Below are 72,089 nucleotides of genomic sequence, written 5' to 3' on the forward strand. Positions count from 1 at the left end.
GTATCATTTGAAGAATAAATATTTGAAGAGAATAGGCTTTCTTCCTTATGTAAAGTCTACATTTTCTTCTGCATGTCTCATAATCGTTTCTGAAAGTGAATTTTTTTGGGAAAGTGAGTGTTTTAGATAATATACTGTAGCAGCTCTGGATGCTGACTCCCTTCCTCCTCTGGGGTTGGCGTTATGGTTGTTGTTTGCTTTGATATTTCATTTATTTGTTTACTGGTTCGGCTGGGCTAATTCTGTGGAGTCTGTTCACCTCGCAGTGTGCAGCCTCTGATGTCCCTGCACAGATTTGTTTTCATGGCTACCTAGGGGTCATCCTTGAATCCACATAAGCTACTTACCAGTCAAAGCTTGTGCTCAGACTACTTTAGCCAGTTAGATTTTTATCTCTCTCTCTTTTTCCTTGTATATGTGTGTAGGTTGGAGGTCACGATCAGTTTATATTTTGGCCCCACATGCCTCCAGGGGCCAGCTTGGAAGTTCATTCTTCATCACTCCCAAAAGAACCCAGCCTTAGCTTGCATGCATTTGTCAAGACTTCTAGGGATGTGTGTGGTTTTATTTTTAATCCTGGCTTCTTAGAATTTCCTCTGGGTCAAGGAGGCTTATTGTGTAGCCATTGTTTTATAAGAAGTGGTGCTTGCACGCGTTGTGCCCACGGGGCTTCTTCTCTTTGTTGGTTAATCTGTGTGCAGTTTGGGTAACACTTACAAGCCTGATCCGTGTCCAGCTTTGATTGCTCCCAAATGCGTGTAGACTACCACATGTGCACAGCCTTGCTGACTTCCAGGGTCAGTGGTGACCCCAGGAGACTTCTTCCCGGCTGCCCTTTACCCTGTCTCTTTCTGTCAAATGTCTAGTCTCTCTGCCACGTCACTTGTTGCTGCCAGGACTGTGGAGCCACCAGCACCCTCTCAAAAGTCTCCTTGTTTTCAACAACACTCTTAAGCATAGAATTTTTCCTGTTCTCCTCCAAATAGTCCCCTTGGGCCATACTAAGGAGCTTTTCATCCTTATGGCCCACCTCTTCCCCTGGGAAGAAATTGTACACTACTGCACAGAGCCTGGAGTGGGGAGAGTGGCCCATTTCTTTTGGAATGACACTATTTCTCTGCATGTAGTGTCAGGAGAGGTGGTAGCCCCTTGTCTTCTTAGGTTTCCCCTTTTAGCCTGGAACTTCTACATGAAGGATGAGCTGAGGCAGGATGATTGAGGCCTCCGTATTCTCAGCTTGCCACATCTAGAGTACAGCTCCCATCATACAAACAGGCTCCCTGTAGGGGAATAGTGCCTTAGTCCTTTCATCCACACTCACCCAGAGGAGATATTCTGCAACCTGGGGCTGGAGGAACATGAGAAACACCAAAGACTTGCCTTACCCAGAGTGAAACTTTGGCTCTAGACTGGGAACTGAAGGAAAAGGAAGCCACCATATTCTCAGCCACATTCACCTGGAGTAGAGTTTGCATACACAGAGCTGGGGGAGGAGGAGGGAGCAGGTCATGGCTCTTGGCTGTTCTTACTGAGATTTTGTAGATTTTCTTCTGTGAATGTTTTCCCAATTACTGTATGCCCTAAGGGCAATTCTAGAGACTGTAAATGATTTTAAAAAAATAATTCTTGTCACCTTAATTGCTGTTTTCTGTGAAGAGGGTCTGGTAAGCTCTTTACTCTGCCATTCCTAAAGTCCCCAAGATCAAATATCTTAATATTGTCATTTAATCTCAATGCAAGGATGATCATGGAATCCCTGACTCTTTTCTTTCTCATACCCAACCTGCCAAGAAATCCTGTCCATTTCTATCTTGAAAATTTATTCGGAATTCAACCTCTTCGCACCTTCTCCACTACTGTCATCCTTCCAAGCCACCATCTTCTCTCACCTGCAAGAGCCTCCTTTGAGCTGTTTCTATCTTTTTTTCCCCTGCTTTATGTTCTTGACACAGTAACCAGGGTGATCCTTTAAAAGCATAAATTAGCAGAGGGGCTGAATAGGCATTTTTCCAAAGAAGAGAAACAGATGGCCAACAGGCATATGAAAAGATGTTCAACATCACTAATTATTAGAAAAATGCAAATAAAACCCACAATGAAATATCACCTCATGCATATTAGAATGGCTATTATTAAAAGGGCAAGAAATCACAAGGATTGGAGAGGATGTGGAGAAAAGGGAACCCGGGAACCCTCCTACACTGTTGATGGAAATGTAAATTGGTGAAGCCACTATGGAAAACAGTATGGAGATTCCTAACTAACGTATGATCCAGCTAGTCAATTCCTGGATATTTATCTGAAGAATATGAAAATACCAATTTGCAATGATATATGCACTCCTATGTTCATTGCAGCATTATTTACAATAGCCAAGATATGGAAACAATCTAAGTGTTCATCAATGAATAAATGAATAAAGAAGAACTGGTGTGTATATATATATATATATATATATATAGAATATGCATATAAAATGGAATACTACTTAGCCATAAAAAGATGAAATGTTCCCATTTGTGACATGGATGGACCTTGAGGTTATTATGCTCAGTAAACTAAGTCAGACAGAGAAAGACAAATACCATATGGTTTCACTCACATGTGGAATATATAAAACAAAACCAACCAAACAAACAAAAAGCTCAAATAAATGAACAAACTGAACCAAATAAAAGCAAACATATAGATACAGAGGAATGGTTACCAGAGTAGATGGTGGGGTGGGGAATGGGTAAAGGGCATCAGCTGTATGGTGACAGATGGAATCTAAACTTCCGGTGGTGAGCACACTGTAATGTATACATAAGTCTAAATATAATTTTGTACACATGAAACATACGTAATGTTCCAAACCAATGTTTTTAAAACGTTATGTAAAAAGAAAGTCCTCTACAAGGACCGCCTCCGCCCGCTGCTCCGTCTGACCCTGCATTGCATCACTGATTTCCCTTTATTTTTGTTCACTACACTCAGGCAATTAGCTCCTCACTGAACAGGTCAAGCCCACCGTACCCAAGGCCTTTGCAATGATTGCGCCCTCCGTACAGGCAACAGTTCTCCAATTACCTGCATTGCTAACCCCTCACCTCAATGCAACCTTCCTGAAGAGATCTATTCTGACAACCTTTTGCACTGCAACATTCCCCCTCCCCGCCAGCACTCTTGATCCCTTCTCCAGGCTCCACTTTTTTCCTTTTATTCCCCCAGGAGGCTTATCATCCACAAACACATAATATAACTTATTTATTATGATGATTGTTTTTTGTCCATCCTCCTCATTGGAATATGAGCTACATTAGGGCAAGAATGTTTACCTTTGTTCACTGTTGCATCTTCAGCCCTTGGAACACTGCCTGGAACAAAGCAGATGCTCATAAAATATTTGTTGAATGAATACATTCACAAATCCTGATTAGTTATGTGAACAACACGGCTGGATATAATTTGAGCAATAAATTGCATAGAGGGTAAATTTCTGGCTCTGTGTCCAGAATAAACTTGGGGTTTAATTAATGGATTCTTCTGACACATTTCAGACCCTTGTGAGGTAAAAATGGAAATTGCTCACTGGTGTTCCCAGGAAAATACCAAAGGCAAACAAAGTGGTTGTTACAGTCTCATGAAGGTGGGGTGAGGCTTCCCTTCCAGACCGCACACTCTCTCTTACTGAAGGTTTAAGTTAAGCCCTGTATGTTAAGAGAACAAGCAGATAGAGATCACTGGAGAGGGAGTGATGTGCCTGCCCTGCTTGGTAGGGTTTCTTTCCTTGTGATGCGTTTCCAGCTCCTCTCGGCCCCTATATTTACCCTATCCCAGGGGAGGTGGAGTGATGTGGCTGGCTGCTAAATTTGGGAAGAATAAACTGGGCTTGCTCAGCCCAGTAACTCTAATTCTCTTCTAGGGAGACAGCCTGCCTGCTGCTGCCAGTTCTCCTCTGCTCCTTTGAGCTTTAAGTCTCAGCCCCATCTCTCCACTCAGAGAGGGAGACCTGTTCTAGTCAACCCAGAACGCGTTAGTCAGCCTTTTCCTGCAACTCAGTTAACAGGCCCCTTTCACGATAAACCGTGCTCTCCAGTAACTTAGCCTTTGTAAGTAAAGGGGTGATATTTCAGGCGTTCCAATGCCACTCCTCTGCCTTAATTCTCAAATTGTTGAGAACTCAGGAGGGAGAGACAGGTGCAATTCATGAGCCTCTTGAAAGTCCTCCAGCATTTCGCTTTCATCATATGTGCCAGAAGTGGCCCATATAGCCACCCCGGCTACAGGGCTAGATGAGAATGCGTATTTGGCTTTTCCAGCCTGTATACTGGGAGGTGGCAAGAGAGAGGAGACTTGGAATGATGGCTGAGTCAGCTGTGTGTGTCCCAGAAGTCAAGAGCCTCACTCCTGAGACCAGTCGCCTCAGTAGCACCTGAGACCTAATTAAAATGCAGACCACTGGGTCTCCTGCAGACCTGCTGAATCAGAGAGTGCGCGTTAACAAGAGTCCCAGGTGACCCACGTGCACATTAGCACTTAAGAAGCATTGCCTCAGTCAGGAGTCCACAAACTATAGTCTGTGGTCCAAATCTAGCCTGTTTAGTCTTTGTAAATAAAGTTTTATTGGAACACACACATACCTATATGTTTACATATTATCTCTGGACAACAGTGCCAGAATTGAGTAGTCATGGCAGAGACTACATGGCCCGCAAAGCAATTAAAATATTTACTATCTGACCTTTTACAGAAAAAGTTTGCCATCTCCTGGTCTGGATCCAGTCGAAAGCTGAAAGGACAGTTTGGTTGGCAATGCTTGGGAGAGATTTGACAGAGAAAAGATACAGATGAATTTTTCTCCAGAATGAGAAAAATACGAGAATATTAAAGCATAAAGGGTAAGAGCCAGGACCGAGGGAGACACCGATGGGAGGAGAGGCAGAATGAGATCCCGGGGGAGGAGCACGATGGAGTCAGGATGCAGGTTCGAGCTTGAGGAAAGGATGGAAGGATAGGGGTTGGGTGAGAATCCAGGTAATTGTTTGGGTAAAAAGAGGAGAGCTGACAGGCTCTTGGTTAGGTGTCCTTGGCATTTTGAATTTTCTGCCATACCTAGCCCACCATACCTAGCCTACAATTTTCTACAACACAATACCTACAGTACCTAGGGTGTATAACCTAACATCTGGTGGGCATCAATCAATGCTTTTTGAATTGAAAAAGGAATCCACTCAGTATATAAACTGAAGCTCCATACAGAGCACTTTGCTCTTCACCTTGTGGGACAGGGAGGAGCCCAGATAGCCTTATTCTCACTACACAGCTGAGAAACTGTGGCCAAGGGAGAGCTAGTAACTATCCCAGTGTCATCAAGCCAGGAGTCTGTCTCCAGCTAGGTCTGGCACCCAAATCTTTCAGCCCAAGACCTTTCTTGTTTGGAGGCTGCCTGAGAACCGCAAAGCCTGGGGCTGGGTTTTCCATAAGAGAGCTTGCTGTTAGTTTATGTTGGCTGTGGAAAGACTACAGTTATCTTTGTCAACAAATCAAAACCCAATGTGAGTTTTGTAGGTGAGGCCTCTGGTTTTGCAATACCTGTGTCCAAAAGCAAGGGCTGCATTTCTGCCCCAGACTGAGCTTTGGCTGGTATGCGAGGTGAGGTAGGAGCCAGAAAGAGAGCATAGAGGAATTTCTGCCAAATGCCTGGGCCTCAGGGGTACCAGGGTTGACAGGAGGGGAAGATGCCAGAGGTGGTCCTTGTGGCCCTTCTCCTTTTCTGGGGGTCTGTCCTCCCCTCTGCTTTTCCCAAACATCCTCTGACTTGGACTGTTTCCCCAGCTGCCTGCCTGAGTCCTGTTCCCCAGGGTCTAAGCTCCAGGGCACGCTCTGATCATCTTAATTCTTCTTCCCAGGCCCCATCCAAACTTCTCTGGGCTGTGTCCCACCTCCTTGGGAACGTTTCCTAAGGCACTTATTCGTGCTGACGTTGCCTGCTGGGGCTCCCTGAATGCAGAGCCTAAACTTGCTTGGGTGCAGGTGGCTTATTTTGGAGACAATCCTAGGAAGCAGGACTTGGGGAGGTGGGAGATGTTAAGGTTCCTCTTGTGGGTAAGGAGGCTCTATTCCATCAGAACCCTGATAAACATGTAGAGTCTCCTAGTCCATCCGAAAGACAGGAGATGGGAGCACTTATCCTTCAGTTCCTGACCCCTGCTGATCAGGGATTTATTCCTGGGGGGCTTTGACTCCCCTGAATATCTGGACTGCCCTTGTCCACAGACTTCCAAGGCTTTGATAAATGCCCCAAGGCAGCGGCTGCCTGGAGTGGGCGTGAGCTTGAGGTAGGATGCTGACAATGTAAGTCTGAGCTTGCACAGAGCTGTTCAATCCAGCCGAGGCTGCGATCAAAGGTGGGGGAGGGAATGTGACATGGGCATCCCAAGCCTATCCATTTTGAAGCTGTTATGGAGACACAGGAACTGAACTGCCTGGTGAAATGAACCTTGCATCAGTGCAAACTAAGCCTGTCTGTTTCCAATAAGATTATCTGCCTGGAACTATATTGTGTTTAATATTAGTAAAGCAACACTAATTCTTTTTTTTTGCATTCTTTTTAACTGAAGTACAGTCAGTTTACAATGTTGTGTCAATTTCCAGTTTACAGCATAATGTTTCATCATATATATACATGCATATATTCATTTTCATATTCTTTTTTATTATAGGTTACTACAGTTTCATTTTCTAGGTTGTTATAGACTTATTCAACATTGTATATATTTTTCTGTCATTCCTGCAGTTTGGAGTCTATTTCCCTGAACAAATTTTTGGTACAAATTTTATAAGCTCCATTTTATATATGAAAACAATGATGCTGGATAGGATTAATTACTTGTCTCTAATCATACAAGTAAATGCCAGCCATTTACTTGCTGGGTGAACTTGCTCAAGATCAGTGTCTTTGATCTTTTTTTAAAATTGTATATATTTATTGTGTACAAAGTGACTTTTTCATATACATACAGATCATCATAATCAAACTGATTGTCATATCCATCAACTCACATAGTGACCTTTTTTGTTTGAAGAAAATGTGCTGAGAACACTTAAGATCTACTCTCAAAGCACATTTCAAGTGCATAATACGTTATTATTAACTATAGTCACCGTGTTGAACATTAGGTCTCCAGAATTTATTCATCTTGTAACTGAAAGATACACTCTTTGACAAACATTTCCCATTCCCCCTCCTCCCCAAAGTCCCTGGTAACTACCATTCTACTCTCTGATACTGTGAATTCAACTTTTTTAGATTCCACATATAAGAGGGGTCGTGCAGTATTTGTCTTCCTGTGTCTTTCATTATGCTTACAGTGTCTTGGATCTTAAGTTTCCCTTCTGTACAATGGGGATACAATGGAGATAAACATTCCTATGTGTAGGCATGTTAAAATGAACAAACAATATCATGGATATAAAGAACATGAGAAAGAGTATTCACTCATATGTGCATTCATTTATTCATTCATTTTGAACATGTCTGTGGAGGGTCTGCTATGTGTGAGGCTCTGGGGATCCAAAGATAAATAAGACATGGTTTCTGCTCAAGATGTTCTCCCAGTCTGATGGGGGCGGGGGTGGGGGCAGGGCACATAACCAAGCACGTGCTGTCCCATGTGGAGAAAGGGGGACTTTCCTGAAGATAAATCTGGAAAGCTGAAGCTTGAGAGACAAAGAAGGTGTTTTAAAGAGGTGACAGGAGAGGAGCAGCCACCAAAGCTGAAAGAATTTTCCCTTCACTGTGTAGCCATGTGGTCTCGTGGCAAATGCTGATTAAAGAAATGAAGTTCAGCAGAGTCTCATTTCTGGAAACTTGGAATCCCCAGCCATCCCTGAGGGATACTCTGAGATATAGCCCTTCTCCTTGTTAAAGAATGATGCGGTCTGCAGGATGAGATCAAGCGACATGTTGGCAGGTGGCAGAACCAGTCATCCTCAAGCCCCAGGACTTGTATGGTTGGTCCCATAAAGGCTGTTTCTGGGGAGGGTGGCGGCAGAAGGACTGGGGACACACTGTATCCAAGGGAGATGGAGAGACACAGCATGGGCCTCCCTGGAGAAGCCTGTGGTTAGCCATTTAAAGAGCCAATAAAATGAAATATGCTTATAGAGGGTGGTGTAAATTGTTGAATGCTTTGCAGAAAACTTCCACACAGGTTTCTCTGGCAAGGGAGATTTGCAAAGAATTTCTGGCAGAAGCCATAAAAGTATGGCTTTTATTCTCAGTGGGTTAAAGGGAATATGTTGCCTTCCAGTATTTGTCACCATTCAAAGGGAGAACAAAACTGGAGGATACATTTCTGACCAGAAGTGTTCATCACACAGCATGTACTTACTGAGCACCTGCTATGAGTTAGATGCTGAAGGTAGAGGTTGCCAGGTCAGATGTGGTTCCTGCCTTTATGGAAGCAGTAAGGCAGAGGAAAACCAGGTAATAAAGTTTGGAGGCTGGGACCCAAGAATCATCCCCTCTCCCATCTGGGTTCTGGTAATGTAGGTTAAAGAAACAAACGAAAACCAAAGACTTATCAATGGCGTGGAAATACCCAACAGTCCCACCAAATTCATAACTCTCTGGTATCAGAAAAATTGGAGAAACTGGATGAGATTTGAAGCCAAATAGACCTTTCTCTCTTTCCTGGGACCTACCTGTGCAGAAGAGAGCCCAAGCTCTCTTAACTAGCCAGCCTCAGATCTAGTTGTCAGCAAACTAGAAAAGGAAAAATTGTGAGAGATAGGCCAATGCAGCCCTTTGTTATGACTCTTCTGTCTAGCAAAATATGTCTCCAACAATATCTAAACATCTGAATATCCTAAACTTCTATGATAAGTTGTTGGCAGAAACGGTCCCCATTCTCCATCACACCCTTTGTAATGGGACATGGTAGCTCATCCCATCAAGAGGGCAGTGTCTTTCTTCTCCCCTGGAATCTGTGCTGGACTCATGACTTGCTTTGGCCAACAGAGTGCAGTGGAAGTGATGGCATTCCAGTTCCGGTCTAAGCCTCAAGAAGCCTCATGTGCTCTCACTCTGGGGACCAGGCTCCCAGGAGGTGAAATAACTCAGCCAAAATCAGCAAAGCCATTCCCAGCCCACGGTTGATGGCAGACACATGAGCAACTGAGCCCAGACCAGACAGCAGAACCACTCACAGGGTTGTGAGCAAAAATAAATGGTTGTTGTTTTAAGCTATTTTTTAAAGATTTTTTTTTTGGAAGGAAGGGGGGAATTTATGCAGCAAAAGCTGACCAATGGCTTCTGTATAGAAGTGCACCTCAGTAGAGAGAGTCTAAGAGGTTAGAAGTGTTCCTTTCTACAATTCTCAAATAAGGGTGAGAATGAAACCCCCAAAACTATGAGCAAAGTGAGGAAAAGCTGTTCCCTTCCATTCTAGAATGAGAAGAATTTTCCTTATTGGCCATTTGAAAGGGAGAGCAGAGGAAGGTAGACATCGCAGCTAGCACTTAACCTAATATAGGGCTTTAGAGATTTAGGGAATCCCCCCTGAGATCTGGAAGATGAAGAACATTCATGTCTAGAAGGAAGGTCAGGAGCAACTCGGCAAGTTGTGTGAAGGCCCAGAGGATGTGAGCAAGCCTGGCACCCTCAAAACTCTCCCAAGTTTAGAATGAGTGGAGGGTGAAGGTCAGGAGGCTGAGAAATGAGACAGGTGAGTGAGACTAGAGAAATCGCAGGAACCAGGTCATGTGTGCTAGCCGGGGGGATTTGGAATCTATCGTAAAAACAATAGGGAGATGCTAGAAATTTTTAAATAGGGGAAGGATCTGAATGCAATGAGTTATCTGAGAAGTGACTGCAAGGACTACTGGTAAGGGAGTGGGGAAGTGAGACAGAGAAGGGAGGGCAGCCAGTTATCAGCCGGTTACCACTGTGGGCAACGGGATCCCAGTCCCACTGGGGAGCTCTGGGCACCCTCGTAGGTCATGCACCTGGGCAAGGGAGCTGGTGTGTGTGCGCCACCCCCTTCAGCGTCGGATGAGGGCTGCTCCTGGGGGAGGGGCGTTGACGCCTCCACGCTCAGATGAGCAGAGCATGTCTGGTGGCCAGAAGGACCCTCAGGCAAAGAGGCACAGAAACTGGCAGCTGGGAGTTGGCGGGTGTGCTCGGAAGTGGTAAGGGTGAGGGAATAAGGGCTGGGTGTGACATTGTCTGCTGTGCAGGATTAGAGGCCAAAAATGGACACAGTCCTGTGCTAGGGTCCTGCTCTCCAAGTCAGAATGGTCTAGGTGGGGCAGCAAGTCCTAAGGACGCAGAGTTGTTACACCCCACCCCGCCTAGCAGCCTGGTCCCATTCTCCACTGTACATCTCCGCTGTGGAACTTACCCCATCATTTTATAAGTATTTATTCACTGCTATGTCTCCCCACTGGACCCGGTCTCCCTTAGGGCTTGGGACTCTGTCCTTGACTTAAACTTTTATTGAGCCCCAAGTATGTAAGTGCTGGAAACAGAGATAATTTACATGGTATTATTGCCTCAAAGAGCTCTGTATGATCCAATGGGGAGAGGTATATTTGTCATTAGATGAGTATAAAAATAAAATTTTAGGTCCTCTGACAGAATCATTCAATAGATGTAGAGACACATGGAGATATGCGGCACTGAGGGACACAAAGGGGCGTGTGATCAGCCTTACCTGCTCCACTGGGTCGTAGTTAGGGAGTGCTTGATAGGCAGGTGATGTGATTAAGCACCAGCTGCTGTTTTCGAGGGGCCAAAGGGACAGGGAGTTGAAAGCCGTGCTCAAACCCTGGGAAGGATTTAGTCATTGGTGGTGCCTAGGCTGCCAGGGAGACACAGAGCATCCATACTCTCAAGGCAACTATTGGACCATCACAGGGGCCAAAACATGTGGCCTTCTGTCCCTACCCCAAAGGATTAAGCATATAGGTGGGTGGTGGTGGGTTTAGTCTAGATAGATTAAATAATTTTGTACTGGGTTGAATAATTCCATAGCAAATGTAAGTCATTTTAAAAGGCTTCCACTGATCAATTTCTAATTACAGTCAAAGCCAGCGAGGCTGAACACCATACTGTTTCCTTGGAAGTCTTAAAATGTCTGTATCTTTGACACAAAACAAATATCTGAAGCTGGGATCTGTTAATTAACCAATTCCAAACTCTACAGCTAATTAGTAAAAAAACAACAACAACAAAAAAAAACAACACTGTTGCTCCAAAACAGGTCAATCTCTCTGGTCATAAGAGCTTATGTGTCCTTGTTCTGTCTGTCTCCAGCCCTCCCTTTTGGAATATCCCCCTCCTCCATGCCATCTGCTGCTGGAGAGGCTTGTCAGCCAAGGGGTGAGAACATAAATTCAATCTGGCCAATCAGAACACTGACCGTATAACTCAGCCAATCAGAGATCCTTGCTGGAGTTGATGTGGACCATGAGAGATACAGGGTCTCTTCTCCGGAAGGCCCTCTTCCAGCAGGGAGAAAGAGTGCAGCAGAAGGATTCACCTGACAGGGAAACAGGGAGAGGGATGGGGAGAAATGGACAGATACACAAATCTCCTTCACCCCTGGGTCTAGCCAGACTCACCCCTGGGCTTTTGAGCTCCATAAACTCATAAATTGCACTTTTCCTTGATGTGGCTTTATCTGGGTTTCTATCCCTTCAAAGGGACCATGCACAGAGGCTAGAGAAAAGTCAGGATCATGGAGAAACATCACAACTTCCCAACGATCAAGCCTCTGTAGGAAAATGAGGTTAGTAGGTTTAGCCACGTAAACTACCAAAGGGAAAGACTTGGATGTTTGCCTCAGTTGCTCTCAGAACCTTAATCTCATCTGTTAGAAGAGCTAACCTGCCTTGGGTGAAGCATCATTTTTTGTTGTTATAAAAAGCTCTGGAAGGGATACTGCACTAACGTGGATTCCATGGCAGGACTTCATTGTGATTGTTTTTTCTTGTAAGAGATTCATGTGTGCTATGAACGAGCTGAATGCTTGGAGTGGATGGAGGGTCTACTGAAACAGGGGTGGTGAGCAAAGATAAGGGAGAGATGGCGCTGCAGGTAAGTGTTTTGCCTTTACAATTTTAGCATGAAGTGACTCCTAGCGGCGGTGTGGCCCATTTGGCATCATTCTAAGCCCAGAATCGCAGAGTAGGATGTAGACTATGTCCCTCAAGCTGGGGAGTGAAGTTATATATTATATATATTCTTTTATATACATATAAATATATATGAGAGAGAGATTTATGTGTAATCATCTTAGTAAAATGACTTTTTTAATAGCTTCTAATTTTGAAGTGGCTAGTATTTGCAAGATATTGTGGTAGATGGTTTATTTCACTTTTTCTTTCTTTTCTTTTTTTTTTTTTTAAAGCCTTTCATTAGTACCAAAGTGGTACAGGTAAAGGGTACAAAATTAGAAAATATGGATAAGCAAGCACTCAAAGATTAATACACTTTTGCACCAGGAATTCCATTACAGCCTGGATGTGCTTCCAGCGCTTCCCTGCACTTCTTTGTACGTACATGTAATAAACAAGGTCATGGTGCTTTGTAGTGTGCTTTTTTCAGTTCATAATCTGTATCTTTCCATTACAGCAGATTTTTGTATCATCAGTATCTAGATCATATTCAAACCTTCCCAAATGAGCCAACCATGTCATTTATAGCTGGTTTATCTTGAAAGAAGAAAGAAAGAAAGAGAGAAAGAAAGAGAGAAAGAGAGAAAGAGAGAAAGAAAGAAAGAAAGAAAGAAAGAAAGAAAGAAAGAAAGAAAGAAAGAAAGAAAGAAGAAAGAAAGAAAAAAAGAAAGAAAGAAAGAAAGAAAGAAAGAAAGAAAGAAAGAAAGAAAGAAAGAAAGAAGGAAAGAAGGAAAGAAGGAAAGAAGGAAGGAAGGAAGGAAGGGAGAAAGAAGGAAAGAAAGAAAGAAAAGAAAGAAAGAAAGAAAGAAAGAAAGAAAAAGAAAGAAAGAAAGAAAGAAAGAAAGAAAGAAAGAAAGAAAGAAAGAAAGAAAGAAAGAAAGAAAGAAAGAAAGAAAGAAAGAAAAAAGAAAGGAAGAAAGGAAGGAAGAAACGAAGAAAGAAAGGAAGAAAGAGAAAGGAAGAAAAGAAAGGAAGGAAGAAAAGAAAGAAAAGCTGGAAAACAAACCAGTACAATTTGTCACCATTCCAAACATCTCTTTTGAAAATGGGTAAATTAAAGACAAAGAATCCAGCAGTTACGCTACCTATCCCTACAGAACTGGATTTTAGAGTAACTGGGAAAGCCCCAGTTACTGAAAGAAAGCACTGCTTCACTTGTTTGCTCCTTGAGTCGTATTCACATCTGAATCTCTTGCACACAGTAGGAGCTCAACAAATGTGAACTGATTAGTAATGAATGCTGACCACCTGGTAGCAAATAGCAAGGAACGGCTCTCTTCTAAGGGAGACTCTTGGAAAACCAGAGCTAGGGATCATGGCAAAGTCAACCTCTTGAAGGACCAAACTGTTCCTTATTTTTTTTTTTAACATTTTTTATTGAGTTATAGTCATTTACAGTGTTGTGTCAAATTCCAATGTAGAGCACAATTGTTCAGTTATACGTGAACATACATACATATATTCATTGTCACATTGTTTTTCAAACTGTTCATTTCTTACCTGGCCTACAGGTGACAAACAATTCATGTTTTAAGTATTAGGTTTGCTCCATTCTTAGACTGTAGCATTTGAGGGAATTTGTGAGTCAGAACTGTTGTCTGGAAGCAACAGAAGCAACAGAAACTGCTTCCGGCTAACCTAAACCTGAATGGAATGTGGGCGGGTCTCAGAAGACACAGGAAGCCAAAGAGCCAACAGGGAGGCTGCCGCATGGACAGTCCGCCCAGGAGGCCCCAGTGACTGGACAGTCTGTCCGTGCCTCAATGGGCACCCCACTATAGCCCACATGTCACCATGTCTGGCACCTTCTATTTCACCCGGTCACATTGAAAACCCCTCAATGGACCCTACCCTTTTAAGCCACTCTCCTTAGATTCAAAATCCTGGCCTCGAATATCTGAGTGACCATATTTGGGTCATGAACCCATAGTTAGCCACTGGGAGGTGTGGAAAAAGAAGTATCTTCCCAATTTCCAAAGCAGGAAGTGGGGCTGCCTCCCATCCTTCCTGGGATGGCCCCAGAATAGGAAGGGTATTTAGATAGACTCTGGGTAGCCCCAAAATAGCAGCCCCCCACTCTAGAGACAAGTCCCTCAGAAGTAGTTTATATACGATTAAATGTCCTTATTATTAAAATGAACCCACATTTTCTTCCTCTTTCCCGGGCCTTAGTTCCTCTGTCTTCATTGTATAGATAAGGAGGCTGAATGTCAAAGAATGTGATCCCTCAGCAGTCAATGGCAGAGGCAAGACTTGAACCTAGATCTTCAGAGCTTTTCCATGACACTGCAGAATGGCCATATCTATGGCAAGAAAGTCAAAGAGGGAGGAAGGTTTGCCGGAGATCCCCTCTCAGGACCTGTGCAAAGCCTGGAAGGCAGAAACACCTGCTGAGTTACCGCACCACTGTGGGTTTGATTTCCCATCCAAGGCACAGGGGAAATTATGTACCCTCAGCTTACTATACAGCAGGGAGGCTGGAAGTGAGCCAATAAAGAAGGAAACACTTTGAAAGTACGAATGAGTTTTTATTTAAAAAAATAAGGACACAAACGAAATACTTATTATTTAAAATTTAGATGATTGATTTCTTGAATATGTGAAATCACATTTGACTGTGCTTTATGATTGGATTACCACATTCTGTTGATTCTTATATTTTTTAACTTTTATTTTATTGAGTTATAGTCAGTTTACAATGTTGTGTCAATTTCCAGTGTAGAGCACAATTTTTCATTGTCACATTCTTTTTCACCATGAGCTACCACAAGATCTTGTACATATTTCCCTGTGCTACACAGTATACTCTTGTTTATCTATTCTATATATACCTGTCAGTACCTGCAAATTTTGAACTCCCAGTCTGTCCCTTCCCACCCCCTGCCCCCTTGGCAACCACAAGTTTGTATTCTATGTCTATGAGTCTGTTTCTGTTTTATATTTATATTCATTTGCCTTTTTCTTTTCTTTTTTTTAGATTCTACATATGAGCGATCTCATACAGTATTTTTCTTTCTCTTTCTGGCTTACTTCACTTAGAATGACGATCTCGAGGGACATCCATGTTGCTTCACTGTTGATTCTTATTTTGTAGTTGGCTTTATTCCTTTGATAACTATGTAAGTTTAAAAAGCTAAAGCTCTAATCTGTTCTTAGAAACAATGATCAGTACACACATGTAAACTAAAAAAATGTGCGGTATATTGTGTATATATATATTGACACACAATATAATGTATATGTGCAGTCAAACTGTAATAATTCTACTTAATAAAACTGAAAAAATATAAAAGAAAGAAGAATGAGTTTTTATACACTTTTCAATGGTTGCCACCAGCATTAGCCTCTTTGAAACTGTGGGGATGTTATAATCCTGTAATTAGATGTTATAATTGAGCCCAGCTTTTTCTGGGGTATGCTCTTGTATATTCTTAGAAAAAGCAGATCATGGGAAGCAAATGTTGTAGGGAAAGCATATGATATCTTCTTATCAGCTATAACTGATTAGGGCATCTGGTAGTGCAGATGTAGCACTGGACCAGGAGGTTTCCGTACACAAAGACTACAAAGCAATTCTTCAGAAACATTAAAAAATACATATATTTTTTGGCAGGAGAGGTAAACAGGTTTACTTATTTATTTTAGGGGACGTACCGGGGCTTGAACCCAGGACTTTGTGCATGCTAAGCATGCGCTCTATCACTTGAGGTCTACCCTCCCTGCAAGACACAACTATTTTTCAATGGGAAGTGTTATGTCCTCTCAAAAAAGTAGAGAATAACATTATTTTGTGGTAAAATCTGCCAGTCCTAGATAGCAATAGAGGAAACTAAAATCCTATGCCCATTAGCGAGCCCTGCGCAGGGACTCTGGGGGCCTGATTCTGACTGTGATGCCTACCGGATTGTTGTTGGTTGCCACATCCTGGTGGCCTGGGGCCCTGTGAGGCAGCCTTGGGATCCAGAAGCATCTTAGGACTGGATTGCAAGTGACTTAGGGACTAGTGTCACTCTTGTTACCAAGGAGTTGCGAGATCTAAGGTGTGTCCTTTACTTCTCTGGGACTCAGTTTTCCCACCTGTGAAATGGAGATGTTTATGTCAATTCCTCTATACAGGGAGGCTGTTGTGATTGGATGAGGGAGGAATAGGAGCATTTCTCAAAGTTTAAAGTGTAATGGAAGGGATTATCCCCACTGAGAAATCAAGCTTTGCAGTAGGATGGGGCAGAAGTTTCTTGGGAAACAAGGGGAATGTAAGGGGATGCTGACTAATTATTCCATAGGGACAGATAAAGCTTAGCAAGCTCTCCTTGAAGCAGTGGTGAACAACCCTCTCTGCACGTCACTCTTAACCCCCACTCATTTCCTCCCCTAACACTTTGCAGGGGGACTGGATACCTCTGCCGGGGCCTGTTGTGATCCGGAAGTCCTGCTTCTCCTGGCACAGTTATATACTCAGTGGGTTCAAGTGCAAATGCTTCTCCATCTCCTCTTCTCTTCCCTGTGGTGCAGATAGCAGAGCTTGGCACAGGGAGGGGTTCATCTCCTTTGTTGACTTAAAAATGTATGTCAAGTTCAATACAAAAATGAAAATTATAGCAGTAAACACTACTGCAGGTAATCTTTCCTGGCTTTTCTTAAACTATTTTCAGCAGAAGTCCTTTCCTGTAAAGGACGTGAGGTCAGGGGGATGCAGTTAGACAAAGAAGAAAGGAGGATATATTCTGCACCTTGGATCTGGGTTCCACCTGTGACTGTGTGGGAGACCCTGGGCAATTGGCTTATCCACTTGAGCCTCAATTTCCTCATAAGTAAAGTGAAGATAAACAGTACTGTCCACATGGTTGGTGGCTGGGCGTGGGACTGGCATTCATACATGGGTGCTCCATAAAATAAGTGGGTCTGTATTTAACAGAGAGAAAGAGTTATTTAAAACCAAAACTGATGCTAGAAACTTTTGCCTTTTAAGGGAAGAGGCAAGGAAGGCAGCAATGCCTGTATCAGGAGACACAGACAGACCACATACTTGCTGAGTCTGTGGCTCTGTGGAAGTTGTTGGAATAACCAGAGTAATAGTGTGTCTTGGCTGTTGCTGGGGCTCAGTAAGGAATTGGATATTACGAGAAAGAGATGACCTCAAGCAAGTTTGTCTGGTTTGCAAGCAGACAGTGAAAGGAATAGAGAAAGTTCAGAGACTAATGTCCTTCAGGTGTTAGAAAGACCTACCGCTTCTGGATCCTAAATCACAAGAGATAAGGCCAAAGAAGACTTTGAACAGCAAAATCTCAATAGGAATTCCCAGTAAACCAAAGGGGTTCTGACCAGTGGCAAAGGTCAGACTCAGAATGTTGCCAGTGAGGTGGGAAGCCCCATGAAAAAGATGGCAGGACCCCCAGGCAGGGCCACTACCCTCCTGCCATCACCATTCGGTTCCCTGGCCCTGCAGCATTATCTCACTTTTAAAACTCTGAAATGGCTTACTTCTAGGAAAGCGGAACTTATCCCTAAGATTCTATTGGTTCCCTGAGCTAACTCCTGATTGGTCCATTTCCCTCACACCTGATTGGTTGATTTCTCTCACTCCTGATTGGTCCATTTCTACAAAGCTTGTTCCTAATTAGTCACCTTTGTTACACCTTATTTGCATATGCTGTTGCAAAATGTTGCAAAGTCTAGACTGGTAGCCTGTAAAAGCCTGTGTAAACCTATAGACGGGGTCCAGAACTTGGAATGCTAACTCATCTGGGCCTGCTAGCATAATAAACCTGAGTTCTCTAACCCTCCGAGTGTTGCTTGGTCTCTCACTCAGATCTAGGTTGCTGTCACAACTGAGCTGTAACACACTTTGCTGCAACACCTCCTCAGACCATTGATTCAGGTGGTCTCAAGATAGGTTCATTACATGGAGGGGAAAAAAAGGTCTGGGTTGTGGAGCAAAGCAATATAGTAAATTTGAGGGGTGTTTGGGAAAGCATGTATGGTGTTGTTTATGGCACATGGAACCAACTGGAAGCAAATTGAAGAAAAGCCTCCCACATTTTGTTGGAATTGTCAGAGACTGACCTACAAAGCCTGTGATTGTAAAGCTACACTGGGGTCTCAGGCTTGCAAGAGTAGGGTGAGTTCTATGAAAGTTATGCTCCCCTCAAGAACTGCATCCTCCCCAGTGCCCTCTGCAGATGCGGCCTTGGAGAAAAATGGCCAGAGAAGACGCTCCCACCACCTCCAGGGCAGAGAATCTTCTAAAGGCCTGCTTGGGAGGGCCCTGTCACTGCTCTGGGACTGTGACTACTGAGTGTTTCTCTTCTTTCCTCTACCAGATGTGAGCTTTCATTGTAGTTGTGGAGTTCTTGTTACAACATTGTATAAAGGGCCATTCTTTTCTCCTGTGATCTGTCAATACCCGTGGGAGGGAAGTAAGGATGGTATTTTTATTCCCAGTTTGCTAGTGACCCAGAGATGTTATGACCAGGACTGCAGTTTTGGCCATACTGACCCAAATATCTTGTCAGTTCAATTGTAAGGGGCTAAAAATTTTCACTTTCAACTGGCAACTTGGTGTTTTTCATCAATGATTCTCTGAACTCAGGTAATGATCCATTCAGAGCCCTAACAATGACACCAAAACGTCCAGGTGGCTGGCTGGCTGGATCTTGGACAGAATCCTCTGCATGAATTTGCCACCAGAAGTCTTGGAACCATAATATGTGATGAGATTTATCTTTAGAATCCCCAAGCCAAAGGCCAATTTGCTGAATTCATTTCCCTCAATCAATCAGTTTAATGAAGATAAAGCTCGCTCAAATTAAATTTCATCTCCAGTTCCTGCCTGTGTCTGGGGAGGTTGCTCTCTTCCTTGCTGATCCTTCTGGAGTGGCTGCTTCAAATAAACGGTCCTGAACAGGTCCAGTTTGAGGAGAGCTGTGAAGTCGGTGAGCTGTGTTTCCCATTCCTTTCCACTCTTCCTTTTGCATGCGAAGAGAGAGACCGCTCCCTGTTTTTGTAGCCCCATCGGGGCTTTTTAAAGAGATTCAAGTAAATCATACGTCTTTAGGGGACTGATTTTATTCTCAAAATTACTTTTTGGGCAAGAAATAGCTGAGTAGCTAGTCCAAACGATAATTAAAGTTGACATCAAGTATTTGAACAAAAATAGTCTAATATAAAAGGGCAAAAATCCTTCAAAGAGATTAAGTGGGAGGTTAAACTCACTGGGCTTACGGTGTTAAGTGGCAGTAAAATGCTCGATGCAGGACTGCCTACAAGACAGGAGCATCCTTCACAGAGTCGACCGTGCACGGATAACCAGCAAGTCCAAACAAGGTGCATCTGAATAAATAGTCCTTGGGAGAGTCCATTGTGCTCCATTTGTGACATGGGAAGGACCCACAGTCATTCTTTTGTCTAATTTCTAAGTTTTGGATAATTTTTCGTAACAGGTTTTAATCAAGTCCTTACCCTTTTTTTGCAAAATAATCACTATTGTAGGGTGTAGTCTGTAGGCATGATACTAATTATCCCAGTGACAGTTGAGTAGCCTGTGAGCCCGGACTCTATAAAGGAATGAGCTCTGGTCAATCTGCAGGCCCGGAGCCCGGGTAGGAACTTGTGGGAATTTGTGCACCCTGCAGGCATATCCAGCCTCAGCCTCCCTGGGAGAAGGGACACGAGGCCTCCGGCAGAGCCGCGAGGCTCTGTCTCTGGACCTTAAGCTGCCTGGAGCTCCTGGAGTGAAGCCCAAATCAGTGCCCTGTGAGAGGGCGCCTGACATCCAGCTCAGAAGATGAGCAAGTTTCTCAGGGGCCGGCCTGTGGTTTCCCTGCCCAGAATCCCAGTGTTCGGAGCTCTGGGGGTGGGTGGGTGTCTCCCATAGGGCTGTCCTTGCAGGATGCAGCTGTCTCATCCCAGCCCTCCCAGCCCCCTCCAATGCCATAGAAGGCCTGCAAGATGACACCCGCCACTTGATATTTCTCAGGGCCTTTCCTCTCATTTCCTTTCCCACCCTGCGCCTCTCTCCTCTTTTTTATTTTCTCACTCCCCTTTTCTCTTTCTCTTCCTCTCCTCCTCTCTTCCCCCCACAAACCTTTCACATTTGATCACGTCCCCTTGTTGGTTAGAATAAAACACAGATCCCTCGCCTTGGTCTCTGTACTGGCCCTTCCCTCGGACCCAGCCATCCCTGGTCTTTCTGGGCTACTTCTCTCAGATCTCTGCTTAATCCTCATTTTTCCCAGAACTTCCTCTATCCCCATCCCTCTACCCCACTCCCCGGAATCTAAATTAAGACCCCTTTTATTCTTTCCCATAATGCCTTGTTCTCTAAAACTGTGAAAATTACTTCCATTTTAAAATATGTATTATAAATGTTTGTATGTATAAAAACATGTATGTTTGTTTAATGTCTGCAGAGACCGCTCACCTGGAAGCTCTGCAGGCAGAGCCGTGCCTGTGTTTTCCAGCCCACTCAGCGCCCCGCTCGCAGCAGGTGCCCGGTCAGTGGTGAACTGGGTAGCACGCCCCCTCCTTGACTGTTCCTTTCTCTAAGCTTAAATCTTCATTCTAGAATATGATAGAATCCCTGGCAATAAGGGACATCTAACTTGAGGAATCTGGCTCCTGGTTAAAAACCTATGTGTGAATTTTGAAGCTCGGCCACAGACCAGGACAAAGGCTTTCCCTGGTGGGTCTCACAGGAAAGCTGCCCTCCAGCCTGGGTGGAAGTCTCTGGGGGGAGCTGAGTCAAGGTCTTGGGCCCCCTGACCAGTCACACTCCTTCACATATTTGCATCCTTAGTTCAGGCGCCTTCATTCCCAGGTCTCTTTATCTGAGGCCTTGGGCAGAGGTCTTCTTCAGGCACCTCTGCTGAGCCTCCCTGTGGAGGAGAGGGGAACCCTGAAGATGCCTTCCCCACTCTCAGTCCTGGGTACCTTTCCACTCTAAACCCTTCCCCTTCACCCTGCCTCCCCACCCCGGGGGCCATAAAACTGCCAGAACCTTTTGTTCAGGGCTCCCTCCTCAGTGAGATGCCCCCAGTGTTTGTGCTGATCCACCAGACGGATGCTCAGCCAGCGCGCCATTCCCGGGGCAGAGGGAACAGGACTCAGCCCTTCCTCCAGTTTAAGCCTCTTCCTTCTACCACCACGCTCAATCTTTCATTTTTGACGTGTTGTTTTAATAGTCTACTCAGCCCTGGCAGCTCAGCTTACTCTCTTCCAGCTCAGCTGAGACCCTGACATAACTGAGGGCTGCCCGAGACAGAGCTGAAGGGTGACTCAGCCCAATTTGTGACACCCTCTCCCACCATGCTGGCTCCACACCGGCCTGCTTTCTATTCCTGGAGCACATCCGGCATCCTGTGCTCCAGGGCCTTTGCCCAGAGTGCACATCCTGCCTCACTCTGTAGACATGACCCCTTCTTGTCTTCCAGACCTCAGCTCATGTCACACTTCAGGGCAGCCTTCCTGACTCCGGGGAGCCCATGCCAGTCTGTCATCACATGCCTTCGTAGCACGCTGTTTCTTTCCTTCAAAGCTCCCAAATTTGCTTATAATTATAGACCTATCTGTGATGTCTCACTTCATTTCTGTCTTTCTAGTGACTGTTCTTGGCAACTGGGAAAGAGGTTTTGAACACTTTTAGATCCCCAGTGCCTGGCACAGTCCTTGTTTCCCAGTTGGTATTAGTCCTCCAGTAAATGCTTGAATGAATGAATGAATGAATGAATGAATGAATGAAAGAATGGTCAGTATTAGTCAATCCAATTTCAAAGCACAAGTTCAGGCAGTTATGTTTAATCATGGGATGCTGAGAACAAAACCCTATGACACAAGAACAAAACGTATGACACAAGAAATGAAGAGGACCCACTGAAAGTCAAGAGTGCTTTGGACAGTCCAAGACCCAGAGTTAGGATAGGATGTACTGTCCAGTGAGGGCACACAGTGGAGTCACAGCATGTTTGCACAGCAAGGCCAACAAGACCAGGTGATCTGTAGAAAGAGCATAGCCCAGAGGCCGTTCCAGCTTCTCCCCGCCGTCCTTGGACACCTCAGTGCAACTTCCAGGTCACAATCTTTCCAACTGGATTTCTCAAAGGACCATTCAGAAGACAAAGCAAAACCTGCATATAAGGTATTCCTAAAGCCATCGTCACTCAAGGTGAGAATGAGTTCAGGTTGACCTTCAGACCTGTAGACCCACAAGAAGAAACATAATATAACTGCTCATATAACCCCAATCAGCCAAAGGAAGAGGTCCAAGTTTACACAAGGTGGCTCCTCTGAGTTTTCAACCAAATTGACTGGTTGTTTGGAGTCCACGTCAAACCAGCTTCAGATGCCTATAAATAATACGCAAAGCTCAGTTATTGTCTTTTCCCTTCTTGGTACCTGTGGTTTGTCGAATTTCTCTTTGTCAGTGAGCGCTGTGAATTGGCCACTACTGGCCAACACTAGCTGTGATGTACAATTTGATCATCCTTTGCCTAAGAAGAGGCAGGTAGGAGCCTGGTGCTCACTCTGGGGCCTGAGGCAACTGGTAACCAAGGTGTCTGGATTGGTTAGAATCTGATCAAATTAAAAGCATATGTGTGTGCCTTCGGATTAGATTTTGTTTTTAAAAAAGAGTCTGGGAAAGTGACCAAGAACTGTACTTTAAAAAACTTTTCCCAAGGGGGTACCTCAAATCTAGTTTTAACAGCAAAGGAAAATGACACTGAAGGTAGCATTTGTTCCCACCAATTTTAGCCTCGGATGAGCAAGGAATGAAAATGCCACCTTCTCTTCCATTTCCATGAGTGTGACGTTACCACATGGAGGAATCTGCTCCCTCTTTCTCTGTCTTTCTGGGTGGAATGAAAACAATCTTCACTTTTCTCTCATGCCCTTGAATCACTTCCTTGATGCAATGCAGATATGATGGTTTTGTCAAAAAAAAAGGGTGGTGGTGGTGGTAGTGAGGGTGTCAAAGACTTGACCTAAGGAAATGCAACCTGAAAAGCTGAGGCTGAAGAGGAAGGTCTGGTGGGACCCTCTTGCTGAAAGCTCTCAGAGCCACAGGACACCTGACCATGAGATGACTGGCATCAGGGCACTGATGACATATCTTAAGCAAAGAACACAATGTGGGGACAAAATAAACATCCAGTGCAGGGTCAGAAGCACGGATATCTGGCCTGAAGACGGAAGGCTTGCAACCAGCAGGCAAGGCCAAGACAGTCTTGGGTTTGGCTCCAGAGGAAGAAGGGAAAAGCCCCAAAGAGGGGCTCAGAGTGGGGCGGACTTCAGGGGCCAGACAAGCAGGAGAAGCCTGGTGTCTGAGTAATGGCACAGCTGCTCTGTCAGCAACTGGCATGCAGTGTGGGTCTAACGCAAGCATTTATTCAACTTCAGTCTATGTGGCAAGTGGCGGCTCTCAGGCTGCCGGGCCAGGTGCCCCGCTGTGCCCCAGAGGAAAGAGGGGACTTCTCCAGGGCCAGGGCTTCTGAGGAGGTCCTGGAGGACCCTTGAGGGTCAGCTTAAGTGGGATCCATAGTGAGCATCAGCTTCCTAAACCCCTCTCCATTCCAGAGTTTTTCCTGTTTCTCTGGTCTGGGCCAGGTCGTCTCTCTCCCCTCTGCCCTCATCCCTACAGCTCTTCCTTCCCAACCACAAGACATCATGGGCATTTTATAAATTTTAATAACACACGTCTTCTTGGGTTTGGGACGTCACAAGGGAAGAAAACTATTCTAAAGCCACTGAGCCTAGCTCATGAACAAATGAATGGTGGGTCGATTATTCAGTTTATTCCAATTTTGTGCCCACCAGGTATAATGACTCCAATAGGTCTTCAATCTTCGTTATCTTATTTCACATGGAAGATCCTGCTTATAATCCTATGAGGAAAAAAATTATCTCCTTGAACTAAACTTTAAATTGCTTAATTTTTTCCCTTGGGAAAAAAAGCACTGATTTTTTTCCCTTTTTTCCCCCTCTGAGTCTAACTAGCTGGTTCTTTTGATATTTTATATCCTGTTTTTCCTTACGGCTCGTGCCTCCTAGCTCAGCGCTTCTTCAGCATTGATGTGTCTATGAACCATCTCAGGATCCAGTCAGAGAGCAGATTCTGACTCAGTAGGTAGAGGGTGTGGCCTGAGACCCTGCGTTTGTAAGGGGTACCCTGGTGAGGTCAGTGCTGCTTGCTGGAGACTGTGAGTGGCGAGGCCGTGGTTCACACTTAGGCATATGGAAGGTAAAAGTAGGTCCCACATTATAATCAGATGGTCTATTTCTTTTACATCCTGTTAGTGCTTGAAGCTCTGTATTTAGCCAGCTCTAAATGAAGCAGTTAGCTTATGCATGCTGTTCTTTTAATGTTAGGTAAATAAGAAAGCAAAACTTAAGTGACAGGGTTATCAAACATCTTGTTCCCCCCGCCCCACCAGTAGTCCAATCTCTGGCCTTTCTTGGAATGTTTATCCCTGTGCCTGTCCCTCCCAGTACCTACTCTGGGACCACGTGCCTGCCACATCCAAGCAGTCTAGTGTGGTTTTGGAGACTGCTGTTACTAGGTCAAAATCTAGCTTACCACTTATGGACTGTGTGACCCTGAACACGATGCTCCGTTCTCTGAGCATCTGTTTGCCCGGGGGCCAAGGGAGAAAAGAAAACCTACGCCACACAATGGCTGTGATGTCTAAGTGGGGCCCTGGTCCATGGAAGATTGCCTCATAAATGTCAGTCATTAATGCTAATAACTCTTGCCTTCTTTCTGAAGTCTTAGGCAACCATGTGGACATCATTTCTACCTTGTAGCCTCTTCTAGAATGTCTTCAGACCCTGAGATCCCTTCTGTCTCTTTCATACCCTCACTTGACCCAGATGTTAACATGTGTCTGTGGGTTCAAGGTTGTCCCGCTACTCAAAGAAAGCAGACAGAATCCTCAGAGTCAGCTTCTTTGGAGTCTCAGTTCATTTCTATCCAGTTAGCAATCACAACTGCTTAGATACTTAAGACAAAACCTACAGCTGTTCCTAAGGATTGCATCTTATATGGCTACCCAGTAACTTGGAACACTGCAGTGTTAGATCCCTTATTTACGTACAAAGATAGTTATTATATATTCATTGACAATTTAGTTGTTGCCATTTTAATTGGGTGATCTGAATACCCTGGGGCAAGGGATTGCAAATATCTTTCACTTGGCATGCCAGCTCTGCTGAACTAGTTGGTGATGGTTGTCTGATGTTAAGAAAGATTCAGAGATTGCTTCTGTCTGGGCAGGAAGACTAACATGGTCAATTAGCAACGGCTACCTTTGGAAGGCGGCCCCTGCTTTAAATTACAGGGGTTTGTTTCCTGGGGGGGGTAGGGGTGGAAGGACAGTTAATATCTTTATTTTCTTCCCCAACTTAAACCTACCTTAATCTTATATTAAAAAATACTGATGGAAATTTCTACTTTTGAATCAATTTTGTAAACATTGCCATCCCTGAACTGAATTTGGATTCTAAATTCAGTGGAAAATCCCAGTAGGACAAGAACTAATTTTCACATTCATATTCATGATCAACTACTTTTTATTTGCACAGTGAGTACCTTCTCAGGGCCCTGTGCCAGGTGCCCTCTTGAGCCATCCTGACAGTATGGCCCCACCAGCTGTCTTTTCTTCCCATCTGCAGGGCACATGTGACCCAGCAGGGTTTTTCATTCTCCCTTGTCAGAGGTTCTGAGGTTTCAAACATCAGAACAAATATCCTTTTACTAAGAGTGTTAAGTAAATCTCATTTCCTTTAAATTAAAGAGAGAGCTTCCCAGTTTTTAAAGTTCACCGGTAAGTTTCCAGAATTATTTATGCTAGAGGAGGAAATGTGGCTACCTTTCTGAAAATCAGTTGTTACAATCCCAATATCTTCTCAAACATGGACCTCTCCCAAGATGAAGGAGGAGAAAGGGCAGGCTCACCCTGTGATGGTAACTCCCCCTGAGGAAATGCATGTGGGGCAGCAGCTGTCAGATGTACTGGGCATGACTTTGCCCCAGAAATGAGGCACAGGCCTTGAGAACAAGCCCATCGCATGCACTGCCTTTGTTTTGTTTTAAACATATACACTCTTTATCTTGTAAATAACCATTTGGAAAAAAGTATTGAAGAGGACAGACACATGTCTAACCAACAGTGGTCTTGGCTCAGTCTTGGAAGTCAGTTGCAAGAAGTGTTGAAGAGAATACATTTCTAACTAGCAGTCTTAACTCTGGGGGTTTATTGTTTTTTGTCATAGCTGTCATCTTCGGGATCTCTAGATGTCAACTGCCCCACTCCCTTCCTCCCTAGCACTCAGTACTAATTACCCTCTTATCCCTTGCGATCTCCCCGAGTACATCCCAGGTCTGCGAGCTCCTATGCAAACACCTTCATCTCTTTCAATAAGTAGCTGGTCCAGTGCCTCCTGTCCCAATGGCTAGTCTGTAACCATTTCCCTCACTGCTGCCTCCTTTATTTTCTTAATTTCTTAAAATAGCCAGAATCTTTTCCCTGAAGTACTTTATTATTTTTTTCCTTTCTTTTTTTCTGTGGGGGGTTGGGGGGAGGGTAATTAGGTTTATTTATTTTTATCTATTTATTTTTTTAATGGAGCTACTGGGGATTGAACCCAGGACGTCATGCATACTGGGTATGCGCTCTACCACTGAGCTATGCCCTCTCCACCCTTAAGTATTTTAAGTCATCCTAAAAAGGAATCCAGCAGCTCTATCATTCACTCCCACAATCCCTCCACCCCAGCACTCTGGCCTTTGCATGGGCTGCTTTCTTCCCCCTCATTCCTCTTCTCTAGTTAATTCTTTCCTTTTCTTCAGAGGTCAGTTCAGTCATTTCCTCCAGACGGCTTTCTCTGATTTCTCTAGGTCCAATCTTCCTGTTAAATGATCTCATAGCACCTATACCTCCCACTGTACAATTTTATATAATGAGTGATTACTTGATAAATGTCTCACCCACCCCCCGACTTAACTCTGCACCAGCACAGGTGGGGAATGTCTCCCAGTTTGCTCCCAATAGGATTCCCAGCATCTAGTACCTTTCCTGACACACAGAGGGTGTGCAATAACCATCTGTTGAATGCAACCAAGAAAAAAAAAATTCCACTTATCAACAATGATTGTGTTTCTCCCACTACTGAGTGTACTGCCATAAAACTTGGACACTAACCATTCCGGAGTTTTTACTGCAGCTTTGCTGTGTAAGATCGATTAAGTAATTGGCTTTGTCATTAAAATTAATCTCCAGCACCTGTTCCCTCCCTGGAGGTCCAGCTGACCCTGTAATCACAAGTTTGGTTTTTCTGAGGACCAGCCCCTATCCCCATGCTACCTGTCTAGGGACCCATCCTGAGTCACCTCATTAGCATAACAAAGGCATATCTATCACTCAGGAAATCCCAAGGGTTTTTGAAGCTCTGTGCCAGGAACCAGAGATAAAGACCAGATATATCCTTTATTACACACACCATCATAAAAAAATGAACAATGAAACAATGTTGTTTTATTCCATTAATATTAGGAGAATTTAGAACACTTCACTGATGGTGGGAGCAGGGGAAGAGGCCTATTACATTGCTTGGTGGAGAGTAAGTTGATCAAAACGTTTATTATGGAAGCAACCTTAGTGTCTATGGAATATACACTGAAAGTCTCAAAATGCTTATACCTTCCCCTCCCAGTAGTTCCATAATTTGGAACCTATGATAAGGCAGCATTCAGAACTATACAGAAAGTTTGCCTGCATCACAGTGTTATTTATTATATCAAAAAAATTAAAAATATAAAAGTCCAATTGTAGATGTTAAGGTAAATAAATTGTTATTTACACAATGAAATAATATACATCTATTAAAAGTATTTCACAGAATGATTAATTACAAAGGAAGATGTTTAAGCATACTATTAAATGAAAAGGACAAAATTTTAAAATTTATATACACTATGGGAGATAAAATTGTGAGTGACTACTCTTTTAATATTTTTTCAGTGATTTGTCTAATGACTTCATTATTTTTATAATCAGAAAAATGTCACTGAAAAGAAAACTCTCTTTAAAGCACTCAGGACCTAATAATTGAATATACAACACAAATTATAATCACAAGTTATTCTTTCTCCTTCATTAAGGTCCATTTGGCAAGATCTTTACTTGGTACCAGCTCCTTTGACGTTAATTTAAGAGTGCAGTTTGTGGCTGAGAATGATATAGCTTTCAATCTTTCCAAATTCACGTTAAGTATTCACAAGCTGTCTTTTTCCATAATTTGTTCAGATTAGGGAATTGTTGCCTGCTATCATCTCTGGAAGGCTCGGAGGAATGTGTACCAGCCGACGCGTGGCAGAACATCCGTCCTGCACCCTGGTCCCTTCCACCCGTCTCTGCTCTGATAGGCTGTTAAGGGGTGGTTTGAGGAGGAGCCGCATCACTCACTGCCTGCCCTTGGTCCCTGGGGAGCCCTAGAGTGTGTGTCTGGAAATCACTTTTGGCACGCTCCTGCCTACCTGCTTTAAAAGGCAAGCTCCCGTTCGTGGTAAGCTTGTGCTTAATTCTAAGACAAACTGTCTCCTAAACTTACAGAAGCAGAGTCTTTTCTCTGCATTTTACCTCTCTCCAGTGTTCTTTCAAGTGTAAACAAATAATGTTGCCCACCATTCCAGTTCTACAAGGATCAAGCCATCAGCCACGAGAGTCCCTAACAGTGTACTCGAGGGGAATTCAGGATGGAGAAAAACAGGAAGCAGCGTGTGTTCTGCTCTTTTTTAGGGGGGATGTGGGGGGAGGTAACTAGGTTTATATATTCATTTATTTATTCTTAGAGGAAGTACTAGGGATTGAACCCAGGACCTCATGTGTGCTAAGCAATGCACCCTATCACTTGAGCTATACCCTCTCCCCATTCGGTGCTCTGGATACTGGCCCAAGATAGTTAAGATGCATATCTAAGGAATAATTTCAATGAACCTAGATTCTTACATCTTCCCATAGACAGAAAAGCACTAAAATCAGTAGCTTGAGATGTCTGTTCTTTGTGATTAGCAGTAATCTTTTGAGGTTTAACTACATGCTTTTCTCTCCCCCCCTGCCCCTCAGCAAAGAAACTCACATACATCCTGGCTCCTCCCTTACGTCTTTGGAGCTGTTCCTCAGATATAGCTGAGAGTCTGTCTCCTGGAGTCTAGTCCTCTTTAAGGTCCCTGGATTAAATTTAACTTGCACATTTTAGGTTGTGCCTTTTTTTTCCCCCCAGTCAACACAAGTAAACCTTTCCAAGGCTGTAACTATCTACATGCCATAACAACTAAAGTCATTTCCTTTCTCTGGATTCCTGGCAGCAGCCACTCTGAGAGTCCCTTTGTCCCACTAACCCACCTTTTCTCCCTGGTCCTGAATACCTACAGTCTCACAATGTCTGACATCTGTTATCAAAACTCCTATGTTGCACAGATTTTTATACACCTATGAGCAGGGTGACCACACATCGCAGTTTGCCTAGGACAAAAACAGTATGCTGTTTGTTCCAAGATAATTGTTAACAGTGCCCCCACTTTTTTCTCAAAAGCATCCCAGTGTGAACAGCAAATCACATGTTGACCCATCTATAGAGGAAGAGAAGTCTATGTCCGTAATTTTCATAAATTATTATAAATATTCTCTAAGTAAATATACAATTGTAAATATTCCCTAAGTAAATAATATTCTCTAAGATTCTTTTTTTTTAAAAAAGAACTAACATATAAGAGAATTCTCCATCATTAAAAGCCTAAGCTGAAAAACTAGAAAGATAAAAGGAAGTGTGTTAAAACTTGGTGGACTGTGTAATTCCAAAGCACTCATAGGATACAGATTCCTTTTTTTAAAAATTTTTTTGTTGACATGTAGTTGATTTACAGTATTAGTTGCAGGTGTACAGCAAAGCAATTCAGTTATACATATAGGATACAGATTTCTGACCCTGGCCTTTAGCAGGTTATAAAAAACTGACTTGATTTTTGAGGCTTCCAGGAAGTGGTAGGAAGGACCCTGAGAACTAAGAAGGTCACAGCTGTGTGACTCTGAAAAAAGAACAAGGCTTAGTCACAAGGAAGGAGATGAGAACAGAACAAGCCCTGCAGCAAAGTAGCCTTGAAGTTGAACTTCTGCATCATTGAGCTAGTGCGATCAGGCTCTCAAATCCCACTAGAATGGGAAAAGGACTGGCCAGGGTCTCAGGCCAGGCCTAAGAGGTCACTAATGCTCTCATCTGTGAGAATCAAAAATTTGCAGTGATGGAATCGAAAGAAAGAAAGAAAAAGAAAGAAAGAAAAAGAAAGAAAGAAAAAGAAAGAAAGAAAGAAAAAGAAAGGAAGGAAGGAAGGAAGGAAGGAAGGAAGGAAGGAAGAAAGAAAGAAAGAAAGAAAGAAAGAAAGAAAAAGAAAGAAAGAAAGAAAGAAAGAAAGAAAGAAAGAAAGAAAGAAAGAAAGAAAGAAAGAAAGAAAGAAAGAAAGAAAGAAAGAAAGAAAGAAAGAAGGAAGGAAAGAAGGAAGGAAGGAAGGAAGGAAGGGAGAGAGAGAGGACACTAATGAACTCATCTATAAAACAGAAACAGACTCACAGACAGACTAAACAATCTTACAGTTAACTGGGGAAAAGTGGGTAGGAAGGAATAAATTTGAGAGTCTGAGATTTGCAAAGGTTAACCACTATATATAAAAATGCATAAAAAACAAATTTATTCTGTATAGCACAGGGAACTATATTCAATATCTTGTAATAACCTTTAATGAAAAAGAATATGAAAATGAATATATGTATGTAAATGCATGACTGGGACAGTATGCTGTACACCAGAAATTGACATATTGTAACTGACTGTACTTCAATTAAAAAAAAAATTGCAGTGGCAGAAAGAGATGACAACTTTAAAGCCCACATCTTTTTCTACTAAAGGCACCCAAATCCTGGTTCCCCTCTGAGAAGCATACTCCGAGTTTGTTCCCAATACTAAGAAGAGGGCCACCCTTCACTCTGCAGGGAGGTATCAGTTATCTATTTCCACAGTAAAGTTACATAAAAAACAGCCACACAACTTTTGCGGCATTCCACGATAAGCATTAATTGCCTATGCTTTGGGGGTCAGCTAGGCAGCACTGCTGGTCTTGACAGGACTCACTCATGAGTCTGGGGCTGGCTGGATGTTGGCTGGTATAAGCTGGCCTTGGCTAGGACAACTGGGACAAATATCTCTGTTTGTCTGTCTAGGCTTGAAACAGTCACCCTGTCACTTCTGCAGCACCCTGTTGGTCAAAGCAAGCCACCTGACTGAGCCCAGATCCAAATAATGAGGAAACAGACTTCACCTGTGTAGTGAGAAACCGAAAAGTCAGGTGGCAAAACGAGTATCTCTGGGGAGAGGCAAAGAAAGGAGGCCATTCATGAATTACACTATCACAGGGCTAACATCCCCAGTGCTCCTTTACTCACTCTGATCCCCATTTAAAAAGAAATTAAGCAGAGTCCACATTCCAGATATGAAGGTAAATATTTAAGTACTGAGTGATTCTATTTACCTGTTTGGCCATAAAGAAGGCACAGCTAGGTTTAACTGTAACTATGAAGTAAACGCTATAGCAGAAACATTCTGTCGGGTCTGGGGTTCCCATTTGCTCTTCTGACCCACTCAGGGAACCAGAAGGAAAAGGGTGATGCTTTTCTCCAGCACCTACCCCATAAATGATGTTTTTGATCCGAGAAGCACAACTCGGGAGGTTGCTGGAGCCCTGAGAGTGATCCCCATCTCCTGCTGAGGCTGAGAGAGGGCAAAGCATGGTCCAGATCCACTCTGCAGAAATGACAGTGTTCAGATGGGACCAGCTCCTCCCAGCTCCTTGTTCTGGGCTCCCTCTGCCCTCTGAACTGCCTTTCACAAGCTGTACCCACTGATTCTGAAGAGTCCTGGCCACCCCATTCCAAGGGCAACACGCAGATGTCTGCAGACTCCAGCTCAGCCATTTCCAGGAGGCAATGGCTTCCTTTTCTCTGCCGTTTTGGACAGCGGGATTCTCATACAGCAAAGCCACGGCTGGAATGCCACTGGCTGAGAAAACAGTTTCAGGAGTTAAAGGAACGCACAGTTGAAGACCTTGCTTGTCTTCAAGAGGCACTTATTTTGTTTCTTCGTGTTTTCCTGCCAGCTTCTTGGGCAATTGTTAGGATTACTCTGGTGCCTTTTCAAGAGACACTAGTAACACTGCAAAGGGAGTTACGAGTGCAGTTGACACTGGTAATAAAGAGGATGCAGGGAGAAGCCTGGCTCCAGCTGCAGAAGCTATGAAGCATCACCACTCACACCCGGGGGGAGGAAACCCAGGAATGAGAACATCTGGGAACCACTGGGGAGCAAAATTAAAATGTCATCATACAAAATGTATCAATGGCCTACAAAACAGGGAAGGGTGAGGAAATTTGGAGGAGATAAACACTAGGGAAGGCTTGCAATAGCGACAGTCTGGTCTTGCCACCCATAGATGTTCCTCCTGGAACTGTTTTGAGGTATAAAGATGGATGGGGGACGGGGGGAGGGTAGAATGTGTGCTTAGCATGCACGAGGTCCTGGGTTCAATCCCCAGTACTTCCACTAAAAATAAATAAATAAACCTAATTACTTTCCTTCCCAAGGAAAATAAAAATAATAAATAAATGATTTAAAAAAATTTTTTTAATCTGTTAAAAAAATAAATAAAGACATGGACACAGTTCTCACTAATAAGCAGATTTAGTGCTGGAATATTTATCTTCTAAGCCTCTATTTGTACGGTAATTTACTAAATAAGAAAATAAACATGTTCCTTGAAGAATGCCTGGATTTGTCCATCATACATCCATATGCATCTTCATTTAAACCTCCTGGGAGAGTGACATCCACAACATGGCAGAGTGAAAAGCTACCTTTCTCTATGTCCTGCAATCTATCACCAGTAAAACATCCACGATTCAACAAAGATGCCTCTGCCCAACACACCAGGATGCTGCAGAATTCCACACATCTGTACTTCTGAAGGTGGGTGGACTGGAACATATAGAGAAGGCAGGACCCAGGGAACAGCAGAGTGGTGCCAGAAAAGCCAGTATCAATGGGGGAGGCGGGGCAAGTGACTCCAGCCTCCTGATTGCAGGGGTGACCATGGCCAAAGTTTGACTGGGCAGCAATGGTAGTGGGGCTTGGGGCCCCTGCCCCTCCAGCCACTGAGGTGTCCACGACCCTGGCCCCCTCTCCTATGCCCCTCATCTGCAGTGGCAGAGCCCACAAACCATATGACACAAAATATTAGAGGCTCCTACAAAACTCCAGTCTCCCGACCCCCAACCCCTCCCCCAGTGGTGAGGGAGTCTGTGACTCAGGAGATTCCGGCCAGGAGGGAAAAGCCCCCCAACCTGGTGATGACAGTGGCTTTGGCAGAAGAAAGTCATCAACAGTCCCAGAGGCATAAGAAGTGATAAGGAAGGCAAGAAGGCATGGAGCCACCCCTCTTGTTTTCATGCCAGCTCTCAAACCAAAAATTTGTGTTATAGCTCCACCTACTGGAAAATAGGAGAAAGGATTCTAACTTCTGTCATGAATTTTATTATTTTAAAAATTTATTTGGGGGGGTTGGGGAGGAGATAATTATGTTTATTATTATTATTTTGTAATTAATTTTTTAGTGGAGGCACTGGGGATTGTACCCAGGACCTCTTGCATGCTAAGCATGTGCTCTACCACTGAGCTATACCCTCCCCTACCAACCCGTCATTAATTTTAAACGTGCCAGCGGCGGAACAATTCATCAAGCACCATGAAGAATCACAGTAACGTTATACCATAGAAAAGAAAATGACAGTTCTCTAGAAGCCAAACTAAAGTCATGGAATGTTGCAATCTAACTGATAGAGAGTTCAAAATAGCTGTCATGAAGAAACTCAACAAACTACAAGAAAACCCATACAAGCAGTTATGAGCTCAGGAATAAAATTAATGAACAGAAGGAGCACTTTACCAAAGAGTTTGAAACTTTAAAAAAGAACCAAACATTTATTGATGTGATGAAGAATGCATTAGAAAGCATTGGAAATAGAGCAGACCATATGGATGAGAGAATTAATGAGCTCAAAGATAGAAATCTAGAAATGATACAAGTAGAAGAGGAAAGAGAAATGAGATTTTTTTAAGTGCTAATGTATTTGCCACAAGATTCCAAAAATGGCTATTCATTTTATTAGTGTATGTAGGCCCTCAGACTTTAAAAACTTAGCTAAATGTATTTGATAAATATTTTTTATATATAATACTCCCTGTTCTTTTTTAGGTACACATTATTATTTTATTGAATGAAAGATTCTTTAAATTCTATAGTGCTTTACAATTTTCAAAAGTTTCACACACGTGATTTTGTATAATCCCATAATAACTCTCTTTTTCCCCTACCCCTATACCGCCCCTCCCCTCTTCCCTCTTCCCACTGATAACCACTAGTTTGTTCTCTGTATATGTGAGTCTGCTTCTTTTTAAATTTTATTCACTAGTTTGTTGTGTTTTTAAGATTCCACATACCAGTGATATGGTATAGTATTTATTTTTCTCTGTCTGACTTATTCCACTCAGCATAATGCCCCTCAAGTCCACTCATGTTGCTGCAAATGGCAAAATTTTGTTCTTTTTAATGGCTGAGTAGTATTCCATTATATATATATCTGTCTTCTTAATCCATTCATCTGTTGATGGTCACTTAGGTTTGTTTCCATATCTTGGCAATTGTAAAAATGCTTCTATGAACACTGTATCTTCTCAAATTAGTATTTTTGGGTTTTTTTGGATGTATGCCCAGGGGTGGAATTACTGTGTCACATGGCAGTTCTATTTTTAGTTTTTTGAGAAACCTCCATATTGTTTTCCACAGCGGCTGCACCAATTACATTCCCACCAACAGTGTATGAGGGCTCCCTATTCTCCACATTCTTGCTAACATTTGTAATTTGTGTTCTTTTTGATGATGAGCATTCTGGTAGGTGTGAGGTGATATCTTTGTAAGACATTTTATGTATCTCATTTATATCTCAGGGTAACTGTGAAACATAAACATAGAGCTGAAACATGAAACAAAACACAATGTTGGAATGGCTATCAACAAAAAGACAAGAAATAAGCGTTGGCCAGAATGTAGAGAAAAGGGAACCTTCATACTGTTGGTGGGACTTGCAAACTGATGTAGCCACTATGGAGGAGAGTATGGAGGTTCCCCAAAAATTTAAAAAATAGAGCTACCATATGATCCAGCTAACCCATTTCTGGATATTTATCTGGAGAATCTTTTTAAAAAAAACCTAATTTGAAAAGATATGTACATTCTTATGTTCATCACAGCATTATTTACAATAGCCAAGATATGGAAAAAACCTAAGTGTCCATCAGCAGATGAACAGATAATGAACACACACACACACACATCTTCACAATGGATTAATACTCAGCCATAAAAAAGATGGAATCTTGCTATTTGTGACAATATGGATGGAACTTGAGGCTATTATGCTAAGCAAAATAAATCAGATCGAGAAAGACAAATATCATATGATTTCACTCATATGAAGAATACAAAAAGACTAATAAAAACAAAATAAATGACAAACCAAACCAAAGAAAAACAAACACAGACAGGAAAACAGAGCAGTGGTTACCAGAGGGAGGAGTGGGTAGGGTGAAACAGGTAAAGGGGAGCAACCGTATGGTGATGAATAGAAACTAAATTTTTGGTAGTGGGCATGCTGTGGGATATACTGAAGTAAAAGTATAACATTGTGCACATGAAACTTATGTAATGTAAGTCAATGATACCTCAATAAAAATAGGTAGATGAATGAATTAATGAATAAAAGACCTCTAAGAAAAAAAAAACCTACTGGGTTTTCAGTGCTTGTAACCGATGGCACTCATTCTCATTTTAGCAGGTCTTCTGAGAATCAAAATGTAAATTCTCACTGGTAATTTGAAAATAAAATTCTCTGTCAAAATATATGGGTTGGGACACAGCAGTGAAAGACTTGCAGCCATAGGGAAGATAAGACTCTAGGGACACAGGGAAGGTGTTAGTCACAAAAGGGAACCAATGTTTTCCCAAAACAACTCAGTAGAAGTAGGTCTCCAGGCGAGCTAAGAGAGGCTTATGGTACAGCAGTGCTGTTGTGTAAAACATCCTGCAGTGTGGAAATGTTCTCTACCTGTGTTATCCAATACGGCAGTCAGTAGCCTCACGTTACTACTGAGCACTTGGAACATAGCTAATGCAATCGAGCAACTGGATTGTTAATGTTAAAATTTTTTCAATTAACTTAAACTTCAATAGCCACCTGTGGCTAGTGGCTACCATATTGGACAGTGCAATTCCGTTAACTTTGCATTCTCTGCTAAATTGCATTTTGCTATGTTGTGTTCATCAGGGTTTCCTGTGTCCACTTAAGCTGCTTGAAATGCTTGGCTGTGTTCCTCCCCTCCAACTCCCCCTGTGGCACAAGCTCTGGAATGCAGGGTGGATGGATGAGCTGCCCTTTTGGAAGCAGCCAGCCTGAGGAGCTGAACCTCAGCATGGGAAAATCTGGGACTAAGCACGCGGGTGCCTGAAGGCCAAGGTAGTTGGATTCCCGGTGCAGAGGGAAAAGAGAAGCTGAAAAGGAAGACGTCTAGATTTGTGAAATCTGCTCTCATTGGAATGTGAAAACAAGATGACAGAAAAACAAGTCGGCCTTTTGAGGAAGGAGGCAGGAGGCATTCATAAGTGTGTTATCCTTGCAGCCAGAAGAAAGGGGAGATGAAAAGCAAAAGCAATCAGAAGAGCTATGTCAGGCCTTCCACAAGCAAAACAGAATGGGTCAGAAAGCTGTTCTCTCCCATGACTTTCTACCCTAAGAGAAGTGACCCTATAGCTTCAAGATGATTTGGGGGCAAGTATGCATCATGTGCTTTTGATTAAGTAGCAAAACAAAACAATGGGATTGCGGGAAAAACTTGGCCCCGACTGAGGTGAACTCTAGGGTTATTGAGCCTACACCTCTAATGAGGACGTGGCCAGGAGCCCTGGGGAAAGACACTGTTGAGGGGTGGGGGGTGCTGTGGTGATAATTCTTATCACTCAATAAATATCCCAGGGGTGGACGCGTGGAGGAGTGGGGGACCCTGGGGAAAGGAAACTGACACGATGTGAAACAAGGCCTTTCAGATGGTTCCCCCATATTGTGGTTTCTTCGTGTTATCCAAAGGAGTCAAATCTGTACCCTGCTGAGGATGCATCTGGGTGACGGCTGGTGGCCCGGCAGGAGGTAGGGACATAGAAACTCTGGACATGGTTATGGAAACAGGGCTTGAGGGAGGCACCGTATGGAAACCATATCTCTTGGCTTCGATTTCAACATGGCCCAAGAAGAACCCCAAAGCCACATCCTATTGTTCGCAACACAGCCACAAACTTCTTTAAACAGTCTAGTTTCATTTTGAAATAGATTACCACTTTATTTCCAAACAAATCCCTGAGTGTAATATATACCTGAGCTCTCCTTCCAAGTCTGTATCAGGAGAGAAGAGTTGATAACATTGGCTGCCCATTTGGGAAAAAGAGAGAAAAAGTGTTGGAGTCTTACATCATCTCACCTCAAGGGTTTAGCCAACTGCAGAGTTAGGGGACTATTCCACCCATGAACACCCTCACTTCTGACAGCAACTGCGTTTGGGTGGTTCCACAAACCACCCTCAGGTTTGATCATGACTCATAGAACTCATTGTTCTATGCTATTATACCCATGGTTATGGCTTATTACAAGGAAAGGAAACATTAAAATCAGCCAAGGGAAGAAGAACATAGGGTGGGATCTGAGGAAGTAACAAATGCAGAGTGTCCATTGTCCTCTTCCCATGTAGACAGGATGCATTGATTTGTCAGTAACAATGTATAAAAATACACATGGAGTATTGCCTACCAGGGAAGCTCACTGAAGCCTTGCTCTTAGAGACTTTACTGGGGCTCCATCACATAGACATGACTGCTTGATTGACAGCCCGTGTAGTTACTTTCAGTCTCTAGGTGAACCGATACTACATGACTTAAAGCCCCCACCACCCTAGATCAGCTGCTTGGTCTTTCTGGCACTGCCAGCCCCTGCCCTAAGGTTTGTCCAGCCTCCACCATAAATCATGCAGTTAGACTACTCAGTCTGACCCCAGGCTCCCAGGCAAACCAAGACACTCCTATTAGCCATGCCATTTCAATGGCTGAAGGATCACCTTCCAGAAGCTGAGATCAAGGTCTGACTTCTTTTGGGGCAAGGTTAAATTCTTTACTACACATTCAAACATTACAGTAGATTCCAGGTAGCCTGAAGATCTAAATGTGATAAAGAACGAAACAAAAATATGAGTGAAGGGTTTACAATCCTGGAGTGCAGAAGTTCTGTCTAGATGCGTCATTAAGCTTATAAACCATAAACGAAAAGACTAAATACATAATAATATAAAACTTCTGAACTAAAAAGACACCACAAGCAAAATTAAAAGATAATCAATCGAATTAGAGAATATATTCACACTGTGTTTAACAGTCAACAAATTGACATAAAAAGACAAATGATGCATTAGAAAAATGCAATGTGGACATAATCCACAAGTGACAGAAAATTAACAGAAGAAATAAACATACACTGCTGATGAACACGTAGATTAGTACAAACTTTTATTTTATGTCATATGATTTTATTTAAATTTGTTTCAGCAAGTGCAGATACATGTGTAAATTTTGTGATTAAACGCACACATCTATGTACAGCAGTTTTGTGTCGTGTCAAGCTGGCTACACCGGGGCTGCTTCCCAGACTGCTCCTCTCTGTACGGCTCTGGGCTAGAGTTGCCTGAAAGAGAAGCAGGCAGCAGATGCAGAAGGAAGTGGTGAATCAGCAGCCTTTGACCTCTGAAAGCCATCGTGGTCAGATACAGTGACAAAGACAGACCGAAAGGTGTTGGCAGGTTCCATGTTGTCAGAACTCCCCTACTCACCTTCCAGCTCTACTTCCCAACTCTGACCAATAACAGTTCGAGGCCCCTGCCACACATTGGTCCCCCCACCCGACCCCCATGCTGGGCTACAGTCTCAGAAGCAGTAGCCATGAGAGACAACAGCCTTCCAGTCTCTCCACCTCCTCCTTGCAACCCCACTCCAGCAGCTGGCATGACAGCCTGGCTTCCCCAATTCTCCTGTAAGCTCTGCTGAGTCCTCCCCGTCCAGTGCCCCAGGAGGCCTGGGGAAAGATTTTTCTCTGATTTTCCAACTGCCCTTCCTGGACCTGTAATTCCCAAGCTCCTCCCACCTTTGTGTAGGTTTAATTACAACACAAATTCCTTAATTCATAATTCTTATTATGGTTCTGCTTCCTTGACAAGGATCCTGACTGATACCACATACACACTATATATGTACATATATATATATAAGATAGATAGATAGATAGATAGATAGATAGATAGATAGATAGATAGATAGATGTCAATTATAATGTGAGAAAGTTTTCTGATGGGAAAGTTGAATTTCAGTTTTCCTCATGGAGTCTTTTGTGCTATCAGCCCACTGACCCCAGGGCTGGGATGCTTGCCTGTCATATCCTGGCCCACTTGGGAATAAAACTAATCTTCTGAGTCCTTTCATCGTGACTCAGCTAGCTGAAAACACGACAAAATGCTAAATCCTAGGGGAAATAAGCAGAATGCTCACAGAATCAAAACACGAAAATTTCCAGAAAAGGCTGGGATTCCACCAGAGCTAACTTGATTTTAGAGATTCTTGGATTCTGTCGCAGATCCTGGATTTGGTCGATGTCGTCTTTAAATCCCTTTCTCAAAAAATGTCTTCCTTAGACTTTTGAACCCATTGGAACCCCAACAGGAATAAAGCTGAAAAAAAGAGAATAAATATTTCAACTTTGCCTGTCATGTGCTAGATCCTTAACTTGCAAACATCATTTCACTTAATCCCCACAGCATCCTGTGAGGTGGATTTTATTATTTGTGTTCTAAGAGGAGAAAATTGAGACTCGAAGATGTTAAGTGAATCTCCCAAAGTCACACAGTTACCAGTAGCAAGAGGAGGACTCAAAGTAGTTCAATTTGATTATTAAACATGTGTTCATCCATATGACATGCTCTTTGAGATAAAGATTCACTTCGGCTATGTTCTCAATCAGCCACTGCTGCAGAAACAATCCTAAGATCTCAGTGGCTCACAGCAACAAACATCTATTTCTCGCTCACAAGTTGGCTGTAGACTTGCTTGTGGGTTGCCTGGGCTCAGCTGCGCTTGGATGGCCTCAGGCTTCAGGTCTGGTCAAGGTTTTCTGTATGTCTACATTCCGGCACTCAAGCTGAAGGAGCAGTGATTACTCAGGCCATGTTCTTATGGTGGATGGCAGGTGCTAAGAAGGATGAGCAGAAACTTACCATGTTGCTTAAAGCCTGAGCTCAGAACTGGCACACTGTCACTTCCATTAGTCCATAGCCAATTGTTTCCTAGTCAAGGAGTGGGAGGGACACACCTTCCTTCCACAGTAGGGGAGAAAATGAGTGAATATTTGATGAACATTCCTCCCCGAAAGTCCTGACTCCCAAGTTCAGTTTCTCTTCTGAGATACACACTTGCATGCAAGGACTGCGATCTTTCCTTCTAGCAGAACCCTGTTCAAATGGCAACAGTGTGGCTGAGTCCTTAGATTAACCAAATAATATCAAAATGACCATTTTATTTATTGTCTTTGTTGGGTAATAATTCACCCCAAAACTTAGTGCCTTAAAAATGACAACAATTATTTACTTTCCTCATGAATCTGTAATTTGGACAGGGCTCAGCTCTGCTCTATGCAGCATCAGCTGGAGTGGTTTAAAGGTTGGGGAGACTCAAGAGCAGGAGGCTGTAATCATCTGAAGACTCACTTCACTCACAAGTCTGGCTGACATTGGCTGTAGGCTGGGACCTCACCTGTTGATCAGGACACCTACAGGTGTCCTCTCCCTGGGGCTTCTTGTGCATTTTCACAGTCTGGTAGCTGGGTTTCAGGTGTGATTGTCCCAAGAGCCTAAATATAAAATCCCAATGCCCAGAAAACACCCCAGATCAATTCAATAGAATCCCTGGGGTAAAATCTGGACGTCAGTATTTTTTTAAACTCTCCACGTGATTCCAGTGGCAGCCAAGAACAATTAATCTAGTTATAGCTAATGTTTGTGGAGAGCCTTGCACTGGGCCCTTCAGAATGACTAGCTCCAGGAGGAAAGGGGCAAGGGAGGCTTGTGTGAGAGTTGCAGAGGGCGTTTCTTTGGCAGACGCAAAATAACATCCTCAGGGATCTGGGAAGAGGCCAAGGGTTTTTCGCGAGAAAGGGGGTGACATAATTCACACTGACGTGCGCCAGTAGATATCAGGGGAGTGGCAGGCACGATGGCAGAGTAGAAGGAGCCAGAGCTCACTTCCTCTCATAAACACACCAAAATCCCAACCGACTACAGGGCAGCCATCGATAAAAAGACTAGAACCTACCAGAAAAGAGCTTCCATAACTAAAGCTGTAAAGAAGAAATCACAACAAGACAGGTAGGAGGCGTGAACTCACGATATAATCAAATCCCACACCCCCTGGGTGGGTGACCCACACACTGGAGAGTAATTACATTGGAGAGGTTCTCCCACAGGAGTGAGAGTTCCAAGCCCCAAGTAGGCTGTCCAGCCCCGGGGGTCTGGTCCCAGGAAGAAGAGCCCCTGGAATATTTGGCTTTGAAGGCCAGCGAGGTTTCATTGCGGGAGCTCCACAGGACTGGAGGAAATGGACACTTCACTTTTAAAATCTTACGCTTACTGGGATTAAAAGCAAAAGCAGTAATTTCATGGGAGCCTGGGCCAGACCTACCTGCTGGTCTTGGAGGGTGTCCTAGGTAGGCAGGGGGTGGCTGTAGCTCACCCCAGGGACATGGACACAGTAGTGAACATACTGAGGAGCATTCATCTGCATGAACTCTCCTTCCTGGAGGCAGACATCTCACGTGGGTCATTAGCACCAAGACCTGGCCCCACCCAACAGCCTGTAGGATCCGGTGCTGGGATGCCTCAGGCCAAACAATGAACCGGGTGGGGACACATCCCTATACTGCAGGAGATAGGCTACTTAAAGACTTCCTGAGCCCACAGCCACCTCTAGACATGTCCCTAGACATGGTCCTGCCCGCCAGAGAGCCAGGACCCAGCTCCACCCATCAGTGGGCAGGCACTGGCCGCTCCCACCAGGAAGCCTGCACAAGCCTCAAGATCAGCCTCACCCACCAGGGGGCAGGCACTGGAAGCAAGAAAACCAGGACCCCACAGCCTGCAGAGTGAGTCTGCAAACACAGGCCGGACTCTGTCCTGGGGTCAGCTGGTCCCTGCCCCTTGGGTGGTAAGAGGGGAGTGCACTGCTGGGACACATAGAACACCATCTAGGAAGCAGGTCCTCACCAGTCACCAAATATGCCAGTTCCATGATCTTAGACCTCCCAGCCTCTAAAACTGTGAGAAATAAATTTTTGTTTTTCATAACTTACCCACAGTCTCTGATATTTTGTTATAACAGCACAAATAGAATTTTGTTATAACAGCCCAAATAGATTAAGACAAGTTATAAAAAATTTTGCGCTTGGTTCCTAGCACTTTTATGGGTTTCCCTTTTTAGATTTAAGTCTGGTCCACCTAGGATTCATTTTGGTATAAGATAAAAGGTATAGCTCCGATTTTACCTTTTTTCAGGTGGACTCCCAATTTTCCAAATGCTATTCATTAAATGATCCTCACTTTTTTTTACTTGAGACCACATCTTTATTACACAGTAAATTTCCGGGTATATGGGTCTATTATCTTGACTTTCTTCTGCAAATGTATTCTGAGGAATCTGTTTCAGTAATTTTAATTTTGTAATATATTTTAGTATTGGTTAGAGTTATTTTTTTTCTTTCCCTCATTATTCCTAGCAATTTTTCTTCACATGAACTTTAAAATGAATTAATATAGTTAAAAAAAAAAGAGTTCCTACTAATGTTTCTATAACAATCATCTTAAATTTACAAATTAACCTGGGGAGATGTTTATGTTGCTGAGTTTTCCCATCTAAGATTATGGTTTGCCTTTCCATTTGCCCAAATCTTCTCTTTCCCTCTCAGAAGTATTGTGAAGTCCCATTCATCTAGTTTTTTCACATTAGAAAATTGTCTCCTCCCTAACTTAAACAAGAATGCTTGCAGTGTTTTCCCATGAATCCTGACACTCATGTCTGGCTTGAGATGGATCTATTTTATCCTTTTGAAGATGTATCCAGCTATCCCTTCTTACTCAATATTAAGTAGCAGGTTGATCCCCGGTTTAAGATGCACACTTTCTATCTGGTTAAGAAAGAACTTTTCACATCTATGTACCAGAACTTTAGGTCTGGGAGTAAATAAACCTTAGTTCAACTTCAATGCCCATTTACCAGCTATGGGATCTTCATAGTCTCACTGAATTTCATGTTAAGTCATTGATAAAGTGGGGGAAATACTTCTGTCATAGTATACTGAGAAGTTTAATTAAGAATGAATCCTGGACGGAGGGAAATAGCTCAGTGGTAAGCACATGCTTAGAATGCACGAGGTCTGGGGTTCAATCCCCAGTACCTTCATTAAAAAAAAGAGAGAAAAAAAGTTTTTTTAAGGATAAATCTAAACCAACACAGTGTCTGACATAGAGGAGATGCTCAATAATTGGTAATTCTTTTAATTCTCCTTAACAAAGTTGTCCTGACTTTTCTTCTTAATGTAATCATGATGAGAATTTTCCTTGCATCCAAAGTGTTAAGTCTTACTTGGTTAAAACATATAAATATTATTAATACATTTGATAAATGTTAATATAGTTAACAGAATAGAATTTTATTTATATGTTTGTGAAGTGGATTTTTAGATTGATCTTACCCATATAAGACTTGGAGATTTAAAATATGCTTGCATTGCAATATTTTTTCTATATTTTGGAACATGTACTGTATTCATGTCCAGGGGTAGGTTAGGAATTCTCAATCAAGGTGACAGCCATGGATTCTTTTTTTTCTTTTTCTGTATATGTAGATTTTTATTGGTGTATAGTCAGTTTACAATGTTGTGTCAAGTTCTGGTGTACAGCACAATGCTTCAGTCATACATATGAACTGAACATATATTTGTTTTCATAATCTTTTTCACCGTTGGTTACTAAAAGATATTGAATATAGTTCCCAGCTATGCATCATGAACTTGTTGTTTATCTATTCTCTCTCTTTATATATATAGTATATAAGTTAATATCTGCAAATCTCTAACTCCCAATAGTTCCCCTCCCACCCACCCCCATTTCCCCCTGGTAACCACAAGTTTGTTCTCTGAGAGTCTGTTGCTGTCTTTTTTTTTAGATTCCACATATAAGTGATATCATACAGTATTAAAAAAACTTGAATGGAGGTACTGGGGATTGAACTCAATGATCCAACTCCTCATGACCTTGTGCATGCTAAGTACGTGCTCTACTGCCGAGCTAAACCTACCCCCTGATTCTTGAAATCTGGGCTTAGAATATGTTGCCCCTGCACTGTTTTTACTCAACACAAGGGGGCAACATTGCAAAAGAAACCTGAGCCAGTCTTTTCTGTAGCTCATGAAATGTTATTCTGATTGGAGACCGAACTTAAACACTTTTGAAGTTTAGTTCTTGCCATTTCAGCCTTTTTAGAGGCTTATTTATAAACTAGTGGGTGTATAGAAAGAACATAGTAATCCTTCAGTAAATGGTATGAGTTTAGCACAGCTGACTTCCTCACCCACTTTATGTCTTCATTCACATGCTGTTCCTGAGCACCCTATATGAAACTGCAGCCTCCCACTCCTGACCCACCTTGCTGTGTTCTACTTCTTTTCCATACCATTTATTAAATCCAACATATTCAATAATTTACTTATTTATTACATTTATGATTTATTTGGTTCCCCCCAGACCTCCGCTACAATGTAAGTTCTATAGGGGCATTGTCTGTTTTGTTCAATGATATCCCACGTGCTTAGAACAGTGTCTGGCACAACGTAGATGCCCAATCAGTGTTTGTTGATTGAATGATTGATGGTGGTGATAGTGGTGATGGAGGTGGTGATGGGGGTGCTGATGTTGATAGTGGTGGTGGCATTTGCAATGGTGGTGGCAGGGGGAGGTACTGGAAGTACTGAGGTGGTGGTGCTGGAGGGGGCAATGGTTGAGGTAGGGTGCAGGGGAGGTGAGGGAGGCAGTGACAGTGACTGAGATGGTGATGACTGTCATGATGTTTGCTGTGTTACGGTTGGTCAGGATCCCCTGAGAAGCTGGAGTCTAAGCCCGAGGCTAGATGATTTCTAGAGGATTTGTCAGCATATGAGCACAAGCCCTGTTTCTAGGCTGAGGCGGGGAGGATTGTTCATACACCCCCACACGTGGACATCTATCTTCCCAGCCCTCCAGGAAAGGGTGCTATGCAAGGGAGTAGCGGAGAAGCCAGAAAGGCACACTTAGTTACCCCACTCATCACTCAGGCTTTAAGGTTCTGAAAAAAAAAAAAAGGATTTCCTGACGTCACGTTTCAGGCTCTGAGGAGAAGAAAATATGCTGAAAATTACAGCAAGGCCCAAGAAGAAGGTTGCAGACAGGTCTGCAGGAGGCCTCAAGGCAAGAGGGTCAAGGAGGAGATGTTACCCCACATCTAAACGTGTAAAATGAGAAATCAAGATAGTTAAACGAATAGTTAACGAATATGTCTGTCCTGCATTAACATATACACTCTCATAAAGGCCTGCACGACTCCCAGGACTCCACATTAGATCATGGAGAAGCCCCCAGCTGCCCCTCCTTCCTCACCCAATCTCAGAGGGGCCTCAGCACAGGCACCTGGACACCCCAATCCCCACACCTGAGCTCTGTCCACATCCCAAAGCTGCCCCTTGGCCCCTCTCCTACCTAGGACTGTGCACAAGGGCCGTACAGTGCACCTGCAGGAACAGGCCCGAAAAGCAAGCTTAGGGCATCTGAGGCGGGAATCCCAGAGTCCAGATACTGGGAGTGTATGTTGAAGGAACAGCGCAAGGTCTACCGGATGCTTGGCCAGGTGGGCTCCCCCGACTCTGGGAGGGCCCTGGTGAGGGAAGGCCAAAGAGGAGCCTCCAAAGCCCAAGGCCCGGGGTCAGCGACCCTCTTCTCCTGGCTGTGGGAGCCACTGGGAACACTGCTGTTCTGTTTAGCTCACAGAGTGCATCTCTGTTCAAAGAAGCTCTGAAGAATGAAGTCATAGTGGGATCCAATACAGTGGGGTAAGAGCAGAAGAAAGGGCCTCTGGCATAAACTGACAGCCATCTCTAACAGCTTGGAAAGTCACTTCCGTGCATCGGCATCCCCTCTCCACTCTCCCAAAGTCTCAAAGGGAAGGAATGCCTTTGAGATGAGCACAAAGGGAATGAATGCTTGGTCTCAAAGGAGACCTCCTTTGACCTTGTAGAAGCCTGATAGCCTCCTGCCTTGGCCCATTTTCTCCCCATAAATATGGCCTCTGTTCAGGGTCCAGTTCCTTCTGTCGGTTGCTCTCTACCCCAGCCATCCCTTCATGTTCAGAGCTGAGCTTTTGCTCCTCACACATCTGCATTTCTCTCCTGGACTTCAGGCCTAGATTTCCAGCCATGTCCACCACATCGTCTGAGACTTGCCTCTTATTCCCAAGGCATTCAGACAACCCCACTCTCCTCCCCCAGACAGCACGTCCTGCACCTGCTCCCCACCCAGAGTGATGGGTGCATCTGCTTGCCCCTCCTCACAGCCTCCAAACTTCTTTCAGATAGAAGGAGTGATCACACAACATTGTGTGCTAAGTGCTAAGTGCATGTATTAAGTGCCACTGTAAATGTACTAAGGAAAGCTAGTAAGGGCCACAGAATTGTGCAAATGGTTAGTTTTATGTTATGTCAATTTCATCTCAATAAAATAAATAAATAAACGATTTTAAACTTCTGAGGCCTCCTTGCAGCCCAGAGCCACAAGAGCCAGTGGTGCCTCCCAAGTCAGCCAGCCCTCCCTTCCGGTCACTGCATGGCCTCCTGCTGTGGGCCCCCACTGCTAGCAAAAGGGCACGGAGGTGGATGACTTGACCTTGTGCCAGAGCAGAGTTGGGGGTGGGGTGGGGCAGAGGGGCATGAATGTAAGTGAACCCTGTTTTGTGAATCACTCACAAAGCTTCCACAGCAAGCTCTTTTGACAACAGGCATCCATGCCAGAAAGGGTGCATCCTTCGCAAAATGCATTCTGAAACTTCCCTTGCGACCTCCCAGCCATGATGGCCCTAGTGAAAACTGTGCTTCCTCCAGTGACTGTAGATCTGCCTTTAAACCTTCATAGGTGGGCTATACACCCCTTGCTTTAAACGGGCAGGATTCATGGAGTCTGGAGTCTTGTGTCTTGGCTTGCATAACCTCCCTTTGACTTTCTCACCATCTCCGTCCCCAGAGATGGAGCAGCTGTAACAGATTTATTCTCGAGACATGGAGGAGTGAACCTGATGTCTTTCCATTGGGCCTTCTTATTCCTCCAGGTATACACCCCTGATTGGGGGAGGTCTTGAGGACGAGGCGCTCCTTGGGCGCGCCTTCAAAAGGCAACATGCATTTTGATTACATCACCCACTGAACTGACTTTCCCAGGACCGCACCAGTGTTCATTGTTGTCGGGTTGTTCTTTCTGTCCTTCTTGGCCGGGCAAAGAGTTTCTCTCAGCTCTAGCTCCCTGAGATAAAGGTGGAATGCATGTCTTATCTCTGCCACTCCTCCCTTGCTACCCCTCTTGGGGACAGGCCCCCAATTAGGGACAATAGATTCACTTGACTGCTTGGAAAGTGCAAGAACTCTCTCTGCCTGTGCATTAATGCACACTGCTCTACCAGTAGGTCCTCTCCCTCACTGTGCTCAGAAGTCGCCCATCACAGGGTCAACTGCCTGAAGAATTATAATAAGAACACGTCTGTGTCCAAGGACCAAGTCCTGCTCTGGAAGACATGGCCTTCCCTTTGCCAAGTTCTGATCTCTGAAAATCAGTCCAATTGAACCAGCTGTGGCTAAGCCTAGACTCAGTTTTTCTTTAGTTCTGAGTAATGGTTGCCGTAAGATAAGTGCTACCAGCCAAGGGCTTCTGAAACTTCAACTAGGGCAAAAGAATTACCCAGAAGGATTATTAAAACAGGTTCTTGGTCCTTTGTGAGAGATGTGTTTTCTAATTTTTCAGTCCTCATTTTTAATTGTTTTTGATTTTCTAAATAAAGTAATTCAAAGACTCTAAATATTCAATGTGATAAAGTCAGTATTATTCCTCATTAAAAACAAACAAAAAACCCCAGATTCTTGGGCTCCACCCCTAGTGATTCTGATATAGTAGGTTTGGGGCAGGATTTGGCAATGTTCATTTCTAATAAGCTCTCGTGATATTGATGCAGTTTCCCATCTGCAAAATGAGGATAATAATAGTACCCATCTCCCAGAGTTGTTGTGATGACTAAATGGGTAAAACCTTTACAGTAGGGCCTGATATTTAGCGTTACGTAAGAGTTTGCTTTTATTCATTCAATTTGAGCTCTGTGTCATGAAAAATAATTTGGCATCACTAATATGAGTTTAGATGGAGTTGGAAAACAGGAGGCTCTAAACCCAGGGTCCTGTAAGTCAAGGAACAAGCGATGGAACTATCTGCCCTAACCAGATGGAGGTGAGACTGCAGGGAAGCTAATCCTCTAGAATTACTGAGAGGGGAGATGATGGTTCAGTCCAAAGTTTGGGTTGGATAGAGGTGGAGAGTGAGGGATCCAAGGGAAAGGGAGGTCTTGAGTCTAAGTGGTGAAGAGGAGAGAGACACTAGATGGGTAATTCAGGATCATGGGGACAGGGAGGACTGGAGAGGCCACAGGCCTTCTGGGGCCCCGCAGGGCTTATGGGGGAAGAGATGGCCATCAGGAAGCTCTAAGGGTGAGGGCACATTTGGAGCTTAAGAAAGAGGTGAGGGCTGAAGGCTGAGCTTTGAGGAGAGGTCACTCAGGCAGGGGAGCAAAATCTCCAAGGTCCAGTGAGATTTCCAGAGGAGAGGGGCTTGCAAGTGGGGAGGGGAAAGAGGAAACAAAACTGGAGGGAAGAAGGAGAGAGGAAGGCAGAGAAAGCCAAGAGCAGTTTCCAAGTTGGTAATGAACTCATTGGCTATGGCATCAAACCTGAGTTCAAACCCTGCTCTGCCATGAACTAGCTGTGTGACCTTGGGCAGGTTACTGAATCCCTCTGTGCCTCAATTCCTTAATCTGTAAACTGGTGAGGATAATAGGGCACAATACACAGAGCAGTTAAGAGAATTAAATGAGATAGCATCTATAAAGTCTCACTGATACAAGGCCTGGCACCAGGGCAGAGCCCAAGGACTGGTAACTAGTATCGTTATGATTATTGTAAAATCTGTGTTAAATGGACAGAAGAAGGAAGAGGAGCTTGGGAAAGAGGTGAATGGAATGTAGCTGCCACTAAAAAAACAACAGACAAAAACATAAACAAAAACCAACCAAACAAATGAAAAAACCAAGTGAGAGTAGTGCAGTGGGAGGGAGGTAAGGCAGGGTGACCTTTAGGAAAGCAGTGGACCCAGTGCCAAACAGTGCAGAGTCCTCTAGGGGGACAAGAATGAGGATGGTACTTTGAGGTCTGGCAGTTAACATACCTCCAGTAATTTTTGAGAAAGCAATGTGATTTTAAAAATAAAGAATAAGTGGGAGAATGGAGGAGGGTATAGCTCAAGTGATAGAAGACATGCTTAGCATGCATGAGGTCCTGGGTTCAATCCCCAGTACTTCCTCCAAGAATAAATAAATAAGTAAACCTAATTACCTCCTCCCACCAAAAATAAATAAGTTAATTAATTAATTAAAAAAAATAAGTGGGACAGTGGGCTCGGCGATCCCGCCAGATCTGTCTCTTGCTTCAACAGTGTTTGGATGGAACAGACCCAGGGATGCCCCTTGGTCCAGCCTCCAATCACTCTTCAACCTTTTTCCCAGTTACAACCTTCAGAACCAGCCACTCTGCTATCCTCGGCCTCCAGGACCAGCCAACACCACTTTTTGAGCTTAACTCCTTATTACCAATCAACCATGAGCTTCCAGATTCATCAGAATTATTCCAGCGAGGTGGAGGCCACCGTCAACTGCCTGGTCAACAAGCATCTGCGGGCCTCCTACACTCACCTCTCTCTGGGCTTCTATGTCCACCTCGAGGATGTGGCTCTGGAGGGTGGGGGCCACTTTTTCCATGAAATGGCTGAGGAGAAGTACAAAGGGCATCCAGGGTCTCTTGAAAATGCAAAAACCAGCACGGCTGTGGTGCCCTCTTCCTGGACGTGCAGAAGCTGTCTCAAGATGAGTAGGGTAAAACCCAGGACACTACAGAGGCTGCTGTGGTCCTGGAGAAGGACCCAAACCAGGACCTTTTGGCTCTGTACACCCTGGGTTCTGCCCGTGCAGACCCTCACAGCTGTGACTTCCAGGAGAGCCATGTCCTAGATGAGGAGGTGAAACTCATCAAGAAGATGGGCGACCACCTGACTCACCTCCGCAGGCTAGCTGGTCCCCAGGCTGGGCTGGACCAGTACATCTTGGAAAGGCTCACCCTTGAACATGACTAGGAGCCTCTGCAACCCCACGGCCTTTGCGGGGCCCCTCTGGTGTCAGGGCTTCTGCCTGAAGCCTTTCTCTGCAGTCACCAGGTAGCTTTTTAACCACCCTGGAGCCCTCTCCCAAGCCTTGGACTAAATGGATAAAGCTTTTTTGCAGCCAACCAAACAAACAAAAACGAGTAAGTGAGAAAGATAGTTGTTAAGGTAGTTTAGGGTCTTCTCTGGAGAGGGAGTGGGAGGGAGTAGGCAAGTTTGAACAGCTGGCTGGAGAGTCTAGATTTTATATTTAAGCAACTGCACAACCTGAGAGGTATTTGAGTAGGAGACATCCTGATGCTGGTTTGGGATGATGTATCTGGGTGGGGTGGAGGGGAGGGAGGGCTGAGGCATCAGTGGCCAGAGTGCCATAGCCACTTAGAATTTGATTGACAAGGGCCTAAAATGCCCATGTCAAGATTTCAACCACTCAGTCGCTCAGGAGACTGAATAATTCAGCTTGACTTATGTTTCTTCAGCACCGGACCCCGCCCACACCTCCAAAAAAAGCAATAGGGAGAAAAATATGCAAAGCCTCCAAATCATGTACAAATTGGAAGCAGCAGGGGAGAGACCAAGGAGAGGAGCTGGGAGGGGAATATGGCAGGACTGAGCCCGACCCAGGCAGGTGGAAGTTGCAGCTGTTGGAATTTTTCAGATGAAGTTTACCACGAACAACACTGGAAGACTCTGAGGATCTATAATTAGTAACTTTTATTTGAGAACCTTTTCTGCTGTATCAACCACTGGAGGTTGCTGGCTGAGTGTTTAATCTAAGGAGATGACTTCACTGAACCAGACTGCCAAGTGTTATCATGATCCTTCAAATAACACACAATGGCAATGAGAGCCAACCAGGGATGCCTCATAACCAGCCCCATTCACTGGAAGTACCTGGGGCTTGGGAGCTGGCCACGGGGTGATGAACACAACTCTGGGGGCTTCTAAGAAATTTTGTAGTGTTGCTTATCCATAATCGCAGAGCCAAAGCCATGCCTCTGTTTATGATTGCCAGAGTGGTCTCAACACATCTGTCTTGGGGCCGAGCGTTGGGCGCAGGCGGATCTCCGAAGAACTCGGTCGCGAGAATCTCCCGCGCACGTGACCAGATCTCCCACCCCTGCTTGATGCTGCGCGGTCTCACGCGTAGTCCCTCCGAGAAGTCTCCCACCGCTGCCGCCATGCCCAAGAATAAAGGGAAAGGAGGTGAAAATAGACGCAGAGGTAAGAATGAGAATAAATCTGAAAAAAGAGAGCTGGTGTTCAAAGAAGATGGGCAAGAGTATGCTCAAGTAATCAAAATGTTGGGAAATGGACGATTAGAAGCGTTGTGTTTTGATGGTGTAAAGATGTTATGTCACATCAGAGGGAAATTGAGAAAAAAGGTTTGGGTAAATACCTCAGACATTATATTGGTTGGTCTACGAGACTACCAGGATAATAAAGCTGATGTAATTTTAAAATACAATGCGGATGAGGCTAGAAGTCTGAAGGCATATGGCGAACTTCCAGAACATGCTAACGTCAATGAAACTGATACATTTGGCCCTGGAGATGATGATGAAATCCAATTTGATGACATTGGAGATGAAGATGAAGACATTGATGACATCTAAATTGAACTCAACCAAATTTTACATTCCAGTTTCTCTGAGGATATTTGAACAATTTGGATTTTGGCTGCAGCCTATTAAAGAAGATTAAAGTTTCATTAGCATGAGCGCAATTTGTTAAAGCAAACTGATTTGTTTCTAAGGTATTTCTTTAAAAATTGGTAATGCTGGATCCTCTTAAGTGAAATGTTAAGCCCACTTTGTTCTTTTGATGTAATGGAGCTTATGGGTAAAAGACCACATCTATTTTTAAAAAGAGGAAAAAAATGCATTACTATTTTTCCCATTTTGACCACTTCCACTAAGTAAATGGATGTTTTGAATAAATCATTTGCCCTACAAAAAAAAAAAAAAAAGACATCTGTCCTGCACTATGAATTCATCTACAAAACAGAAACAGACTCACAGACTTGGTAAACAATCTTATGGTTACAAGGGGAAGGGGGTGGGAGGGGATAAATTTGGGAGTTTGAGATTTACAAATGTTAGTCACTATATATAAAAACAGATTTTAAAAAGTTTCTTTTGTGTAGCACAGGGAACTATGTTCAATATCTTGTAATAAGCTTTAATGGAAAAAGATATAAAAACAAATATATGTATGTATATGCATGACTGAGACATTGTGTTGTACACTAGAGACTGACACATTGTAATTGATGTATGTCAATAAAAAAATAAAATAAAATAAAAGACATCTGTCCTGAATTAGACAACTTCAGGTGCCCCTCCGCACATTTCCAACTTCTCTCTAACTCAGTTATGGGGGGGTAGTCAAACCAGGTGGGGCTGGGGCTGGGAGTGTTGTTCAAGATACAGCTTATGGGATTAATGTTTGGCACCACTCTTACTCACCATAGTACTAGATCTAACCACTAAAGAAAGGAAAAAATGATAGAGAATAAGGAAAAAGAGAAAGAAGATCAACATACAAAAATCATCGTATTTCTATATACTAACAACAAATAATTGGGAATTGAAATTTAAAAATGCTCCAAATGCTCATTTACAACTGCTCCAAACAAAAGTCTTAGTTATAAATCTAACAAAAACATGTATAGTGTATACATAGTGAAAATTATAGAATCTGATGAAAGAAATCAAAGATCTAAACACTTGCAAAACATACTAGGTTCATGAATTGAAAGACTCAATAAAGATGTCAGTTCCATTGATTCATCCATTTGTTTACCACAGTCTTCATCTCCAGCAAGTTTTTAAATAGATATAGACAAACTTATTCTAAAATTTATATGGAAAGAGAAAAGCTCTAAAATAGCCAAAATAATTTTCAGAAAGAAGCTATAATAATCCAGACTGGTGGAGAGGTAGACACATTGATCAATGGAAGAGAATAGACAACACAGAAATAAATCCACACAAATATGCCTAATTAATTTTTCACAAAGTAGCAAAAGCAATCCAATGGAGGATTCATTTTCAATAAATGGTGCTGAAGGACTTGAATACCCATTGGCAAAAAAAAAAAAAAAAAAAAAGCCTCCATTCAAACTTCACACCTTTATAAAAATTAATTCAAATATATGTATATCTTCTAGAAAAAATCGTTGGGACCTGGGACAAGGCAAAAAACAAAAACAAAAACAAAAACAAAAACAAAAAAACCTTGAACTTGACACCAAAAACATAAACCATAAAAGGAAAAAATGATAAATTAAGCCTCATAAAAATTTAAAACTTGGTATGTCAAAGTTCCTGTGAAAAGGATGAAAAGAGAGAAAAATATTTACAAACTACATATCTGACAAAGAACTAATATCTAGAATACATGAAGAATTCTCAAAATCTATAATAAAAAAGCAAACAATCAAATTAGAAAATGGGCAAAAGATATTAACAAACATTTACTGAAGAAGATACAGATAGCAAGGAAGTACCTGAAGAGATACTCAGCGTTACACAGTGTTAGAGGAATTCAAATTAAAACCACAATGAGATGTCACTATATACCTATCAGAAAGGCTAAAATGAAAAATAGTGATAACACTAAATATTAGTGAGGATGCAGGGAAACTGAATCACTTGCACACTGTTGGTGGGACTGTTAAACAGTACAGATACTCTAGGAAATAGTTTGGAACTTCATTTCAAAACTGAAAAATGGGATTACTGTATGACCAGCAATTGTGCTGTTAGGCATATATCCCAGAGGAATAAAAATGTATTTTCCCACAGAAACTTACACACAAATATTTGTAGCAGTTTTATTTGTATTTATTGCCCAGAAACTGGAAACCAGGAACTGCCCAGACGCTATCAAAGGGTGAATGGTTAAACAAACTTTAATACATACATACAATGGAATACTACTTGGTAATAAAAAGGAATTAATTATTGCTACACACAAAAACTTAGATGAACCTCAAGAAAATTATGCTGAATAAAGAAAGCCAATATCAACAAAATATATACCATGTGATCCCGTTTATATAGTACTTGTGAAATAACATAATTATAGAAATGGAGAACAGATTAATGGTTGCCAAGGGTTAGAGATGAGAATTAGGGACTGTGTGGGTGTGGCTATAAAAAGGTAGCATGAGAGAGTTTTGAAGTGATGGTACAATAGAGTATCTTGAGGCTACACATGTGATCAAATTACTTAAGAGCTATATGCAAACACAGTCTAAGGAGTGCATATATGACTAATGAAATCTGAATATATTCTGTGGTTTGTACCTCTAATTTCCTGGCTCTGATATTGTTACTATAACTATGTAAGCTGTTAAATTTGGAAGCTGAGTAAAGGCTGCATGGAATCACCCTGTAAATTTCTTTGAACTTTCCAGTGAATTTATAGTTATTTCAAAATAAAAGAGTTTAGAAAAAAAAAACAAAAACTTCAGATAGGACTTCTGGTCTACTTCTTGTATATACTGATTAAAACAATTCTAATCAAAGCTTAGAAAATTTGACAATTTAGAGAAATATTACAGTCTGGGCTGTTCAGAGTCTGAGATCTTAGAGATCCAATATACTATTTCAGTTGTTCTCAAAATGTATCTTTTGCATACATCAGCATCACCTAGGTACTTGGTAGAAATGCAAATTTTCATTCCCCACTCCAGACCTACCAAGTCAGAAACTCAACACTGGGGCCCAGCAATCCTGATTATAAAACCCCTCCAGAGGGGAGGGTAGAGCTCAGTGACAGAGCGTGTGCTTAGCATGCACAAGGTCCTTGGTTCGATCCCCAATACCACCATTAAAAATAAATGAATAAGCCCAACCCCGCCCCCTCCAATAAATACATAAATAAAAAGAAATTGCCTCTTTAAAAATCCCTCCAAGGGGTGCTGATGTGCACTCAAGTCTGAAAACCACCATTCCACTGGGTACTCCAAAAATGCCAACGATCATGATGACACATTTTATATTTGAATCACCTTTTTTCCTAGTGGAGACCCTATGGTAAAACCACAGTCCAAGCCACCCAATCAATGTCCTCTTTTCCAAGCTGCCTGTGCTCCCACCCACACATTCTCCATATGCAGGCTTTCAACAGGGGAGAAAGAAATCTTTCAAAAGCCACCATCCTAGTTGCTGAAACACACAAGCTTCTACTAAAGACATAATTTTCCATAAATCCAAACTGTAAAGGGAATGCTTGTTCCCATTAGGCCCGGCTTAATGAGCATACTTGGAGCTGCCTAAAGCCTTTATCCTCCAAGCAGAAGTGATGCTGCAAGAAGTGGAATTGCAAATAAATCAGCAGTGCCTTAAGCACTTTACAAAAGAGGCCCCTAATGTAAAGCACATTATGTATAAATAATGACATTAGTATCTCCCTCATCTAGTCTTTACCTCTAGGACTGGGAGGATCAAAGCCATCTGATAGGCGCAGCTTCAAAGGCCTCCTATCCCGGGTCTGGGAATGGGTGTGCTCCAACAGGCCTCTCCAGCCTCAGTTTCCTAATTTCACAGCCATTAGAGGCTCTAACGTGGCCATTAGAGCCTTTCTGCCTATGATATCTTTTTTTTAAATAAAATTAATGGCACAAATTCCAATAGTGGCTTCAGCAGAGAAAACCCCCTTTGCGGTGCAATGTAGCCCAGTGTTGTTTGACTTTCCTGCATCACTAGAAATGCCCTAATGGAACACTTTAATGAATAAAACTGACTTTCAACAAATTTTTGCTTTGGGTAACTTTTATGTAGCAAGACAGCCCTAGAAATAACTGGAGACTATGGGAGAGGTGACAGGACAAGGACTGGAAATCAGGGAGCTGGGGGTAAGGGAGAGGTAGCAGTCCCATCTCAGGGTCTGGTGGGACTCCATTATGCAGCGACAGGGAGGGGAGAGTGTGAGGCCTGAGGGTAGGGTTACCCATCTGATGGGCTAGATCGGTACTGGAGTTGTGGACCATGGCAGGGACCAAACGACCACAAAAGTGTGGTCCAAGGTTAGACTGGCCAGGAGATGGACACCCCCCTGCCCACTTAGGGAGTATCCATCTGAACAGCATGCCAAAGTCTGGGCCAGTGTCAGTTAGCATCTCTGAAGTGGGCCCAGCTGCTCATGGGTAGGGCTCCTGGCCCAAGAGGAAGGCAGATAGCGCTGGACAGTCCCCTGCTCTGTTAGGGAGAGGGGGAAAGTGAGAAGCAGGCCTCAAAATGTGCTAGAACCCACAGTGGAGATGATAGGAGAGGAGAGGCCTTTGAGTCACACTTACCCACCATTCAAACCTCTATCAGGATGGGGCATCATTCTTGGAAAAACTGCAGCTCAGGGAATGCTTTGGTACCTTGTCCCTGTCCAGACTAATGAGAAGGAACTCACCAATAACCACTTCTGAGAAGGAGGAGTAAGGGATGTGCAAAAGTGGTTTAGGAAATTCCTGCTCCCCGTAGATTGTTCTGGAACCTGGAATAGGGAATTTAGAAGGGTCAATTTGGAGCAAGAAGACAGCAGCAAGGGAGGTAGGCATGGAATGACATGAGCACCACTAAAGGCACTGCGTCCTATCATTTTAGATCAGTTTCTCAGCTCTGGCTGCACATCGGAGTCACCTAGGGAGCATGTAAAATTTCTAGTGCATGGGCCTTGCGCCACGCAATTACTGCAGAATCTCTAGGTACGGGGCCTAGCCAGTGGTAATTTGTAAAGCTCCCCTGGGGTTCTGATATGGAGCTATGGTTCTGTTCTAGACCCTTGCCACTTAAAAGTGTGATTCCCCAGAACCACAGCACTGTCACCCTCTGGGAACTTGAGAGAAATGCCAGGCCCTGCCCTAGGCCTGCTGAAGAGAATCTGCCTTTGGATGAAATCCCCTATGCACACTGCAGTTTGAGAAGCAAGGTCCTGAGCAACACCCCGCCGTGCATGGCAGACAGCAGGAAGGACGTGGTAGAAGTCCTCACTATGGTGCTGGGGGTGTTACCGGTTATAGGGGGAATTGACATCCAGTAGGCTCTTCGGTTACCAGGGAAACCTACCAGCAGAAGGGCATGTTCCCACATAGGCCCTTTGATAAGCTGGCAGGGTGGAGCAGTTCACCAGCTGGGGCGGGGTGGGAGGTGGCAGGTTGGCAGAGTGGGAGGGGGTGGGGATGCCACCCCAGCCCTGTTTACCTAAAGGCCAGACACAGACCCTCCAGATTCCCCTTCTTTGCCTCATAAGGGATTGACCGAGCTGTTTGCCTCCACTCATCAGTATGAACAAAATGCTTATGAACCAAACTTTGGTTAAGATTCTCTCCTTCCTTCAGGTCCCCAAACTTCGGCCCACTCTCAGCCTGAGACAGGAAACAGCCCGTCCTCAACAGCCCCTCCTGAGAACAGACTATGGCCTCAGGGTAAAATACCCTCTGGTGCACTATCTGATGGCCTCACTCCCCTTCACCCCATGTCCCTCCCCCCTGGTTCTTTCTACTCTTCTCCTTATAAAAGATCACCCCTCTTTGCCCAACCATGGAGGTGGGCAGTTTTTATGGTCAAAGGGTTTCCCCTCTGCCCCACTCCCTTTTCCTTGCAAAAGTGCCTTCTCTGCCCTTCGATAATCCTTTCAAATAAAGCCTCATTTTATAGAGAGTAGATGTGTTTTCCCATTTGACAGAGGAAAGGGGGGAGTTTGGAGGGAGCTATTTTGAACAAGTCACCCTGAGGGCAGCATGACGAGGCTGTGTCTGGGGAGGGTGAGAGGGTGCAGGATGGGAAGCAGGGCCTTAAGGATCAGCTGGGGAGGATGACATTTTGCCCAGGGCCAGCAGGAAAGAACAGGACTGAGGATCCAGGGGGTCACGAGAGTGTGAGAGGTCTGTCGTCCCAGACTCAGGCCTGGATGCCATTTTAAATATTCCACCTCTTCCTCCCCGCTCTTCACTTCCCAGCGTGGGAACCTGATGTGAACGCACCCAACAATGGCCAAATAATGCGTGGAGCCAGCTGGCACTCTCTAGAGTCATTAAACCCCTACCCCTGCGCTCTCTGTGTCCGTGGAGCCATTGACACCTTAACCCCACTCCCCCACTGCAGGACCCTCCGCACACCTACATTTCTGCAGGATAAAAACATCTCTTGATTTGTGTTTACCCTAACAAAACCCATTGCCCCACCAGATAGCCTGGCTCACAATACCATAGGCAGACAGGACTCACATCCTGCCCTTGTCAGAGCTGTAAATCTTCTTTTTTTTTTTTAATTAGACAATTCTTTATTTTTTAAATAAAAGTTTAATTTTAGATGGTAAGGATTGATAGATGAGATAATTAGCCTCCTCCCATTGCTACCCCCAAGTTTCAATTGGTGACATTATTTTCATTTTGTCTAGTTTTGTGATGTTTGCGCTATTCTCAGTCACCATAATTCGGGGGCCAGTTGTTTTGAACAAATCTCCCCTTCTTCCTTCAGGCCTTTTTGAAGCAAAGTGCCTGGAGGCAATGCCTCCCACCCAGACTTCATTCGCTCTTCTTGGATCCTCAAGGCGGGCAAATGGCGATCTCACTGATGTCCAGCTGCAAACTGTCATTCCTTGTCCCGAGCTTTTAAATACTATTCTTTTCTCTCAGACTAACCAGGTCCTATCTGTTCTTTGAAGGCTATTTTAAGTTCTGCATCCCTAGGATGTCTTTTCTGCCTACTCCATTTCACATCTTAATTTTTACCTTTTCTCTAAAGCTCTCCTAAATTTCCTGTCTGTATCATTCATTTTTTTTTAATTTTTAAAAAATTTTATTTATTTTTAACATTTTTTATTGAGTTATACTCACTTTCCAATGTTGTGTCAAATTCCAGTGTTGAGCACAATTTTTCAGTTATACATGAACATATATATATTCATTGTCACATTTTTTTCGCTGTGAGCTACCACAAGATCTTGTATGTATTTCCCTGTGCTATACAGTATAATCTTGTTTATCTATTATGCATTTTGAAATCCCAGTCTGTCCCTTCCCACCCCCCGCCCCCTTGGCAACCACAAGTTTGTATTCTATGTCTATGAGTCTGTTTCTGTTATTTATTAATTAATTTATTTATTTAGATTCCACATATGAGCGATCTCATATGGTATTTTTCTTTCTCTTTCTGGCTTACTTCACTTAGAATGACATTCTCCAGGAACATCCATGTTGCTGTAAATGGCATCATGTTGTCAGTGTTTATGGCTGAATAGTATTCCATCATACAAATATACCACATCTTCTCCATCCAGTCATCTGTTGATGGACATTTAGGCTATTTCCATGTTCTGGCCACTGTAAATAGTGCTGCTATGAACATCGGGGTACAGGTGTCATTTTGCAGTAGGGTTCCTTCTCCCTAAAGTGGGTTTCTTGTATGCAGCATATTGAAGGTTCTCGCTTTATTATCCAGTCTGCCACTCTATGTCTTTTGACTGGAGCATTTAGTCCATTAACATTTACAGTAATTAATGATAGATGTGTGTTTATTGCCATTTTGAACTTATTTTTGTAGTTGATTTGGTATTTCCTCTTTGTCCCTTTCTTCTTCCTTTTGTGGTTTGGTAATTTTCCTTTGTATTATCTTGGATTTTATTTAGTTTTTGTGACTCATTTGAGAGATTTTGGCTTGTGGTTACCCTTTTTTTTACGTCTATTAACCCATTACTGTAACTGTTTGTATTAAACAGATAGCAATATAATCTCAAACCCATCCTACGGAGAACAACAAATTTTAAAAAGAAAAAAAAAATACTCTATATTTCCTTGCTTCCCTCTCCCACTCCTAATGATTTAGATGTCTTCTTTCACAATTTTGTGTTTATCCTACTTGTAATTCACGATAGTTATCACCTTTCCGGTTATGAGTTTCTCGTTTTTGTAGCATCCTGCTTCTTTTCTATTTAGAGTAGACCTATCAATATTTCTTTTAGCATGGGTTTAGTGTTGCTAAACTCTTTTAGTTTTTGCTTGTCTGTGAAATTCTTTGTCTCTCCTTCTATTCTAAAGGATAGCATTGCTGGATAGAGTATCCTAGGCTGCATCTTTTTCTCAATCAGGACTTTGAATGTATCTTGCCACTCCCTTCTGGCCTGTAGTGTTTGTGTAGAGAAATCAGCTGAGAGCCTTATGGAGTTTCCCTTGTAACTCACTCTTTGTTTTTCTCTTTCTGCCTTTAGGATCATTTCTTTATCCTTGACTCAGGTCAACTTGATTATGATATGTCTTGGTGTGGGTCTGGGTTCTTCCTGTTTGGGATCCTCTGAGCCTCCTGTACTTGGATATCTGATTCCTTTAGGTTTGGGAAGTTTTCAGTCATAATTTCTTCAAATACCTTTTCAATCCCCTTTGCTCTTTCTTCCCCTTCTGGAACCCCTATTATGCACAGATTGGCACACTTTATATTATCCCATAGGTCTTTTATATTGTTTTCATTGTTTTTTATTTGTTTCTCTCTCAGCTGTTCTGATTGGGTGCTTTCTGTTGTCCTGTCTTCTAGACCAATTGTACACCTGCTTTAGATCAGCTCTCATCTCAGCGAATGAGTTTACCAATTCTACTTGGCTCTTCTTTATAGCTTCAATTTCATTTTTGACATATTTTATATCTCTAAACACTATCTCTTTTAGTCCCTTCAGTACTTTGATCACTCTTTTTTTGAAATCTTGATCTAGTAGGCCATCAATGTCTATTTCATTGATCGTTCTTTCAGGAGATTTCTCTTGCTCTTTTAATTGAGAGTGGTTCCTCTGCTTCTTCATATTGCTCGTATCTCTCTGGCACTGTGGCTTAATGAGTATCAGTTATCTATTGCAGTCCTTAAAGAGTTTATTTATTTATCTATCTAAAGCCTATGCAGGAATAAAACTTAAAACAAAAGAGAATATTTGAAACCTGTGTATAATCAGTAATAGGAGATCAAAACTAAGAAAATTAAAAATGAAATGAGGTGGATTTAAAAAAAATAATAATAAAAAGATTTTAAAAGAAAAAATTTTAAGGGATTAAAACTGTAGACATATACAATTATTTAAAAAGTAAAAATTAAAAAGGTAATAGAAAATAGCACAGATATAAAAAAGATTAAAAAAAAAAACAAAAGGATGTGTTCTCCTGAAGACTGTGCTCTCTTAATGATTTTATCGAGAAGTCTTTCTGTCTTCACCCTGTTTTGCAAACTCAGCTTGCTGTTTCCAGAGGCCCTCCGCTGGCACCCTCCGTTGGCGCCCTCATCTGTGCTGCTCCCAGTGCCTGTAGGCAAGCAGATCACATCCCCTCCCAACACTGTGGTCAGGTGTTGTTCTCCTTTGCAGTGGGCAGGCGGGTCACTCCCCCTCCCAATGCCACAGTCAAATGTTGCGCTCAGGCAAGGTAGGCGGGCAGATCGTCCACCGCAGTCAGGTGCTGCGTTCCTGCCAAGAAGGCAGGTGGCCGCCCGCCCTCTCCCAGCACCAGTAACTCCACTGCTCTGTGCAGCTGCCTGCTCCACCTAGGGTTGGCACTCCATAGGCAGGCTCCGGGAAGACTGAGGAACAGCCCCACCCCTGCTCCGTGCCAAATCTCAGCTCCTTGCTTGTCTTGGCAGTGCGAGTTCTCTGAGGTACCAGGGCAGAAAGATCTTATCTGCCTTGGGTTGTAAATAAATCTCAGTCCTGCCCAGGAGGTTGTGGAGCCTCAGGTGTGGATTCAGATCTCTGCCTCGCCCCTGCCCCGGCGCTGAGCACAGGAGGAGATGGCAGCTGTGGCTGTGGCCCACCTCTCTTCTCATGAGAAGCTCTAGTAATGGCCCCATGGGTCTGAGGAGACAAAGGCTACGGCGCCCCTCCCCTCAGGGCACACCAGCAGTGTTGCTTTGCTCTTTTTTTTGTAATTTATGGGGGGCCAAGGTTGTTCTGCTCTGTATCCCCTCCCAGCCACGGTGCACAGTACCCTGCAGCCCCCCAGGGGCTGCCTCAGTGCAGCCGCCCCAGTCCTCTGCCCAGCTCGGGCAGCCTGTCCTTTCCCCAGGCTGCCGGCCTGCGTCTCAGGCTGGGTGTCGCAAGGACCCCTTTTGCCCATTTAACTTAGTTCTGTCAGTCAGGGGCTGCTCCGTACTGATCTGAGCCTCGGAGGCTCCCCCTCCGTCCTGCTGACCTCTCCGTTGGAGAAGGGGAGGTTTTGCGAATGAGCACCAGTCCTCCTTTGCCTCTCTCTCCCCGTGGGACAGTCCCGCACTGGTTTGCTTTTTCTTCTTTCTTTTTCCCTTTGCTCCTACCAGATTCATGGCATCTTTGTCTTTTGAAGAGGGCAATGTTCTGTTGGAGTTCAGCAGGTGCTCTGGTTGGCTGGGTGGGTCCATGGATGTGAGTTTTGGTGTATTTGTGGGAGAGGGTGAGCTACCAGCGTCCTTCTACTCCGCCATCTTGGTCCCGCCTAAATCTTATTATTCAGAATAGCCCATGACAGATCTGACAACCAGTCAGGTGCCTGTGCATGGACTGATCATGCAGCCCCCTCCTCCTTGTATGCACAGCCCCTCCCCCCAATTACAGACCCTGCATGGCCACCCCAGCACTCACACAGGGCCCTCTGGTCTACGTGGCCCGCTCTTGTCTGTAGCAGTGTGACTATTAAACTTTTCCTTGTTCTTAAACTTTCCTTCATCTCTGGTATCTTTTTTTACCAAACCATGTCACCAGCTGCCACGTTGTGTCCCACAGCATAATGGAGATTGTCGTCTGTCTCCTACCTCTTCTCATCACTGCAGATTTTCCTCTAGCCATCAGCCCCTCACCCTCCTATACCCTAAATTTCTCCCCATAAACCTGCTTCTTCCCAGCATTCAAACATCTCCCTCATCTTACACAATGTCATGGTGGGAAAACAGGAAAGGGAGGCTGGGATGAATAGAGAACACAAGGGAGAAGTAGGGGAAGAAGCAGGGTTCTCCTCTTCTCCCCTTCTCTCCTCTCCCTGCTCATTCACTCATTCAATAATTTTTTGGGAGGGACTGAAGATGCAGAGAGTTGATTTATCCACCTCAGTGCTTAGGGCATGCACTGGTTCATACAAGGTTTCTCATTTCATTTTTCCTTCTTATCCTTGACAACGTATATTTTCATCCACATTATAGATGTTTTCATTTGGGTTTCCTAGAAGCAGAGCTTAATACTGAGATTCTTGCCCAGTGGTTTAAAGTAGGGGCTCTCAAGAGATGCAAATGACTGGAATTTGACAGAACACTGTAAAATGATTATAAATCAATAAAAAATGTTAAAAAAAAAAAAAAAAAAGAGAGAGAGATGCAAATGCACGCTCTCCTGTCCCTTTGGGTTTCTCTTTTATTGCCCTTGGAAGGTCATAATGTGTCCTGTGGGGCCAGAAGGGACCTGCTAGACCCCAATTCTTTTTTTTTTTCCTTTTTACCATTTTAAAATTTATTTATGTATTTATCTTACAATATCTTATTTTTTAATTGAACTACAGTTGATGTACAATAGTATATGCTACAGGTATACAACATAGTGATTTACAAATTTTTAAAGGTTCTACTCCATTTACAGTTATTATAAAATTTTGGCTGTATTCCCTATGTGGCACAATACACCCTTGTGGCTTATTTTATACCTGATAGTTTGTACCTCTTAATCCTCCACCTCCATCTTTCCCCTCCCCTTTCCCTCTTCCCACTGGTAACCACTAGTTCCTTCTCTACATCTGTGAGTCTGTTTCTTTTCTGTTATATTCACTAGTTTGTTGTATTTTTTTAGATTCCACATGTAAGTGGTACCTTACAGTATTTGTCTTTCTCTGTCTGACTTATTTCACTTAGCATAATGCCCTCCAAGTCCATCCATGCTGTACACCAGAGTCTAAGACAACATTCAAAGTCAACTGTACTTCAATTAAAAACCAAACAGCCAACCAACCCATTTAAAATATGGGCAGAAGACCTGAACAGACATTTTTCCAAAAGAGGAAATGCAGATGGCCAACAGGAACATGAAAAGTTGCTCAACATCACCGATACCAGGGAAATGCAAATCCAAATCATAATGAGACACCATCTCACACCTGTCAGAATGGCCATCATCAAAAAGAACACAAATAATAAATGCTGGCAAGGATGTGGAGAAAAGGGAACCCTTGTACACTGTTGGTGAGAATGTAAACTCGTGCGCCCACATGGAAGACAATATGGAGGTTTCTCAAAAACCTAAAAATAGAACCACCATACGCTAGTCCCCAATTCTTTAATGAAATTTCAGCCTCTCCTAAAGAAGGAGAAAGGGACATTAGGTCCACAGCCTCCTTTGCCCTGGAGCCAACCAGTGTGCCCTGTGTCTTCTACAACACAATCCTTCCTCAGTCGCTATCTAGGGCACTGGGTAAAGCTGTGTTTCAAATCCTGGCCCCCTGGGCTTATGGCCTTTGAGAGACATAAATATGTTGCCATGGTGATGCTGTAACTGATTAATTTACAAATCCTCCTATAGCAAAGCTGCTTTAACAGGGTGAGACTGCAGGAGGGAACAGAGGAAATTCCACGCCCTCTCAGGACAAAGTGGGGGCCAGTGGGTCTGAGATGAGATGGGGAGGTGGAGCAGCCACCGCTCACTCCTATCTCAGGCCGACATTTCTTGGGGCTCTGGGCTTCCTGAGTCAATCTTGCCTCTAGAAACAGAGCCTCTAGTCCCAAAGCTTGTCACTGAAAGATATCTTGTGTCACTCTTTTATCCAGTGCTTCGCCAGTCATCATATACAGCCTGCATCTCTCTGCATAATTAATGAGCTAATCCTCACAGTCGTCCCCACCCCACTGCCAAGCTGTTCTTAGCTGGAAGATCCTCCAGAGAAACGGGTTAACAGTGCTCTGCGGAAAAAGATTCAGTGTCAAGCATGTGATTTCTCAAAGGAAGAGAGGAAGCAAATACTGCTGCTGCAAAACTAATCAGAGAAACCAAGAAGAAATCTGGTCCTCAGTTTTAAGTAGACAAGATGGGAAAGTTATGTAATTCTCACAAATAAACCCGTCCCTTCTAATCCAAAACAGACTTTCAGAAATCCAGGTGGGCGCTCAGATTAGCCCTGCTGTCTGTCATTTCTCTCAGATTAGTAGAGTCAGTCAGCTGAGATTAAGGTACATTTAAGAAATCCAGAAGGGCTGGCTGTGTAGTCCTGCAGGCACCTCCTGTATCCTTTTTGGACCAGTGGCATCAGCATCACCTGAAAGCTTGTTAGAGTCTATTTTGTGATCAGGGTTTAGAGTAAATATACTCTCAGTCTCCACCTCAACCCTACTGCACCAGAATTTGTATTTGTAGGGGAGGAAAAAATTATTTTCTCCACCCTCTTAGACTCTATGACTGAGGCTCTGGAAATTAAACTGACAAAAGCAAATTAGGACAGAAAAACAGACTTTATTAACATATGCATTATGCTAAGCTGCAGGAGAAACTCAGTAATTAATGACTCAAGGGGGTAGTTATAACTTGGGGCTTATAATAGCATCTTAACAAGGAGCAATAAATTTGTACAGAAGTGACAAGATAAAGGAAAAGGCAGTTAGGCTTCTAGGGGTGACAAATTGTGGGAAGGTAACCATCGGGGGGCAGGGAATAATGGAAGATATGGGCAGTTTTAGTAAATTTTGTTATGCAGATCCCTCTTGGTACTGTTTCTGGGCTGGTAAAGAGTCTAGAGCTGGCCCTTCCTGCTGAGAGAGGGAGACATCGAACACATGGAAATGTACACCCTGCTCTCAGGCAAATAGAGGAGGAAGGGCAGCCAGCTTGTTTGACATCTTATCTTCAGCTCAGAATAAGCCTTATGCCAAAGTGGCATCTTTTGGGGTGGCATATTCTGATCCCCTACACGCTTTTACCCAATTCCTGGAAGACTGAGATGCATATCGAAGCTTGAGAGGTGCCGGCCTGCAGCCCTTACTTAGGGTTTCTAGAGTGGTGTGTTCACGTGTGCAGGCGCTGATGCAAGCCACGTGGCACAATGGGCCCGGTCTCTAGCTCACGTCTCGCCACCAACCTCACTCAGTGCCACAGCAGGAACAAGCTTCAGTTTCTGATGACAATGTATATACTAATGCCCTGATATGACATTAAAATGGAATTAGGGCCAAGAATTGGATTAGTTACTCTCTATCAAAGTAAATAAAAGTACACTGAACTTTAGTGAGGCTGCTCCTTGACACAGGCAGTGCTTTAGAGCCTGTCACTTTATTTACATGCTCAGATTTCTCTGGGAAATATTTAAGGCATAGTACATACCATCAGCAAGATGGCTCTTCCCTTCCCAGTCCCAGGAACTGTGAGATCCGTGGGCTTCAGTGCAGACGTGGCCAACTCCAAAAACCACACCATGCGCAGTCATTCCCAAAACTGGAAGAGAAATGGCATCAAGAAACCCTGATCACAAAGGTATGAATCTCTTAAGGGGGTGACCCCAAGTTCCTGAAGAACATGTATTTTGCCAAGAAACATAAGAGGGACCTAAAGAAGATGCAGACCAGCAATGCCAAAGCCATGAGTGCACATCCAAGTCTATCAAGGCTTGTAAAACCCAAGGAGGCCAAGGCCAAGACCCCAAAGGGTAGCCGACCCAAGCTTAGTTGACCTGCCTACATCACACACCCCAAGCTCGGGAAACATCATCATGCCTGCAAAGGTCTTAGGCTCCAAACCCAGGAGAAATTTCTAATTAGGCTCCAAACCCAGACTTAAGTGAATGAGGCAGTTGCTAAGCCCGCATCTCACTTTTTCTCTGCAGACACACAGGACAGGTGCTCCCTGGGGGAGGATGGCATATCTTACAGAGTCCCTCATGTCAGCATATGCCCAAGTGGGTGGAAAGAAAACGCCATCAGCCTGTAGCTTTCATCAAGTAAGTCTCCAGAAACTATTCACAGAAAACATGGAATCAATACGGCGGAAAGTAACAGGATCCACTTTTCCTGAATTTGTCTGAATGACCTTAGGCAGCAGTTAAAATATTTTGATATTCGATTTAGCTTCCTTTCATGTGAGGGTAGTGGTTACTGACTTCAAAGGGTTTGATATGAATTTAATTTTAAGAGAGTTCATGAAGTGACCAGCAAACTGTCTGACAGTAAGCATTCAGCAGATTCTGACTCTAATGAATTAGTCTTATCTGCAGTTCATTCAGGACTAAGATGAGTACTGAGTCCTTTACTTGATCAATTTTTCAGAATCACTTAGCTCTATAATCCAGAGACCTGCAGTCACTCAGTTCTGCCCCACTTTGCTAATTCATAGGAAAAACTCTCTAAATCTGAGTGGCTGTAGAATTCAGTCAGTGGATGAAGTGACTATAACATACTTGAGTGAAAACAGTCCTCAGTTTCCCCAAAAGGCACAATCTACAGATGAAATTGACTCAAAGTAGCGAGAGAAATGAGAAATAAAAGGAAATATTTACAAGCCTTGGAAAGGTGTTCAAAAGTTTTTGAGCTCATCCCGCAACCGTCTCTGTGTGCTTTGTCTCCTTTCTGAAGTATTTAAATATAATTTTGATGTCTGCCAGATTCAATTACCCACTTGACCAATTTTTGCCCTCAAGGTTAAGTGCTGTAATTATCCTTAATAAGCATAACTATCAGCCTGTTTTTGCTTAATGGTTAATTGCCTTTTAATACTCCTCCTACAGGTGGAACATTAGTTTTTTTCAGAAAACTGACAGTCTGCTCTGCATAAACTGTCAAACAAAATCAGAGTCTTTTGTTTGTTCCCCAGAGCAACATGAGCTTGAAAATGTGGGGTTGGAACTAAAACCACAGGCAAAAAAATGTTCTTTCAAGAAAACTGGCAAACCAAGGAAATCAGACACAGATTTTGCAACAACAAAGCTTGTCTCCTAGGACACCTTTTCTCTACATGTATCGTTCAAATGCGATAAAGAAAAAATTATTTTTTTTCCAGATTTAAGCATATAGAATGGATCTTTTTATTTTGCATGCTTACAAGTCTTTCCCAGCAATACTTGGAGTCAGGCCTTTGGATCTGGCACCCTTTTCTCTTTGGCTTGCAATGTGGCACTTTTCATACCACAGTCCCACATCTCTCCACCTTGGGTGGTTGCTGCTATTGGTTCCCTCCATTTGGTGCCTTATTTTCAACTAAAGTTTGAGTTCTAAAGCTTCTTTCTGTGGGTGGATATTCCTATGGACTCCCATCCCTACACCCTAGTGGAATTTGGATGTTTAACTTTCATTTTATTTTCTTTTGTATTTATATGGAGTGGTCATGTCAAAAACAAATCTGTACTTCGTAAGGAGAGATCTCATTCAACAGGGTTATTGTAAAGGAGGGGAAAGGAACTACTGCAGTAGGGGTTACCTTTGACCATAAGATCTGCACGTGTCTCAGGATTTAGGCAAAAAGGAGTTATCTTTTACAGGGAGGAGTAAGCAAGCTAGAAAGAACCACAGGGGGCAAGAGACGGAGGGGGACAGCTAGACTGTAGATTACTTTACCATCTTGCCAGCCAATTCTCAGGAGGGGCTGTTGAGGATGGGCTGTGTGCTGGCTCAGGCTGAGGGTGGGCCAAAGCTCAGGGACCTGGGGAAAGGAGAGAATCTTAACCCAAATTTGGTTAACAAACATTTTGTTCCAATTGATCAGTGGAAGCAAGCAGTTCAGCCAATTGTTTATAAGGCAAAGAATGGGAAACTGAAGGTTCTGTTTCGGCCCTTAGGTAAACAGGGAAGAAGGGGGGCAACCGTGAGTCCTGTCTAAATCTTACTGCAAGCACCTTTTGTTTCCCAAACACAAAAAGGCAGGAGGATTTCTTTACTAATACTGTTTTCCAGGAACACAGGACTTGAGTAAAATTCAACATTGCCAATGGCCACAGTTAAGGCCAGGCTCCAAGAGGGAGGCCTGAACACACCATGTGATGTTTTGCTGGTCCAGAAGCATAAAGTAGCATCTATGTTGTCAGAACGAGTGGGCAGAGTTGTCCCATTTGGGACATTGGCTTCACTTGTGACCTCATCTGCCTCCTCCCCTGTTCCATCCCATTTGGGAACAGGCATGAGCTCGCTGTGAGCTGGAAAACCCTGAAAATCTGGAGGGTTCTTTCAGTTCTTCAGCCTACTTTCCATACCTGTATGAGTCCCAAACCAATGATCTCATTTACGAATTTCAACTGTCTCCTGTTAGTCACTCCTTTTGGAAAGTAACACTTTACCTAGCCATTAAAATACTGTATGTTCATCATGGAAAGTATGAAGACTATGCAAAATATTTTTTTTTAAAAATCACGCCATATTCTACAAACTGGGAGTAACCACAGTTAATATTTAGTTGTATTTCCTTTCAGGACTTAAAAAAAATGCATAAACCTCTGTGTGGGTGCTTTTTCCATTGTATTTTTCTTACTAGTTGTTGCAAGATATAGGAGACTTTAAGGTCACTGATGCTGTTACCCTTGTTACCATAGTATCTGCGTTTTTTGTAGCACTAGAGTCCTGCAACCAGCCACCTCATGACCAGGCCCTGCTAAACAGTAGTCATGAGCATCTGCACAAAGCAGGTCCTTGCAACCAACCAGACTAGGGGCCAATCAAGCCCACCAGACCGCCCACATAGTCAGCCCACAACTGAAGGACCTACACAGTCCTCTTAGGGGGAAACATGAGAGCAGACAGACTTGGTGACAAGAGGAGAGTGCAGTGCTGGGACGCACAGGACATCTCCTACAAGGGGCCACTTCTTCAAGGTTGAGACATGTAACTAACCTACCACATACATAAAAATACAAAGAGCAACTTGGATAAAATGAGGCCGGAGAGGAATATGTTTCAGATGAAGGAACAGGATAAAACTGAAGAAGAAGAACTAAGTGAAGTGGAGACAAGCAATCCATCCAAGAAAGAGTTCAGAGTCATGATCATAAAGGTGATCAAAGGACTTGGGAGGAGAATGGATGCACAGAGCAAGAAGTTAGAAGTTTTCAACAAAGAGTTAGAAAATATAAAGAATGGGAGATGAAGAATACAGTAACTAAAATGAAAAATACACTAGAAGGAATTGATAGTAGACTAAATGACACAGAAGAATGGATCAGTGACCTGGAAGACAGAGTAGTGGAAATCACTACTGCAGAACCGAAAAAGAAAACAGAATGAAAAGAAACGAAGACAGTTTAAGAGACCTCTGGGACAGCTTCAATATTCACTAATATTCATCAATATTCACACTAATATTCACATTATAGGGGTCCCAGTAGGAGGAGAGAGAGAGAAAAAGGGCCTGAGAAAATATTTGAATCAATAATATCTGAAAACTTCCATTACCTAGGAAAGGAGAGAGTCACCCAAGTCCAGGAAGCACAGAGAGTCCCATACAGGATTAAACTGAAGAGGAACGCATCAAGACATATTGCAAACAAAATGACAAAAATTAAAGATAAAGAAAAATATTGAAACCAACAAGGGAAAAGTAACAAATAACATACAAAGGAACTCCCGTAAGACTATCACCTGATTTTTCAGCAGAAACTTTGCAGGCCAGAAGAGAGTGGCCCAATATATTTAAAGTAATGAAAGGAAAAAATGTACAAACAAGAATACTCTACCCAGCAAGGCTCTCATTAAAATTTGATGGAAAAATAAAGAGCTTTATAGAGACATAGAAGCTAAAAAAATTCTGCACCACCAAACCAGTTTTACAACAGATGCTAAAGGAACTTCTCTAGGCAGAAAAGACCACAACTAGAAACAAGAAAATTATAAAATGGGAAATCTCACTGGTAAAGGCAAATATACAGTAAAGGTAGGAAATTATTCTCACACAATCTAGTAGGAAGGGTAAAAGACATTAGTAGTAAAATATCAGTTTCCACAATAAGCAGTTAAGAGACATACAAACAAATGTAAAATGGGACATCAAAAACAGTAACCATGAGAGGAAGAGAGTACAAATGCAGGGTACTTAACTAAAAAGAAATGCCCATCCTTTGTACGTGTTCTCCCCTGGCAACTTACTTAGCTGAACCGATGTTCTTCTCAGCTATGTAGTAGAATGCTATGCAAGAACGGTGTTCCAGGAAACAA

General features: G+C 43.3%; 1 protein-coding gene and 1 pseudogene across 1 annotated transcript; both read left to right on the forward strand.

Annotated features, from left to right (window-relative positions):
* Window positions 1-50,431: 50,431 nt before the first annotated feature.
* Window positions 50,432-50,961, forward strand: LOC116147410 (ferritin light chain-like; annotated as a pseudogene).
* A 1,184-nt stretch (window positions 50,962-52,145) lies between these two features.
* LOC105101463 (eukaryotic translation initiation factor 1A, Y-chromosomal) lies at window positions 52,146-52,705 on the forward strand. The gene has a single exon (XM_010994666.3). The coding sequence runs from the start codon at window positions 52,170-52,172 to the stop codon at window positions 52,602-52,604; it is 435 nt and encodes a 144-aa protein (XP_010992968.3). The 5' UTR covers window positions 52,146-52,169; the 3' UTR covers window positions 52,605-52,705.
* Window positions 52,706-72,089: the final 19,384 nt, after the last annotated feature.

This window comes from Camelus dromedarius, chromosome 18 (assembly GCF_036321535.1).
Source record: "Camelus dromedarius isolate mCamDro1 chromosome 18, mCamDro1.pat, whole genome shotgun sequence".
Taxonomy (NCBI): Eukaryota; Metazoa; Chordata; class Mammalia; order Artiodactyla; family Camelidae; genus Camelus; species Camelus dromedarius.

Coding starts and splice junctions, on each gene's coding strand:
- LOC105101463 (XM_010994666.3), top strand. CDS start 52,170: ATGCCCAAGAATAAAGGGAAAGGAGGTGAAAATAGACGCAGAGGTAAG.